At 46.9% G+C, this 72,089-nt stretch overlaps 3 non-coding genes and 1 pseudogene across 3 annotated transcripts; all 4 read right to left on the bottom strand.

Annotated features, from left to right (window-relative positions):
- Positions 1–39,658: 39,658 nt before the first annotated feature.
- TRNAH-GUG (transfer RNA histidin (anticodon GUG)) lies at positions 39,659–39,730 on the bottom strand. The gene has a single exon. It is a non-coding gene; the product is annotated as a tRNA-His (tRNA).
- Positions 39,731–51,108: 11,378 nt separating this feature from the next.
- On the bottom strand, positions 51,109–51,180 carry TRNAH-GUG (transfer RNA histidin (anticodon GUG)). Its single transcript has one exon. It is a non-coding gene; the product is annotated as a tRNA-His (tRNA).
- A 735-nt stretch (positions 51,181–51,915) lies between these two features.
- TRNAH-GUG (transfer RNA histidin (anticodon GUG)) lies at positions 51,916–51,987 on the bottom strand. The gene has a single exon. It is a non-coding gene; the product is annotated as a tRNA-His (tRNA).
- Positions 51,988–58,033: 6,046 nt separating this feature from the next.
- Positions 58,034–65,841, bottom strand: LOC149330092 (uncharacterized; annotated as a pseudogene).
- Between the last annotated feature and the right edge of the window lie 6,248 nt (positions 65,842–72,089).

Genomic DNA, 72,089 nt, shown 5'->3' with positions numbered 1-72,089 from the left:
CTCTGTGTACACGTCTGCGTACTTTGTGTTATTGGGTCTGAGCAATTAATAAGTCAGGAGGCTTCGAGGATACAAGCTAATAAATAGTTGGAGCGCAGTGAACCTCGTCAGTGCGCCTTAACTGCAGCTTTTTAATCTCTGCGTCACCTCATCCTCGCAGAAAGTTAGGAAGACGTCGCGATATGTGATGAGCGTGGGAACGAGGTCTTGGAAGTTTATTGCCCGGCGGACTGATTTCTTAAAACTGTGCACTGCCCGATGCCTGGAACGGTATTCAGTTGATTGTACATGATGGTCGCGATGCAACTTTCTGTATGCTATCAGTATTCGATAAGGATAGAAGTTGGACGAAAGGATAATGTTTAAATGTCGCGTCTGCACCTTTTCCAAGCCTGACCTCAAAAACACGCATTCTTTCTTAAGTGTTCTGCAGAATGAGCAATTATTCGGCATTGGCGCTTTACAAATAAACATGTCTTGTTGGTTTTATGCTGTTACCCTTCGTAACTAAAACTGAAACCCTTCGACTATTTCAAAACGGATCATATGCGGTATTTTAACTGCTGCCATTCGCTAAAAGTCACCAAAGTGAAAACCCAAACATAGTGCAAATATTTATAAAAACATTGCTGAAAAAGACAGCACCGGAAAATGCAGCTAATAAGGCTAAGAGAGATGCATACCGGGTAATCTGAACAATGTATTCATTCGTCTATAACGTCTTAGAATCAGACAGAAACAAAAAGTTATAGCAAATGCCTTTATCCTGAAGTGGAAAAAATATCGCCATAGTTCTCTGATGTCCTTTTTTTTGGTTCGGTTGGCGAACATCTTGTCGAGCACCATGATCTATGTGTTAGTACCACTTGGTGAGAAAAAGCTATACAAAGCGAAATCTCTGAGCCACATTCCACGTGGAGCAGGAAAAGTTTCCCAAAAGAAACGCAGCCGTCGTGTCCATCGAAGCGTCCAAAGAAGAAAGAAGCATGCGCAGCAGTGAACTACGGATACAAAAACGAAAAACCCCACCGTAAGCGGAATCACTTCCCCTGAACTTGCGCGCAGGCATGCGGCTTTGAATTGGCGGCAAGAAAGATCGCCTCGTGTCGTCTTGCCGACATTGATAAGGTGTGCAAAAACTACAACTCTACTGTTCTGTCCTGGCCTTGCTCGTGACACACATTTGTAGATTCTTTCATTCAAAGCAGCATCTTCGAAGCAACCGCACTTTTTGTTTCGTGAAGAAAAGTTACCACACTGAATTCCCTGTGCTTTCAGTTCTTTTCAGACACTGCAGGAATACGATAACAGCTCTCTCTTGCGAATTGACAGAGTCTGCGACTTCTTGTTCCTTCTTCAGACATGCTGCCAATGTGTTTTGTCCTATCTTCTGGCATTATCCTTTATTTACAATGCTCATAACAGCCTATAATATTGTTTTGCTGCGACATGAATCCTTCACTCATTCGACGCACGACGTTTGCTTTTTATTAACCCTGTCATAACGTTCTGCTGCTGGGTAAGCATTTCTACGCTAACCGACAACTTCAGTAACTATCTTGCATTTTATAGAAGCAGAAAACATTTTTTTCGCCTGCTTGTCGCTATTTTACTGTATTTTGTCGCACCTTGACATGTTGGCTTGGAACCATCAAGTTGCCGGCTGCAAAGGCGTCTTTGGTCTTCAACAATACGCAATTTAAGCGCTATCCTAGATTTCCTCCTTTTTCGTTTTTTGTGGCTCACAAGAGTTTTGTTTGCTCCCTTTTCTCTAGCTACAACTCTCTGAGAAAAGCTGTTTTTTTTTAGGAAAAGAAAGATCCTTTCTGGTCTTGCAGCTACATGTTGTTCGTGTCTCCAAGCATGCCCATGCAAAATTTTGTTTCTCTATTGGAGATAATTCTCCGTTACTCTTTGGCATTGTTATTACGGAGCACACTATAGAAAAATAGTCGCTAAAGACCATTTAATTGTTCCATCTTCCTTATGTATTTGCGGTTAAGTCTCCCTTCAGAACGCAACGACCACAAAATCTCTCTCTTAAAGAGCGAACCAACTTTACGCATGAGAACTATTTTTCTGGGCTTCTCTCTGACTGCTGACATGTTTTAAGTTTTGCTGCAAATTGTTTTAAAATGTCTGCCTTCCTGCTTTGTGAAGTACTATTTTTCTTGGCTCTCCTGGACCCAGCAGATGATTACACAGGTACAGTAATGCCGCCATGCACATTTAAGGTTTCACAGGCTTTGAAATGTTCCCCTAAAATGAAAAAGCGACGAACTAAAAATAGCGGTGATGTGCTGATTAAGAATCATGAACCTGCTATAGGATACAACGATCGCACAGGGGTGCAGAGCAGTGCTTTGATGTAGTATAATTGGTATAAGGTGAGCCAAAGTGGATACCTTTGCTGAAAAATTGTTTTATCAACTCAAAAAATTGTTTCATTTATCCATACGTAAGCACTATTCTGGAATCGGTGCCAGATAAATGGCTCTTTATAATAGTTGCTGCAGAGACGTTTGACGGCGTGGTTATACAGCAAAGAGGTAGAAGCGCCTGGTATAAAGATATCACCTTTGAAAAGTAGTAAATAGCACTTGAGTACACAATGAAAACAAATGAAAATGCACACATACACTGCTTGTGAAGACAAATTCTCGAAGATGACATGCATGAAAAAAGACAACCTGGCGGACCAAAATCATCCAAAACGCTTTTCTGCCGGTGCAGTCGCTTATTCTGTAATGGAAACGAATGCACGGTAAAGAGCAACAATTCTGCTGTTCTAAGCTATTTAATTAATTAAGGCCCTCTTGAGAAAATAAGATGCTTTGCAAAGTATTTTGTCCAAGATTACAAGGACCTAATGAACAACATAAAATAAATGAAAAAAAAAACGGATAACTCAAACAGGCGCCTGAAAAAGTGGGACGTCAACTAGGAATAACAAGTGTCCTTGCAATTATTCACCAGTGTGACCGTCATTTGCTTAGTCGGCTGATGCTGACCGATGATAAAGAAACTGAAGTAAATACAGAAGAATGAAAAAATAAAAGTCCCGCGCAAACAACAAATTTGCACCGTCTGTCTGTGCACGAAACGCACAACCGCAAGCATTTTTATAATTTTTGCTTTTGCAAATTTTCTTTAGTCAAGTGCCTTCACAGGCGTTATCTCTATTGCGTCATTGCATCTTAAATGAGGCTCAGGCTGGATTTTGAGCGGGCATTAAACTCGCTGCTGGAACAGGTATTTTTGGTTTCACGTACTCACGGTATTTTTAATGAAGACTCAGTCATTTCGGGTTACCTTCTTTGCTCAGTACTTATTACACCTTACTTGGAATATGCTGGCCAGTTGTTAGCGTACAAGCGTCATAGATTGCGTAAGAACTTTACAACTGTTATACCCACAGCACTCAGTCCACAAAGCTAATTATATACTAGTACACTCAGCTGAAAATCGGAGCTGATGTTCAGGATTCTAGAACTAAGAATTAGGAAGTTTTTTTTAATTAGGAGAAACAAGGCTGAAATCACTGAGCAAGACGTATACTGCGTTTACATAATGTTACCTGACGGCAAGCGATGAAGAAAGGACTGCATGACCGATGGCGATGATATGATTTAATGTCTGCGAGCCTAGCACGAGCGCTCCTGCCCATGCCACTGCCCGCTTCGTCGTCTTCTAGTCCGTCACATGACTCGCGGCCACGAAGCGATCGTCCGGATCGCGCGAACTAGAAGAATGCCACAGACGATGACAAGCAGGACGTGACGATGGGCGTGGCAGAACATATGACCAGAGAAGAGAAGATGAAGGGCTTGCCGTCACGATGAAAGAGATGATGAGCGGGTGAAGCTAGGCCCACGAAGACTGAGGAGCCACCGGTTTCTGGTAGTCAACGTCGAGGCCCGTGGACACACCCAACGGCAGGGGCTTGGGTACTTGTTTCTCGTGTGAGTGTCGGTGGTCAATGGCTTCTCTGGTCAGTGGCGGCGGTCTCGGTTCAGTGGGGTCGTAGGTCTAGGTTCTCATGTCCGTCACAATATCTTTATCTATGGCCGCTGTTTCAAGAAATAAGTAATAATGAAAAAGGATCACGAGGTCAAATCGGCCTGCTCTGCTTTAAAATTAACAGTGTAAATAAGCAGCCAAGTAAATATTTATAATTAAATAAGCACTTGTTTCGACACCATCACATCTCAGTTACGTAACGCATGAAAAAATGCATTAAAGTGGCTTTTTGATCACTCACAATCAAACATTATATGAACAGGCTGTATTCGACAACTTTTTTTTGGTAATGAAGAGAAAGGTAAGAGGGAGAAATTCCGTAACTGCTCCGTAATTTTGGGCTGCAGGACTTCCACATGAAGTGTTAGTCTCTGCTCTTTTAGAGCGCTCTTCTGCACGTATGCTGGCGCCATATGTCGCCGTTTCATGCAACCTGACGTGCCTAAACGATTCCTTGTGTAATGGCCATTTTTAGCACGACTCTCAAGCCAATATACTCAGCTTAAGAAGAATAAATATTAACTGCAAACGCTGATTATTTCCGAAGCGCAGAAAGAGAGGGCCTTTTACGTCTCCATTGCTTAGCTAATAATATCAAGAAAAGTTGGCGTGGAGTTTAGCGCAACAGCTTGCCCATATTAACGGCAAGCGCTAACTATTTTCGAAGCGTAGGAAAAAGGGGCTTGTTCGGGCTCCTCAGCTTAACCAACAATATCAAGAAGCATTATTGCGGAGTTCAGCGCCAAAGCTATCGCATATTAATGGCAACCGCAGACTATTTTCGAACCGTAGGAAGAGAGGGCTTTTGTGGCTCCTCAGCTTAACCAACAATATTAAGAAACGTTATCCCGGAGTTTATTTCAAAAGCCCTCGCATATTAGCTGCAGCCGCTGACTATTTTCGAAGCGTAGGAAAAGAGGGCGGGTTCCGGCACCTTAGCCTAGCCAACGATATTAAGAAACGTTACTGCGGATTTTATCACAAAAGCTCGCCCATATTAACTGCAAGCGCTGCCTATTTCGAAGTCGTAGGAAGAGCGGCGGTGTTCATGCTCTTTATCTTAGCCAAAAATATCAAGAAATGTTGTCGTGGAGTTTAGTACATAATATGGCGCATAGAAAAAACTATAAAGCATCGATTATATTGTTGTTTTGATTTGCCTCGTAAAGCCTTGTTGAGTCGTAGCAAGCATCATATGGCTGATGAATCAAGCTGTAAATGCTTCGGGAAACAAATTCAGTTGCTTAATATTTATTGTGGTTTGTAAGAGGATTCGAGTCTCAAATATTCTCACTGAAAAGAATGAAAGGAACGAAAACTTTTTCTGTTCTCTACTTCAAGATGTATTACGGCGTATTGAACATGGTCATCGCTCCCGAATCCTATTTGATCTGCACAATACAACTAGGAAAAGTTGGCTTCTCTTTCTTCTTCATGACGTACTTCGATTGTGATGTTTTGTGGATGCTAAATGCAAGTACTAGGAATGCGCTGTCTTTATTTTAAAGTTTTTCAGAAAGATGTCTGACGTTGCAACAGCTGCCGAGCCCTAGACAGAGTATTTTGTTGTTGCTGTCCGCACTAAGCCCCTTGCAGAGTTATTGTAGCATACAGTACACGCAGGTAATCTGCAAACTTCTGCAGATTGTCTGCGTGTACGGCAGTTGTGGTTCATTTTTTGAATATTTCAGGCACCGATCATTCGTGTAATTAGTTTTCGTCGCATATATTAGGACCTTCAACTCATCGACCAGCGGCGGGTAAGAAAGGTCGCGCCGAAAAATGGTCTAATGCACTAATTGTTTCAGCAGTCTTACAGGCTTACTAAGCCTTTCATATTCATGTCAAGTAAAACTGGCACACAGATCCCTTATTTTGATTTTATTAGAAGTTTTACATGGCTTAAAAACTACCAAGCTAGAATATGCGAACATATGCTTGCCCTTTGTTGAGAAGCGACCTGTAGTGTGTTCGATGTAAATAATGGCTGAGAGGAGATATATCATGGCGATGCATCTTTTCGTCAACATCTGTCTATTATATAGCGGTGTTATGCGGTATTATGAAGGTATTCTGCATTATCATGAAAAATCGTTATAAAAAGCTATACGAGATGTGCCCTAAGTTGTAGAAGAGAGAAAGAATAAATGACACACACATATTTTCCTTTACATTTCTGCTTTGCATGCACTTACCGAGTACTTAAGAAATAGCACTTAAGAAAGCCACTTAAGAAAAGTCCTCCCGGCAAACGTGGGCGTCACATAAAAGACTTCGTGCCGTCTTCGAAAACACCCCTAGTATGGGCGGAGTAATATGCATGGAGAAATTCTTGTGACCCTCAAAATGTCATCATGGCAGGACTAGACTGGTAAATGGCCGAGCTATGTCTTTTCTGAAGCAGCCGTGATATCCGCCTTACTTCTCGCTAAGTGAACGCTAGCTTTGTCCTGGCGGGTTCCTGAAGGTGTCAGGCTTGTGCGACACAGAAACAATCAAGTTTGTCGCATACATGTTCATATATGCTCTCCTTGCTCATTACACAAGAATTCTCATTTCAACCTCCTTTTCAGACTTATCTTACTGAAGTTTAAGGGTGTAATTAGAGCGCCCTTCTGGTTAGCCTCTCAGCATTCTCTCTTCCTCGGTGCCTTCAAAGTATGTCCCAAAAATTTAATACCTGGAAGGACTGACACTAAACCATTATGCATGAGTCGGAAAACTATTTCTGTTCTTCAAGTACAACTGAGTCGAGTAAATCGGATTCAACATTTTTATTCTCAAAGGTTTCTCCAAACTAGCGTTCAATATCGACATCATCATCGTCACCACGTACATAACCCTAACTATACCTACTTCCGGATAAAGGCGTCTTGAATATTTCCCCAATTTAACCTTTTACTTGGGAAAGTTTCAGAATTGGAACATATAAAAAGAAATTTTTATTTCCGTTCAAAATACACGCTTGTTAAGAAATTTTGGTTTTCTTATAGTGTACAATGATTATCAAAAACATTGCTACTATAGTATTTATTATCAACTTAATCCACCTATTAACATCCAAAGTTGCATATAAGTTACAAAGCACCAAATGTTAATACTTTTAGTTCCTGCTGGCACATCTATTTTAACTGCTAGCTTACTTCAAGTGACGCTCTTCCCCAACATAATTATGAATGCAAGGCCAAAGTATAAGCTCCCAGAGATGCAGGACGCCCATGAAAAGATATATTCGTGCAAAAGCTAGACCTAACGGAAAACAGCCAAAAATGTATGCGGTCGTAATCCTGCATTCACGCATGATAGAGAAGTTATGAATTTTTCACTTGAAATTCTGCTTGCGCCTGCTTATTAGCACACGTTTCTGTGGACATTAAACACTCAGATATTATAAAAGGTAGCTCGAATCTAATAATATGTAATGAATTTTTTCTTAAAGAACCTCAAATGTTTTGACGCTTTTGCGTTCAAGGACCAATTAATGACCAGGTCTGGAAATTCAAAAATTTTGATCAGGAGTTTTGAATTCATGGTAATCAACGGGCTAAAGAATTTGGGTTATTATAGGCTAACAGATGTATTTGGGCCTTCTCCCAGCCTTGCGTTTGTGGAGCCCTTTCGCAGAAGAAAATAAACGAAATACAGAAAACAGAACCAACGTAATGACAAGTAGATGAAGTGCCTTTGCGCCTTTCGCTGATGGTCAGTCTGACGCAAATCTTCCATCTATAGAAACATTGGTATTCGGCAGCAGTAGAATTCAAAGACAGGCGATATTCCTGTCTTAAAGCTCATCCCCATGGACACATCTGGGGCACCCGAGCGCAGCGCCTACGCGCCTGAGAACAAATAGCAAGGAAGACTGGTGCCAAATATTTCTCTCTTCCGTCTCCAATGTCGAGGATTTTAAGAAGTTGCTATGGTTCAAATTCCGTCTGGCTTCTGAGATTTGTGTTGGACTGAACCCTAGCAGCGCTCCCTTTGGGCAGCGCAGGTCTTAAGTGGCGCTAAGAGAGTTACATGCCCTGTGGGTTTAAAATAACTATTATCGACTGTGTTTTCGGACACAAAAACCTTGCTTAATTTCGAAGGAGAGTGTATAAGACGTACCAAATATTCGTTGCGTCAGACTGCTTTGTGTCCTGTGTTTGCTCCTCGGAATTATTTTTGAATATTTTATGAATGAATATCCTTTCCCAAGTTTCTTCACATTTTTTACAAAAAGTTCGTTTAATAAGTGATAAAGTAAAGCAGTGTTTTTGAGGACCAAACTGCGCGAGAAAAATGTTGCTTGCTCCTTAATGAAACAGAAAAGTGTCGCTAAAACTGGAAAGAATTGTATGAATAGCTGCTTATGTGTCTTGTCTTTAAGACCTCGTTTCGATGTGGGCTTTGTGAACCCGACTTACTGCTGCCAGGTCGACAAAGTTCGGAGGCTCAGGATAAACTTTATGAACGGTTCGACTCGAAAAGAGCGACCTTTAATCGCGGATGATTTATGTTCAGTGGCAAAACGGCTCAAGTTTTTTATACACTCGTCGAAGAAAACTACGACGTGTCCTACTCAAATTCCTAGCGAATCATACGAGAGGCATTTTAAATATCCAAAAAATGTTCGATTAGTTTCGAAAATTTTCAGACGTTCACCATTCGATTCCTTCAAACAATCCAATCAGGGATATTTGATTCGTTGTCCCTAAATTTTTAAAAATCCCTACTCTTCTCTCATCCCCTCCACCGTACGGCCATGGCGACAGCTCTAATACTTGAGTTATTATAAAGGCGTCGAATGACGCGGAATCCCATGAACCTTGCGAATTTCCTCCTCTCTGCGTATTATTCTTAAAGCGTTCAAAAAATTACAAATACAATCGGTTACATTCGAACAACTTGGTGCGCGAATAATTTCATTTGTTCACAGAATCGAATACGCGTACACTTAATGCACAGTTCAAAAATTGCCAATACTGGCATGTCCCCACTTTACTTTGACCTGTCCGGCTTCATGGTAAGCCCACGGCGGCAGCGCTAGTAGTGTAAATATCTAAAGGGAGTCATATGCCACGGATTCCCCTAGACCTTCCAAACATTTAAGCCCCATGTAACCCTACAATGCCAGCCAGCCCATGAGTGCGGCACAGAACCGCATGATTGTGCGATGGGAGGTTGCGGGTTCCAACCTGGGCGTGGTGAAGATATCACCCACCGGATTCGAGCTCGGGCCGATTGGATTGCGTTGCGGTCCAGGTTTGCCTCACGGCAAGGACCAGACCCGGCCTTGATACGCGGTTCCTGATTGACCAGGCTTGTGCAACGTCTGTGCAGTGGCGGTTGGCAGGAGTTCTCTCCGTGCATTTCCACCGAACAGACCTCTAGCACAGGTCCGACCAAGCGGGAATCAGCGGCTTGGCTCGCCTGTCATGGATGCATCCATGAACTTCACCATGGGCGCGCCTTTGTGTGGAGAAGTGTTTGACACACCTTTGTCCAGATCAACGGCGCCCACCATGCGAAGTGAAGCCTTTAGCGGTTTCTAGCGAACCTCTTACAGACCGGGAGGGATGAGATGGGGCGCAGCTGTCAACTGCAACAGCTGCAAGTCTGAGAGGGTGAGGTCAGCGCATTCCTTTTTTTGCGTTGTCACCCAATTTTTTAGGCATTTCACCCCAGTTGACTTCCTTACCAAGGTGATGGTTCAGGCTACTGGTTATGTGTTATGTTCCATAGCGCAGCAATAACTCAGAGGATAAACACAAGCGCTAACTGCCACTAAGGCTTTATTTTGCTCCACATAGAATTTATTCCTGCAGAAAAACGATACGTGTCAGATTAGACAAGTAAATTTGTGAACAACGACCTTAAAAAGCAAATTCAACTCGTTTCAACGGTTGGCATGCTGCCCTCAGTCTAAAAATTCCATATCTTTCAATGTCAGCGACAATGACGGACTGTTGACGCAGCTTTCAGGTCCAGCTCTTTCGATTGTGATGGCCTCGATAATTTCTCTTTTTAATCTATCCGCATCTGTACCAATCACCTCATATTCTTTAAAACCAGGCTTGCATTTATGAGCACGACAGTGTCGTGCCAAATTGCTAAAACCGAAATCCCGAACTTCCCTGTGGTGTTCGCTTAACCACTCGTTAAGGCATCTGCCTGACTGTCCAATGTACGCCTTGACGCAATAAAGCGGGCTTTTGTAGATTATTTCCTCAGTGCACGGCACAAAGCGGTTTCTATGCCGAATCGTGCAACTATTCTGAAACCTGATGTTAGGACAGGGGGCCTTGCAAAGGTGGGACAATCTTTCCGGTGCAGACATAGACACCTTTACTCCCTTTTTGTGCTACTTTTTTGAGGTAGTGTGACAGCTTGTAGATATATGTAACCATCACTGCCTTGAGGCCCCTTTTTCCATCAGTTAAAGTCCTCTTGGCCTTCTGCTGCTGATGCAAGCTCTCAGCGACCAAAACGTGTCTCGGCAATCCTGTTGCGCTAAGGCGATACACCTGCTTATAAAAACTACTTTTTTTATCAGGCATGCGCTGGACTTGCTAACTGCATTTGAAAAGCACGTCATCACAACTCCTCGCTTGACCAGCTTCGTATGCGCAGACGAAAAGAGTAATAGGGGCTTCTCAGCTCATGGCTCATGCATCCAACAAACATGCTTCACAGAAACCAGCTTTAGGTCAAGAAACCAAATAGTGCCCTCAATCGAAAGCTCATGGGTGATATTCAGAGCGTGCATACACTCAGAGAAGGTAGAAAAAGCGGTTGCGGCTGTTACAGAAGCGTCTCTACTTACATCCTAACTTCGTTAGTTTACTTCCACGTGACATACTTCCTTAGGACGTTTACTTTGTGTACTGATTATCAATTACACTTGGCATTGTTATGCTACATTTCTGGAGGCGCAGGCTTTCATACTTTGAATTTTCTTAATCACATCTTTCCTGCGATGAGAGAGTTTATTAGTATCCTGAATAGCATGCATACTCCCTACTTTTAGCGCGCGCTCAGTATTGATTTCAGATTATGACTAACCACTTACAAAGTGAGATCATAGACGTCGGTTAAAGCGAAAAATCTGTTCTGCAGGGAATATCTGCTCTCATTTTGATCTCGAACAGGCAGAATAGGAGAGGAGCTTTAGGCAAGGTCCATGGCTTTCGCGGAACTTGCGTCCAAACCTGGTTGAGCTTCACAAACTGGCCAACAATCGGCAGTGCTTGAACTGCCCAAGAATACATCAGCGAAGGATAACGCGAGTATAGGGAAGTGTCAGTAAAAGACGAAAAGAATGCTTCATTTGAATTAAGTTCGTCCCTCTTTCACACAATCTAGGTTGGACAGGTCCTCTTTGGGCTGTATACTAGAAATCGCAGCTCTTGCACAAACCGCCTTTCGGGTGCTAAATTGAACTACTACCTGTTCTCGAAATTTTTTTCGTTTTGACAATCAAACATATGAACAGGCTGTATTCGACAACTTTTTTTTTGGTAATGAAGAGAAAGGTAAGAGGGAGAAATTCCGTAACTGCTCCGTAATTTTGGGCTGCAAGACTTCCACATGAAGTGTTAGTCTCTGCTCTTTTAGAGCGCTCTTCTGCACGTATGCTGGCGCCATATGTCGCCGTTTCATGCAACCTGACGTGCCTAAACGATTCCTTGTGTAATGGCCATTTTTATCACGACTCTCAAGCCAATATACTCAGTTTAAGAAGAATAAATATTAACTGCAAACGCTGATTATTTCCGAGGCGTAGAAAGAGGGGGCCTATTATGTCTCCTTTGCTTAGCCAACAATATCAAGAAAAGTTGGCGTGGAGTTTAGAGCAACAGCTTGCCTATATTAACTGCAACCGCTAACTATTTTCGAAGCGCAGGAAAATGCGGGTTGTTCGGGCTCCTCAGCTTAAACAACAATATCAAGGAACCTTATCGCGGAGTTTGCAATCTGCCGACTTCTGCAGATTGTCTGCGTGTACGGCAGTAGTGGTTCTTTTTGTGAATATTTCCGGCACCGATCATTCGTGTAATTAGTTTTCGTTGCATGTATTAGGACCTTCAACTCATCGGCCAGCGGCGGGTAAGAAAGGTGGCGTCGAAAAATGGTCTAATGAACTAATTGTTTCAGCAGGCTTACAGGTTTACTAAGCCTTTCATATTCATGCCAGGTGAAACTAGCACGCAGATCCCTTATTTTGATTTTATTAGAAGTTTTACATGGCCTAAAAACTCCCAATCTAGAATATGGGAACACATGCTTGCCCTTTGTTGAGAAGCGACCTGCAGTGTGTTCGGTGTAAATAATGACTGAGAGCAGATATATCATGGCGATGCATATTTCGTCAACATCTCTCTATTATATAGCGGTGTTATGCGGTATTATGAAGGTATTCTGCATTATCTTGAACAATCGTTATAAAAAGCTATACGACACGTGCCCTAAGTTATAGAAGAGAGAAAGAATGAATGGCACACACATATGTTCCTTTAAATTTCTGCCTTGCACGCACTTACGGAGTACTGAAGAAATGGCACTTAAGAAAGGCACTTAAGAAAAGTCCTTCCGGCAAACGTGGGCGTCACATAAAATACTTCGTGCCGTCTTCGAAAACACGCCAAGTATGGGCGGAGTAATATGCATGGAGAAATTCTTGTGAGCCTCAAAATGTCATCATGGCAGGACTAGGCTGGTAAATGGCCGAGCTATGTCTTTTCTAAAGTAGCGGTAAAATCCGCCTTACTTTTCGCTAACTAAACACTAGCGTTGTCCTGGCTGGTTCCTGAAGGTGTCAGGCTTGTGCGACACAGAAACAAGTTTGTCGCATACATGTTCATATACATATACATGCTCTCCTTGCTCATTACACAAGAACTCTCATGCCAACCTCATTTTCAGACTTCTCTTACTCAAGTATAAGGGTGTAATTAGAGCGCCCTTCTGGTTAGCCTCTCAGCATTTTCTCTTCCTCAGTGCCTTCAAGGTATGTCCCAAAAATTTGATACCTGGAAGGACTGACACTAGAACATTATGCATGAGTCGGAAAACTATTTCTGTTCTTCAAGTGCAACTGAGGCGACTAAATCGGATTCAACATTTTTATTCTCAAAGATTTCTCCAAACTTGCGCTCAGTATCGGCATCATCATCGTCACCATCATCATAACCATAACTGTACCTACTTCCGGATAAAGGCGTCTTCAATATTTCCCCAATTTAACCTTTTACTTGGGAAAGTTTCAAAATTAGAACATATAAAAAGAAATTTTCATTTCCGTTCAAAATACACGCTTGTTAAGAAATTTTAGTTTTCATACAGTGTACAATGGTTATCAAAAACATCGCTACTATAGTATTTATTATCAGCTTAATCCACCTATTAACGTCCAAGGTTGCATATATGATACAAAGCACCAAATGTGAATAATTTTAGTTCCTACCAGCGCATCTACTTGAACTGCTAGCTTACTTCAAGTGACGCTCTTCCCCAACATAATTATGAATGCAAGGCCAAAGTATAAGCTCGCAGAAATGCAGGACGCCCACGAAAAGATATATTCGTGCAAAAGCTAGACCTAACGGAAAACAGCCAAAAATGTATGCGGTCGTAATCCTGCATTCACGCATGATAGAGAAGTTTTGAATTGCTCACTTGAATTTCTGCTTGCGCCTGCGCGTTAGCACACGTTTTTGTGGACATTAAACGCTCAGATATTATAAAAGTTGACTCAAATCTAATAATATGTAATGAATTTTTCTTAAAGAACCTCAAATGTTTTTACGCTTTTGCGTTCACGGACCAATTAATGACGAGGTCTGGAAATTCAAACATTTTGATCAGGAGTTTTGAATGCATGGTAATCAACAGGCTAAAGAATTTGGGTTGTTATAGGCTAACAGATGATTTTGGGCCTTCTCACAGCCTTGCGTTTGTGGAGCCCTTTCGCAGATGAAAAAAAAACAAATAAAGAAAACAGAACAAACGTAGTTACAAGTAGTTCAAATGCCTTTGCGCCCTTCACTGCTAGTCAGTCTGACGCAAATGTTCCATCTATAGAAACATTGGTATTCGGCACCCGTAGAATTCAAAGATAGGCAATATTCCTGTCTTAACCCTCATCCCCATGGACACATCTGTGGCGCCCGAGCGCAGCGCCTAGGCGCCTGAGAACAAATGCGAAGGAAGATTGGTGTCAAAATGTTTTTCTCTTACGCCTACTATGTCCAGGATTTTACAAGCTCGCTATGGTTCAGATTCCCTCAAGCTTCTGAGATTTGTGTTGGACTGAACCCTAGCAGCGCTCCCTTTAGGCAGCGCAGGTCTTTGTGGCGCTACGCGAGTTACATGCCCTATGGGCTTAAAATAAATATTTTCGACTGTGTTTTCGGCCATTAAAACTATGCTAAAGAGTGTGTCTTGTTTAATTTCGAAGTAGAGTGTATAAGACGTACCAAATATTCGTGGCGTCAGACTGCTTTGTGTCCTGTGTTTGCTCCTCGAAATTCTTTTCGAATATTTTATGAATGAACCTCCTTTCCCAAGTTTCTTGACATTTTTTATAAAAAGTTAGTTTAATATGTGATAAAGTAAAGCAGTGTTTTTGAGGACGAAACCTCACGAGAACAATGTTGCTTGCTCTTTAATGAAATAGAAAAGTGTCGCTAAAACTGGAAAGAATTGTATGATTAGCTGCTTATGTGTCTTGTCTCTAAGACCTGGTTTCAATGTGGGCTTTGTGAACCTGACTTACTCCTGCCAGGTCGACAAAGTTTGGAGGCTCTGGGTAAACTTTATGAACGGTTCGACTCGAAAAAATAGTGAACTTTAATCGCTGAATATTTATGTTCAGTGACGAAACGGCTCAAGTTTTTTATACACTCGTCGAAGAAAACTACGACGTATCCTACTCAAATTCCTAGCGAATCATACGAGAGGCATTTTAAATATACAAAAAATGTTCGATTAGTTCTCGAAAATTTTTAGACGTTCACAATTCGATTCCTTCAAATAATCCAATCAGGGATATTTGATTTGCTGTCCCTAAATTTTTAACATTCCCTACTCTTCTCTTATCCCCTCCACTATACGGCCATTGCGACAGCTCTAATACTTGAGTTATTATAAAGGCGTCGAATGACGCGGAATCCCATCAACCTTGCGATTTTACTCCTCTGTGCGTATTATTCTTAAAGCGTTCAAAAAATTACTAATGCAATCGGTTACATTCGAACAACCTGGTGCGCGAATAATTTTATTCGTTAAAGAATCGAATACGCGTACACTTAATGCACAGTTCAAAAATTGCCAATACTGGCATGTCTCGACTTTACTTTGACCTGTCCGGCTTCATGGTATGCCCACGGCGGCAGCGCTAGTAGTTTAATTATGCAAAGGGAGTCGAATGCCACGGATTCACCTAGACCTTCCAAACATTTAAGCCCCATGTAAGCCTACAATGCCAGCCAGCCCATGAGTGCGGCACAGAACCGCATGATTGTGCGATGGGAGGTTGCGGGTTCCAACCTGGGCGTGGTGAAAATATCACCCACCAGATTCGAGCTCGGGCCGATTGGATTGCGTGGCGGTCCAGGTTTGCCTCACGGCAAGGACCAGACCCGGCCTTGATACGCGGTTCCTGATTGGCCAGGCTTGTGCAACGTCTGTGCAGTGGCGGTTGGCAGGAGTTCTCTCCGTGCATTTCCACCGAACAGACCTCTAGCACAGGTTCGACCAAGCGGGAATCAGCGGCTTGGCTCGCCTGTCATGGGTGCATCCATGAACTTTACCATGGGCGCGCCTTTGTGAGGAGAAGTGTTTGACACACCTTTGCCCAGATCAACGGCGCCCACCATGCGAAGTGAAGCCTTTAGCGGTTTCTAGCGAACCTCTTACAGACCGGGAGGGATGAGATGGGGCGCAGCTGTCAACTGCAACAGCTGCTGGTCTGAGAGGGTGAGGTCAGCGCATTCCTTTTTTTGCGGTGTCACCCAATTTTTTAGGCATTTCACCCCAGTTGACTTCCTTAACAAGGTGATGGTTCAGGCTACTGGTTATGTGTTATGTTCCATAGCGCAGCAAGAACTCAGAGGATAAACACAAGCGCTAACTTCCACTAAGGCTTTATTATGCTCCACATAGAATTTATTCCTGCAGAAAAATGATACGTGTCAGATTAGACAAGTAAATTTGTGAACAACGACCTTAAAAAGCAAATTCAACCCGTTTCACCGGTTGGCATGCTGCCCTCAGTCTAAAAATTCCATATATTTCTATGTCAGCGACAATGACGGACTGTTGACGCAGCTTTCAGGTCCAGCTCTTTCGATTGTGACGGCCTCGATAATTTCTCTTGTTAATCTATCCGCATCTGTACCAATCACCTCGCATTCTTTAAAACCAGGCTTGCATTTATGAGCACGACAGTGCCGTGCCAAATTGCTAAAACCGAAATCCCGAACTTCCCTGTGGTGTTCGCTAACCACTCGTTAAGGCATCTGCCTGACTGGCCAATGTACGCCTTGACGCAATAAAGCGGGCTTTTGTAGGTTATTTCCTCAGTGTACGGCACAAAGGGGTTTCTATGCCGAATCGTGCAACTATTCTGAAACCTGATGTTAGGACAGGGGGCCTTGCAAAGGCGGGAGAATGTTTCCGGTGCAGACATAGACACCTTCACTCCCTTTTTGTGCTACTTTTTTGAGGTAGTGTGACAGCTTGTATATATATGGAACCATCACTGCCTTGCGGCCCCTTTTTCCATCACTTAAAGTCCTCTTGGCCTTCTGCTGCTGATGCAAGCTCTCAGCGACCAAAACGTGTCTCGGCAATCCTGTTGCGCTAAGGCGATACACCTGCTTATAAAAACTACTTTTCTTATCAGGCATGCGCTGGACTTGCTAACTGCATTTGAAAAGCACGTCATCACAACTCCTCGCTTGACCAGCTTCGTATGCGCAGACGAAAAGAGTAATAGGGGCTTCTCAGCTCATGGCTCATACATCCAACAAACATGCTTCACAGAAACCAGCTTTAGGTCAAGAAACCAAATAGTGCCCTCAATCGAAAGCTCATGGGTGATATTAAGAGCGTGCATACACTCAGCGAAGGTAGAAAAGGCGGTTGCGGCTGTTACAGAAGCGTCTCTACTTACATCCTAACGTCGTTAGTTTACTTCCACGTGACATACTTCCTTAGGACGTTTACTTTGTGTACTGATTATCAATTACACTTGGCGCTGTTATGCTACATTTCTGGAGGTGCAGGCTTTCATACTTTGAATTTTTTTAATCACATCTTTCGAGCGATGAGAGAGTTTATTAGTATCCTGAATAGCATGCATACTCCCTACTTTTATCCTGCGCTCAGTATTGATTTCAGATTATGACTAACCAGCTACAAAGTGAGATCATAGACGTCGGTTAAAGCGAAAAATCTGTTCTGCAGGGAATATCTGCTCTCATTTTGATCTCGAAAAGGCAGAATAGGAGAGGAGCTTTAGACAAGGTCCATGGCTTTCGCGGAACTTGCGTCCAAACCTGGTTGAGCTTCACAAACTGGCCAACAATCGGCAGTGCTTGAACTGCCCAAGAACACATCAGCGAAGGATAACGCGAGTATAGAGAAGTGTCAATAAAAGACGAAAAGAATGCTTCATTTGAATTAAGTTCGTCCCTCTTCCACACAATCTAGGGTGGACAGGTCCTCTTTGGGCTGTCTACTCGAAATCGCAGCTCTTGCACAAACCGCCTTTCGGGTGCTAAATTGAACTACTACCTGTTCTCGAAATTTTTTTCGTTTTGACAATCAAACATTACATGAACAGGCTGTATTCGACAACTTTTTTTTTGGTAATGAAGAGAAAGGTAAGAGGGAGAAATTCCGTAACTGCTCCGTAATTTTGGGCTGCAAGACTTCCACATGAAGTGTTAGTCTCTGCTCTTTTAGAGCGCTCTTCTGCACGTATGCTGGCGCCATATGTCGACGTTTCATGCAACCTGACGTGCCTAAACGATTCCTTGTATAATGGCCATTTTTAGCACGACTCTCTAGCCAATATACTCAGTTTAAGAAGAATAAATGTTAACTGCAAACGCTGATTATTTCCGAGGCGTAGAAAGAGAGGGCCTTTTATGTCTCCCTTGCTTAGCCAACAATATCAAGATAAGTTGGCGTGGAGTTTAGAGCAACAGCTTGCCTATATTAACTGCAACCGCTAACTATTTTCGAAGCGCAGGAAAAAGCGGCTTATTCGGGCTCCTTAGCTTAACCAACAATATCAAGGAACATTATCGCGGAGTTTGCAATCTGCCGACTTCTGCAGATTGTCTGCGTGTACGGCAGTAGTGGTTCTTTTTGTGAATATTTCCGGCACCGATCATTCGTGTAATTAGTTTTCGTTGCATGTATTAGGACCTTCAACTCAACGGCCAGCGGCGGGTAAGAAAGGTGGCGTCGAAAAATGGTCTAATCCACTAATTGTTTCAGCAGGCTTACAGGCTTACTAAGCCTTTCATATTAATGCGAGGTGAAACTAGCACGCAGATCGCTTATTTTGTTTTTATAAGAAGTTTTACATGGCCTAAAAACTACCAAGCTTGTATATGCGAACATACGCTTGCCCTTTGTTGAGAAGCGACCTGCAGTGTGTTCGATGTAAATAAGGAGTGAGAGCAGATATATCATGGCGATGCTCTTTTCGTCAACATCTGTCTATTATATAGCGGTGGTATGCGGTATTATGAAGGTATTCTGCATTATCTTGAACAATCGTTATAAAAAGCTATACGACACGTGCCCTAAGTTAAAGAAGAGAGAAAGAATGAATAGCACACACATATGCTCCTTTAAATTTCTGCCTTGCACGCACTTACGGAGTACTTAAGAAAGGCACTTAAGAAAAGTCCTTCCGGCAAACGTGGGCATCACATAAAATACTTCGTGCCGTCTTCGAAAACACGCCAAGTATGGGCGGAGTAATATGCATGGAGAAATTGTTGTGAGCCTCAAAATGTCATCATGGCAGGACTAGGCTGGTAAATGGCCGAGCTATGTCTTTTCTGAAGCAGCGGTAAAATCCGCCTTAGTTTTCGCTAACTAAACACTAGCGTTGTCCTGGCTGGTTCCTGAAGGTGTCAGGCTTGTGCGACACAGAAACAAGTTTCTCGCATACATGTTCATATATGCTCTCCTTGCTCATTACACAAGAACTCTCATGCCAACCTCATTTTCAGACTTCTCTTACTCAAGTTTAAGGGTGTAATTAGAGCGCCCTTCTGGTTAGCCTCTCAGCATTTTCTCTTCCTCAGTGCCTTCAAGGTATGTCCCAAAAATTTGATACCTGGAAGGACTGACACTGGAACATTATGCATCAGTCGGAAAACTATTTCTGTTCTTCAAGTGCAACTGAGGCGACTAAATCGGATTCAACATTTTTATTCTCAAAGATTTCTCCAAACTTGCGCTCAGTATCGGCATCATCATCGTCACCATCATCATAACCATAACTGTACCTACTTCCGGATAAAGGCGTCTTCAATATTTCCCCAATTTAACCTTTTACTTGGGAAAGTTTCAAAATTAGAACATATAAAAAGAAATTTTTATTTCCGTTCAAAATACACGCTTGTTAAGAAATTTTAGTTTTTATATAGTGTACAAAGGTTATCAAAAACATCGCTACTATAGTATTTATTATCAGCTTAATCCACCTATTAACGTCCAAGGTTGCATATATGATACAAAGCACCAAATGTGAATAATTTTAGTTCCTACCAGCACATCTACTTGAACTGCTAGCTTACTTCAAGTGACGCACTTCCCCAACATAATTATGAACGCAAGGCCAAAGTATAAGCTCCCAGAGATGCAGGACGCCCACGAAAAGATATATTCGTGCAAAAGCTAGACCTAACGGAAAACAGCCAAAAATGTATGCGGTCGTAATGCTGCATTCACGCATGATAGAGAAGTTTTGAATTTCTCACTTGAATTTCTGCTTGCGCCTGCGCGTTAGCACACCTTTTTGTGGACATTAACGCTCAGATATTATAAAAGTTGGCTCAAATCTAATAATATGTAATGAATTTTTCTTAAAGAACCTCAATTGTTTTTACGCTTTTGCGTTCAAGGACCAATTAATGACGAGGTCTGGAAATTCAAACACTTTGATCAGGAGTTTTGAATGCATGGTAATCAACAGGCTAAAGAATTTGGGTTATTATAGGCTAACAGATGATTTTGGGCCTTCGCACAGCCTTGCGTTTGTGGAGCCCTTTCGCAGATGAAAAAAAAAACGAAATAAAGAAAACAGAACAAACGTAGTTACAAGTAGTCGAAATGCCTTTGCGCCCTTCACTGCTAGTCAGTCTGACGCAAATGTTCCATCTATAGAAACATTGGTATTCGGCACCCGTAGAATTCAAAGACAGGCAATATTCCTGTCTTAAACCCCATCCCCATGGACACATCTGTGGCGCCCGAGCGCAGCGCCTAGGCGCCTGAGAACAAATGCGAAGGAAGATTGGTGTCAAAATGTTTTTCTCTTACGCCTACTATGTCCAGGATTTTACAAGCTCGCTATGGTTCAGATTCCCTCAAGCTTCTGAGATTTGTGTTGAACTGAACCCTAGCAGCGCTCCCTTTAGGCAGCGCAGGTCTTTGTGGCGCTACGCGAGTTACATGCCCTATGGGCTTAAAATAAATATTTTCGACTGTGTTTTCGGCCATTAAAACTATGCTAAAGAGTGTGTCTTGTTTAATTTCGAAGTAGAGTGTATAAGACGTACCAAATATTCGTTGCGTCAGACTGCTTTGTGTCCTGTGCTTGCTCCTCGAAATTCTTTTCGAATATTTTATGAATGAACCTCCTTACCAAAGTTTCTTGACATTTTTTACAAAAAGTTCGTTTAATATGTGACAAAGTAAAGCTGTGTTTTTGAGGACGAAACCTCGCGAGAAAAATGTTGCTTGCTCCTTAATGAAATTGAAAAGTGTCGCTAAAACTGGAAAGAATTGTGTCAATAGCTGCTGATGTGTCTTATCTCTCAGACCTGGTTTCGAAGTGGGCTTTGTGAACCTGACTTACTGCTGCCAGGTCGACAAAGTTTGGAGGCTCTGGGTAAACTTTATGAACGGTTCGACTATAAAAGAGCGAAGTTTAATCGCGGCAGATTTATATTCAGTGACGAAACGGCTCAAGTTTTTTTATACACACGTCGAAGAAAACTACGACGTGTCCTACTCAAATTCCTAGCGAATCATACGAGAGGCACTTTAAATATCCAAAAAATGTTCGATTAGTTTCGAAAATTTTCACACGTTCACCATTCGATTCCTTCAAATAATCCAATCAGGGATATTTGATTCGCTGTCCCTAAATTTTTAACAAACCCTACTCTTCTCTCATCCCATCCACCGTATGGCCATGGCGACAGCTCTAATACTTGAGTTATTATAAAGGCGTCGAATGACGCGGAATCCCATGAACCTTGCGAATTTTCCTCCTCTGTGCGTATTATTCTTAAAGCGTTCAAAAAATTATAAATACAATCGGTTACATTCGAACAACTTGGTGCGCAAATAATTTCATTCGTTCACAGAATCGAATACGCGTACACTTAATGCACAGTTCAAAAATTGCCAATACTGGCATGTCCCCACTTTACTTTGACCTGTCCGGCTTCATGGTATGCCCACGGCGGCAGCGCTAGTAGTGTAAATATCTAAAGGCAGTCATATGCCACGGATTCCCCCAGACCTTCCAAACATTTAAGCCCCATGTAACCCTACAATGCCAGCCAGCCCATGAGTGCGGCACAGAACCGCATGATTGTGGGATGGGAGGTGGCGGGTTCCAACCTGGGCGTGGTGAAAATATCACCCACCAGATTCGAGCTCGGGCCGATTGGATTGCGTGGCGGTCCAGGTTTGCCTCACGGCAAGGACCAGACCCGGCCTTGATACGCGGTTCCTGATTGACCAGGCTTGTGCAACGTCTGTGCAGTGGCGGTTGGCAGGAGTTCTCTCCGTGAATTTCCACCGAACAGACCTCTAGCACAGGTCCGACCAAGCGGGAATCAGCGGCTTGGCTCGCCTGTTATGGATGCATCCATGAACTTTACCATGGGCGCGCCTTTGTGAGGAGAAGTGTTTGACACACCTTTGTCCAGATCAACGGCGCCCACCATGCGAAGTGAAGCCTTTAGCGGTTTCTAGCGAACCTCTTACAGACCGGGAGGGATGAGATGGGGCGCAGCTGTCAACTGTAACAGCTGCAAGTCTGAGAGGGTGAGGTCAGCGCATTCCTTTTTTTGCGGTGTCACCCAATTTTTAAGGCATTTCACCCTAGTTGACTTCCTTACCAAGGTGATGGTTCAGTCTACTGGTTATGTGTTATGTTCCATAGCGCAGCAAGAACTCAGATTATAAACACAAGCGCTAACTTCCACTAAGGCTTTATTTCGCTCCACATAGAATTTATTCCTGCAGAAAAACGATACGTGTCAGATTAGACAAGTAAATTTGTGAACAATGACCTTAAAAAGCAAATTCAACCCGTTTCACCGGTTGGCATGCTGCCCTCAGTCTAAAAATTTCATATATTTCTATGTCAGCGACAATGACGGACTGTTGACGCAGCTTTCAGGTGCAGCTCTTTCGATTGTGACGGCCTCGATAATTTCTCTTGTTAATCTATCCGCATCTGTACCAATCACGTCATATTCTTTAAAACCAGGCTTGCATTTATGAGCACGACAGTGCCGTGCCAAATTGCTAAAACCGAAATCCCGAACTTCCCTGTGGTGTTCGCTTAACCACTCGTTAAAGCATCTGCCTGACTGGCAAATGTACGCCTTGACGCAATAAAGCGGGCTTTTGTAGGTTATTTCCTCAGTGTACGGCACAAAGGGGTTTCTATGCCGAATCGTGCAACTATTCTGAAACCTGCTGTTAGGACAGGGGGCCTTGCAAAGGCGGGAGAATGTTTCCGGTGCAGACATAGACACCTTCACTCCCTTTTAGTGCTACTTTTTTGAGGTAGTGTGACAGCTTGTAGATATATGGAACCATCACTGCCTTGCTGCCCCTTTTTCCATCAGTTAAAGTCCTCTTGGCCTTCTGCTGCTGATGCAAGCTCTCAGCGACCGAAGCATGTGTCTCGGCAATCCTGTTGCTCTGAGGCGATCCGCCTGCTTATAAAAACGACTTTTTATCAGGCATGTGCCGGACTTGCTAACTGCATTTGAAAAGCACGTCTTCAAAGCTCCTCGCTTGACCTATGCGCAGACGAAAGGGATTACTAATGGGGGCTTCTCATCTCTTGGCTCATACATCCAGCAAACATGCTTCACAGAAACCAGCTTTCGGTCAAGAAACCAAATAGTGCCCTCAGCGGGAAGCTCATGGGTGATATTCAGAGGGTGCATACACTCAGAGAAGGTAGAAATAGCGATTGCGGCTGTGACGGAAACGTCTGTACTTACCTCCTTACTTCCTTAGTTTACTTCCACGTGATATACTTCCTTAGGACGTTTACTTTGTTCACTGAATATCATTACACTCGGTGCTGTTATGCTACATTTCTGGAGGTGCACATCTAATCACATCTTTCGTGCGATGAGAGTTTATTAGTATCCTGAATAACATACATAGTCCCTACTTTTATCGTGCGCTCCGTATTGATTTGAGATTATGACTAACCACTTAAAAAGTGAGATCATAGACGCCGGTTAAAGCGGAAAATCTGTTCTGCAGGGAATATCTGCTCTCATTTTGATCTCAAACAGGCAGAATAGGGGAGGAGCTTTAGGCAAGGTCCATGGCTTTCGCGGAACTTGCGTCCAAACCTGGTTGAGCTTCACAAACTGGCCAACAATCGGCAGTGCTTGAGCTGTCCAAGAACACATAAGCGAAGGATGACGCGAGTATAGAGAATTGTCAATAAAAGACGAAAAGAATGCTTCATTTGAATTAAGTTCGTCCCTCTTTCGCACAATCTAGGGTGGACAGGTCCTCTTTGGGCTGTCTACTCGAAATCGCAGCTCTTGCACAAACCGCCTTTCGGGTGCTAAATAGAACTACTACCTGTTCTCGAAATTTATTTCTTTCTGACCGTTGCATATAATATTGTAGCGTGCAACGCGAAGTAGAACACCGGAGCAGAGACAAGGAAACTGCGGCGGTCCCTCAGTGGTCCGAGCGCGTGAGCGAGAGACAACTAACTTCTTCCTCTTCTAGTGCATGCAATACTTCTGTCTCTTCAAAGGCATGTATCACTGACCCCCCTCTTCTGCAGCATCGATACGATGCGGCTAGGAGAGAAAAGTCAGCGAAAGCTTAGAACGCAGCTGCAGTGAACCGCAGTTCCGTCAGGTAGCCGGTCGTGGTAACGCTTCATGCGAACAACGTGCACTACTTCAGTTCAGTGCGACCGGCGCGATAAACAAGCTGTCTAGGCGGGAGCAACTGCATAAGTCACATCACTTATGCGGCGCACGACTTCGTAAGGGCCGAAGTATCGGCGCAGCAGAAAGCCCGCGGCGGCGAACAGGCATCCAAATCCATACAAGGTCACCGGGTGCGTAACTGACGAAACGGCGTCCAAAGTTGTACCTAGCAGCGTCAGTCTCCTGTTGACGGTGGATTCGCAGGCGTGCCAGTTGCCGCGCTTCCTCAGCACACTGAACGAAGGTGTCTACGTCGAGGTCAGCGTCAGAGTTGCAGTAAGGGTCGGCGGGCAACATAGCATCCAACGGAGTGGTCACCTGGTGACCGAAGACAAGCTGAAAGGGTTCAGTCGGGTTGTTTCCTGTAGGGCGGTGTTGTACGCAAACGTTACGTACGGCAGAATGGTGTCCCAAGTTCGATGCTCGAAGTCAACGTACATTGATAGCATGTCGACTGGTGCGCGGTTGAGTCGCTCTACCAACCCGTTTGTCTGCGGGTGATACGCCGTAGCACGTCGATGGCTCGTGTGCGTTAGAGTAATCACGGACTGGGTTAAACGGGCCGTGAAAGCAGCTCCCCGGTCAGTAACAACAACGGCGAGTGCTCCATGACGCAAGACAATGTTGAGGACGAAGAACTGTGCCACTTCAGCAGCAGTGCCTTTGGCAAGAGACGTGGTCTCAGCGTACCGTGTGAGGTAGTCAGTCGCAACGACTATCCAACGCTTTCCAGACGAAGACTTCGGAAATGGACCAAGGAGGTCCACGCCCCCTTGATGGAAAGGGGTCTGCGGTGGTTCGACGGGGTGAATAAATCCGGCTGGTTTCAATGGAGGAGTTTTCCGACTATGGCATTCACGGCATGTTTTTACGTAGGCCCGCACTGATGGGAGTAATCTGGGCCAACAATACTTTTGTCTGATCCGCGCGAGTGTACGGCTGACTCCAAGGTGACCGGCAGATGGAGCATCGTGACAGGCACACAAGATCTCAGGCCGCAGCTGTGATGGTACGACAAGTAGGAACGCTTCTTCGCTGTTGGCAAAGTTGCTCTTGTAGAGAACACCAGACCGTGAAGTGCAGGTGTGGAGCCCTCGAAGAAAAACTCCCGGAATGGGAGCTTCAATGCCTTCGAGGTAATCGATGAGCGGCGCCAACTCAGAGTCCGTCCTCTCAAGTTGCGCCATTTTGGTGGTACTAACAGAGCTCAGGAAAGGAAAATCATCGGTGGTATCTTCGGTATTAATTGGGATAGGCTCGCGCGACAGATAATCCGCATCCTGATGCTTATGGCCAGACTTGTAAACTACTGTTAAGTCGTATTCTTGCAAGCGTAAGCTCCATCTAGCCAAGCGTCCTGAGGGGTCTTTGAGGCTCGCCAGCCAGCATAAGGAGTGGTGGTCGCTTACAACAGAGAAGGGTCGTCCGTAGAGGTACGGTCATAACTTACAGATGGCCCATATCACTGCAAGACCTTCTTTCTCCGTCGTGGAATAATTGATCTCGGAGCGCGTAAGTGTTCGACTAGCATAATTGATGACCCGTTCAGCACCGTCTTGCCACTGGATCAGCGCTGCACCAAGGCCAACATTGCTGTCATCAGAGTGGATGTCCGTGGCAGCATGTTCGTAGAAATGGCCGAGTATTGGAGTGCTTTGCAGACGGCTGCGAAGCTCGACAAATGCAGCCTCTTCGTCGGTTCCCCACAGGAAGGGCGTGTCGTCACGGGTCAGCGCGTTTAGTGTTTCGGCGATTTTCGAGAAATCTTGAATAAAGCGCCTATAATAGGACCACAGGCCCAAAAACCGGCGAACGGCCTTCTTGTCAGTTGGCCGTGGAAAACCTGAGACTGCAGCGGTCCTGTCAGCGTCCGGGTGAACACCTTGTGCGCTGACAACGTGACGAAGAAAGCGAAGTTCCTCAAAGCCAAAACAGCATTTCTCGGCTTTGATGGTGAGTTGCGCGGTTTGGGGTGCTAGTAGCACAATGCGCAACCGCTCCAAGTGTTGGTCAAGGTGGTCGAAAATATAACGACATCGTCCAAGTACACATGGCAGGACTGATACTTCAAGCCGGAGAGAACAGTGTCCATCATGCGTTGGAACGTGGCCGGTGCTGAGCACAGACCGAATGGGAGCCCTTTAAACTCATAGAGGCCGTCGAGCGTCACTAAAGCCGTCTTCTCCTGGTCTGTCTCATCCACTTCGATTTGCCAGTACCCGCTTTAAAATTTAATGACGAGAAGTATCGGGCGTTCCGCAATCGATCGAGCGCGTCATTCATCCTGGGCAGCGGGTAAAGGTCCTTTTTGGTCACGCTGTTAAGTTTTCTGTAGTCAACACGGAAACACAGAGTATGATCCTTTTTTTGACAAGAACCACAGGCAATGCCTATGGACTGGTGGACGGCTGAATGGCATCGTCTGCAAGCATCTCGGCAACCTGATTCTGAATGGCTTCTCTCTCTACCGGGGAAACACGTATGGGCGCTGGCAGACGGGTCGCGTAGTCTCGCCAGTGATGATACGATGCTTGGCGAGTGGAGTTCAGCCGATCTTCGAGCACGTAGCGAAACAGTCCACAAAGTCTAACGAGAGGTCCGGCAGAAGATCCCTATGAACCGACGGCAGGGCAGGATTTATTCTGACTGAGTGAAGAACGTGATCTGGGCCAGCATACTCCGTGGTGGGTCCTCCCACGGTGCACAAACCTGGAACCTCAGCAACGTCGTGGAGGAAGGCAATAGCCATGCCTTTGGTCAGATGCTGATATTCGTTGGCAAAGTTAGTCAGGAGGACGTGGATACGGCCCTCTCGTAGTTGCACGAGACGTCTTGCAACGGGAAGTCCCAGCTTAAGCACCAGTGGAGTATGGCCGTCCGCGAGGCCCTCGTAGTCGTGAAAGAGGTCGTTCAGCACCAGCGCCAGAACACTGTACCGCAGCGGCACCGTAACGTCGTTCTCGACAATGTACAGAGCGTTGCTGCCGGGATCGCGGCAGTCAAAGCGCGCCCCGATCTGTTTGGTCGAGAACTTGACACGTGCCTCCTGAAAGTCAATCACAGCGCCGTTCCACTGCGGCAAGTCGATCCCCAGAATTAAGTCTCTGGAGCACTCAGGGAGTACGGCAAATTCACCAACGTACGTGAAACCACTAATCCCAACTCTAGCCGTGCACTTGCCCATCAGGGGAAATTAGGTGGCCACCAGCGGTGCGAATGGGGGTCCCCGTCCCCGGTGTCAGAACCTTCATAAGTTCTCAAGGAAAGGCACGGCTCATGACAAGATAATCACACCGGTATCGAGCAGCGCGGTAATCTCAGTGTCACCAATTGTCACAGGCAAATCGGATACAGCGTATCTGATACTGTCGCTGCCTCTCTCTGTCCAGGTATCGTCGGCTCGAGTGTTTTGCGATGTAGGATCTTTGCACGTCCCGACGTCAGCGGCCTTGCCTCCAGCGGTCGCTGGTGTTAGTTTTTCCGGCGCAGACTCGGCGAGCGATGGCCAGCAGAGCTACTCTGGCGGCCAGGGCTGGAAGAGCGATAACGGAGAGGCGAAGACGAACGGTACTCGCGCCTTCCAGAGTAGACAGGGTTCTGGCGTGCCCAGAGATGCTGCGCAATCTCATGCGGTCGTTCGCCGTTTTGAGGGCAAGCTGCGTCGAGATGGAAACCGCGAAGGCCCACTTGGCGGTACGGACATGCTCGGTAGAGGTGACCGGGCTCCCCACAGCGGTAGCAGAGAGGCCTGCGGTCCGGTGTACGCCACAAATCCGACTTGCGAGGGCGCGGCCCAGCTGTAGCAGATGCGGTTGCGGAATATGCGGCGATGTTTCTACCGGGGGTCGTCGGAGTCATACCGTAGCCAGACACGTTTGCGTGACATATGCCGATGTTGCTCACGCCAGGCGTTTGGGTAATGGGACCGTAGCCAGTCGTGCAACGTACAATGGATGCGTACGTGGGTCTGTCATCGAACCGGGGCGGCGCTTCGGGGACAGGAGGTGCCTGCGCAATCTGTCGCACCTCGTCCCTGACGACTTCGGTCAACGCTGCCAGCGGCGCAGGCGCAACCTGGAACAGATAGATCCGTTGAAGTTCCTCCCGGACAACTGAGCGAATTAGTTCACGCAAGGTGTCTCCACTGCCGCCGAGACATGACGAAAAGCCTTCGGGCACCATGCTGTTGATGTCCCTGTTGCACTGGCGGGCCCGCTGTTGCAGCGTCGTCTCCATCACGGTCGCCTCGGCTAGAAATTCTGCCACCGTTCGGGGTGGGCTGCGAACGCGGCCCGCGACCAGCTCCTGCTTAATACCACGCATGAGATGGCGCAGCTTCTCCTCTGTCATGTTGGGGCCGGCGCGCTTGAAAAGACGGGCCATCTCTTCGGTATACATGCGCACGTTGAAGTTGAAGTTGAAGTTTATTTCCTTTGTTACGAAGGAGGAGCCGGGACTAAAAGCTGCGGTGACAGCTTGACAAAGGGTCCCGGCTCCTTTACATTCCCGACAGTACAGGAGGAAGACGATGGCTATACTCATACATACGTACATACATACATAAAAAAATATATATCTACAAGATGAATACATCACTCACTGCTGAAAAAAAAATACATAAATCAGCATTTTACAGACCACTTATGCACATCATGCACTAACGAACACACAAAAAAGGATAATGTCATAAATCATCACAAAAGAACACCGCAAATAAAATTAAATAAAAATAATAAACGGCACCTGAAATTCAAGGAAAACAGTTTGTCCGGCAATATTCCAGAATTTCAAGTTGTGATTTGTTGGTTATATCAAAATTTTCTTGGATTAATTTGTTCAGCAGAGTTGGAAGGTTATAACATATGGATTCATTCATATAGTGGGCTCTTGGTGTTGGGGCAAACCAGGTTTCTCTATGTCTCGTGTCACGGCAGCTGGTGTTTTCTCTGAGTTGTGCAAGCAAAATGATGAGATTATTGGGGTGTTTTAATTGAGGTCTATAATTTAATTGTAGTCTGTAAGTATAAAATGCGAATATGGGAAGAATTTCATACTTTGCAAAAAGACTAGTGGTAGAAGAAAATAATGGTACATTGGCAATACATCGCACTGCTTTTTTCTGAAGCAGATGTATCTTTCGAAGATTAGTTATGCCTGTTGTGCCCCAAACTATGTTACAATATTGAAGATGAGAAAGTACTAACGCATTGTAAAGCATGATTTTTACCTTTGTTGGAAAGATGTGTCTAAAACGCGCAAGTATACCCAGGGCTGAGGCAACTTTAGAACGAATGTATTCTATGAGTGCATTCCAAGATAAATTGCTTGAAAAGGTTACTCCCAGTGTTTTTACAGACTCAACGAGTTCAATAGGCTGATTATCGAATACGGCTTTGATAGGATGTGATATTTTCTTTCCCTTAGGACGGAATAACATAATTTTTGTCTTTATCGGATTTATTCGCAGATAATTTGCTTCTGCCCATAAGCCGAGTTCAGTAAGTGCACTGTTTGTTTGTTTTTCAATGTCTGTTTCGGAAGTACCTGTGATAAAAAAAGATGTGTCATCAGCATATGATACTATATGAGCGCTACTTGTGCTGTGGAAAATATCATTTATGTAAATTAAAAACAGTAATGGCCCAAGTATGCTGCCTTGGGGCACTCCGCATGTTATAGAGAGGGTAGAAGAAGTTGCTCTGTTTACATCTACGTACTGAGCTCTGTATGATAAGTAGGATTCTAATAAATTTAGCGCTACGCCACGTACACCATACCTATTTAATTTAAAAAGAAGAATATTATGATTAACGAGGTCAAATGCCTTAGAAAAATCGATATATATACCAATGGCGAGTTTATTTTCTGTGAAAGACTTTATTATAATTTCTTTCTGTGTTAGAAGCGCCGTTTCAGTAGACCTGTGCTTCCTAAAGCCATGCTGGAAGTCAAGTAATAAGCGATTGTCATCAAAATATGATTTAATTCCGGTGTGGATTATTTTTTCAATACCTTTAGAAAGCACAGGTAGTATGAAAATCGGTCGATAGTTATTGAGTAATTTTTTATCTCCATGCTTAAATACTGGTACCACTCGGGCAATCTGCATTTCTTTAGGAAAAACGCCTGTGGATAAAATCAGGTTGTATATGTAGGTAACAACAGGGCAAATGACGTCAAGAACATGCTTTACAGGCAATATTTGCATACCATTCGAGTCCTATGATTTGCTATTTTTGATATTATTTATGCAAGCGAAAACTTCAATTGAATCAGTTGGGGCAAAAAAAAGAGATTGCGTACTGTCGTTACCTTTCACGTACTCAGCGTAATTGCGGCAGATACTCACGTCCTGATTAAAGTGTTTAGTTTGTTCAATAAAGAAGCGGTTAAAACCATCTGCCAAAAAAGTGCCGGTGAGTAGCTTTCCCTCATGTGTAAGGGAGTTAAGCGTACATGCATTGATGCCGGGATGTAATAATAGGTTCAAATTGCGCCTAACAGCATCTGGGCGTTCTGCGCATTCACCCCGGAACATATTTATTAAGAATCTTTAGCCTGCTTCAGTTTAGATGTAACTTTATTTCGATAGGTCCTAAATTGTGCAAGTATTGTTAAATCTTTTGTTTTTACAAATTTGGCAAACAACGCATGTTTATGCTTAATCATATTCAGTAATTCTCGCGTTAACCAAGGTTTTCGCGCTTTCTTCGGTTTCTTTACTTGCACTAACGGAAAATGTAGGTGGTAAATATCTTTAAATATGCTTATAAATTTTGAATATGCAGTATTACTATCACTGTGTGTGTAGACGGACTCCCATGTTTCGTGCTCGATTGCGCAGCGGAATGACTCAAGGCGAGAAGGATTAATTACTTGGCGATAAGTAGTTTGCTCTGTATTCCATTTGATCAGCAAGGGCTTATTCACTAATAGAAATATTCCCAGATGGTCGCTCATGCTAGTATAAATAGTTGCAGCGAATATTGTGTCAGTGTCAACATTAGTAATAAACACATCTAATAAAGTAGAGCTTTGCTCTGTGATCCGTGTTGGATGAGTGATAACATTCGATAGCCCATATGCAGAAATAGTAAGGCTCAGTTCATTCTGGTTTGGCGTAGGTATGAGCATGTTGACGTTCAGGTCTCCACCCAAAAATATATTCACTTTATGTTCCACAGCATACTCAAAAACTTCGTCTAAAAAGGTCAGAAAGTTGCTAAATGTACCCGATGGTGGTCTGTACACCACGCAAAACAGATTATCAAGATGGCGCAAGGTGAGCACTTCAAAGTCAGGTGTGACAGCACAGAATCGTTCTTCGGTATCACAGATAATATTCGCTTTTACAAAAATGGAAACACCACCCCCTTTCTTGTCCTGACGATTGCGAAAGAAACACTGATAATCTGGTAAGTAAAATACAGCCGATTCTTCTTCATACCATGTTTCCGTAAGCATTAGCACCGTGAATGACACTCCGAAAAGATCTAACAAGGCATTCATTTCACTTTTCCTGTTTTTTAAAGAGCGAACGTTTTGGTGAAAAAAGGATAGGGCTGGTTTTTTGGTCAGAACCAATTTATGAATTTCCTGTGGTAGGAAGCCCATATTGGCTGGACAACAAGTTATATAGGTTCAAGAAATTTACACCATCTTGGTCATGTCATCCACGCAGGTGATAGGGATGACAGGTGTGGTATCTGATTTGCGAACATAAATTTTTCCGTTCTTGACCCACGCGTACTTCCAGCCCTGCGCTTTTTCCGCTGCATTTGCAGCACCGAAGAGGCGCTTCATGGCTGGGCACAGGTGTTCGTTTACAAAGATTTGGTTGTTTGGTTCTAGCCCCAGGTCATTTGCCGTAAGTCTGCACTTTTTAGCTTTTTCCAGGAAAGAGTTTCGCCGAGCTCTGCGTGTAAACTGCAAAATTATGTTAGGGGAGGCAGTATTTCCAGCAGTTTGAACACGATGACAAGCCTCAATGTCACAGTCCTCCAGAGGCATGTCAATTTCTTGAGCCAGTTTTTTGGACAGTTCTTGTAAATTTTCGCTGTCTATCTGTGGCACTCCTTTGATTTCGATGTTGAAGCACCGTGAGTGCTGTTCGTTCTGCACGAGTCTAGACTCTTGTTCCTTTAGTTGTGCACACAGAGTTTGACGTTCCTCCTGCAGTGTTCTGATTGTTTCTTTCAGATCCTTGTTCTCTATTTCAACTCTTTTCACGGAATCTTTTATTTCTTCATAGCTTTGGTTAATAAAGCCCATGCTAGTCTTAATTTCTCTTATATCTTTCCTGAGGTCTCCCTCGATACTTTCTTTCATGTCGCGAAACTCTTGTTTTATTTCACGCTTCAAGTCTTCAAACATTTTCTGAAGTTCTTTCGTCATTTCTCAGACGTTTTACAACCCAAAAAGGCACACTAGTTCTAAAACAAGACGCGCATCAAAGTGCTTGGCAGCAATATGGCAGCGGATTCACACTGAATAGTTTTACATGCAGTAAATGAAAATGTTTGTTAGCCAACCTGCAAAATATGGGCGGAAGATATAGCGCGGCCGTCGTCTCCGCTACCGTAGCTGTCAAGTGATGCTTGATGAAGCTCTCGCAGATTATGTAGCCTCAGTCGATGTGACGTCACGCCGGGACATCCAATGGCTGATGGCCTCCTTTCCGGAATGGCAGTGATGGTGCAGTCACGTGGAGCTGCACTCGGCAACAAAGTTCTCGTTCATGCGTTGATTTCGGGAGTGCAGCGCAGCTTCAGCCTTCTCCCGGCGGTCAGCGTTGGTGAACGTGGCCAGGAGACTCCGGCAAAACGTCTCCCAGGAGGGCAGGGTAGCCTCGTGATTTTCCAACCACGTCCGGGCATACTCTTCCCGGGTAAAGTATATGTTATTGAGCTTGAGGTCGTCGCACCAGCCGTTGTAGCGTGCGACCCGCTCGAAGGTCTCCAGCCAATCCTCAGCGTCTTCGAGCACGTCAACGTGAAAAGATGGCGGTGTTCGCGGTGGGTGGCAAAGGATCGGCGCCAGGCGCCTGGTGTCAGTGGCCAAGGCAGTTGGACTCGACGGTCGAGGCTGGGTCGTCCTTGTTAGCGGGGGAAGGGGACAAAATTCAGGCGACTCTGCGCAGAGACGGCGGCTGGGTCACTGGTGAACCGGTGTGAGGTCCGTAGTGACGCTGTACAGAGTGCGCAGGTCGGGAAGCGTACCCAGCACTGCTCCACCAAACTGTACCGTGCAACGCGAAACAGAACACCGGAGCAGACGAAAAAACTGCGGCGGTGATGATGATGATGATGATGTCCTCAGGCTGAATGGCACATACCCACGGCGGGGGATTGGCCAGGGTGCATAGCGGATACAAACGCACTCATGTACAGGGAATGGAGTAAATTTAAAATTTTGGAACGCAGAGCTAGAATTTGTACAAAACAAAAAATACGGAGAAAGAAAAGTTGTGAATTCACATTCTAGCAGAGGAATCTACCAGATGAAATTATATAATCGCGGCGGTCCCTCAGTGGTCCGAGCGCGAGAGCGAGAGACGACTAACTTCTTACTCTTCTAGTACATGCACTACTTCTGTCTCTTCGAAGGCATATATCAATATTGATCTAAAGTTTCTTACACACTCGTCAAAGAAAACTACAACGTGTCCAACTCGAATTCCTAGCGAATCATACGAGCGGCATTTTAAATATCCACAATATGTTTCATTAGTTTCAAAAATTTTCAGACGTTCACAAATCGATTCCTTAAATGAATCGAATCAATGACTGCTTGAATCGCTGCTCATAAATTTTATACATTCACACATCCCTACTCTTCTCTCATCCAGCTCCATCATACGGCCATGGCGACAGCTCTAATCCTGGAGTTGTTAAAACGGCGTCGAATGTCGCGGAATCCCATTAACCCTTCGAATATTTCTCCTATATTCGTATTATTCTTGAAGCGTTTAAAAAATTACGAATATAATCGATTATATGCGAACAACTTGGTGCACGAATAATTTTATTCGTTCAAAGAACCGAATACACGTACACTTAATGCACAGTTCAAAAATGGCCAATACTGGCACGTCCCTACCCTTCACCCATCCGGCTTCATGGTACGCACACGGCGGCAGCTCTAGTAGTTTAATTATGCAAAGGGAGTCGAATGCCACGGATTCCCCCAGACCTTCCAAACATTTAAGCCCCATGTAACCCTACAATGCCAGCCAGCCCATGAGTGCGGCACAGAACCGCATGATTGTGCGATGGGAGGCTGCGGGTTCCAACCTGGGCGTGGTGAAGATATCACCCACCGGATTCGAGCTCGGGCCGATTGGATTGCGTGGCGGTCCAGGTTTGCCTCAGGGCAAGGACCAGACCCGGCCTTGATACGCGGTTCCTGATTGGCCAGGCTTGTGCAACGTCTGTGCAGTGGCGGTTGGCAGGAGTTCTCTCCGTGCATTTCCACCGAACAGACCTCTAGCACAGGTCCGACCAAGCGGGAATCAGCGGCTTGGCTCGCCTGTCATGGATGCATCCATGAACTTCACCATGGGCGCGCCTTTGTGAGGAGAAGTGTTTGACAGACCTTTGTCCGGATCAACGGCGCCCACCATGCGAAGTGAGGCCTTGAGCGGTTTCCAGCGAACCTCTTACAGACCGGGAGGGATGAAGATGGGGCGCAGCTGTCAACTGTAACAGCTGCTGGTCTGAGAGGGTGAGGTCAGCGCATTCCTTTTTTTGTGGTGTCACACAATACGGCATTGCAGCCAATTAAACGATTCCGGGTCGTTCGTGAAACGGTTTTTTTGAGACATTTCACCACAGTTTACTTCCTTACTTCCTTGTAGTTTACTTCAACGTGATATACTTCGTTAGGACGTTTACTTTATGTTTACTGATTATCATTTAGAACTGGGGCAGTTATGCTACATTTCAGGAGCGGCAGGCTTTCGTGCTTCGTGGTTTCTTAATCACATCTTTCGTCTGCTGTGAGAGTTTATTATTATTATGTATAACTTGCCTCCCCCCTCCCCCCCCCTCTTTTATTGTGCGCTCCATACTCATCATTTCAGATTATCACTAACTTCTTACAAAATGAGATCGTAGTCGTCGAGTAAAGCGGAATAATTAACTGTTCTGCAGAGAATATCTGCTCTCATTTTGATTTCAAGCAGGCAGGATAGTGGCGCACGTCTAGGCAAGGTGAATGTCATTCGCGGAATTTGGGCCAGAACCTCGCCGAGGTTCACAAACTGGCCAAATCTCGGCAGTGCTTGAACCGCGGAAGAACACATAAAGGGAATTATGACGTGAGTATAGAGAAATGAGAGTGGAATTAAGTTCTTCCCTCTTTCGACAATCTAGGATTGACAGCTGCCCTTTGGGCTGGGTACTCGAAATCGCCGCTCTTGCAAAAACAGTCTTTCGGGTACTGAACAGAACGACTTCCTTCTCTCTTTTCTTTAAGAGGAACCAGGGCAAAAGGACAACGGACAAGAAAGAAGAGGGACGGCACGGACAGAGAAGCTAAACTTTAAGCTTTATTTCGGAAAAACTATTGCAACGTATTTATACAGTTTTCTGGCAGCGTAATTGACGTACAAGAAGAGCGAGGCCATTTTTTTCGCCAAGAGGCAGCTACCTCTTGGCGACTGGCCAAGAACAATGCTTCTCGCGGAGCCTGAGAACAAAGGCAAAGAACGACCTGTCACAAAGTGTTTCTCTCCTCAGTCTCCCATGTTGAGGAATACATGAAACTGCTGTGGTTCGGCTTCCCACGAACTTCTTTGAGTTGCGTTGTACAAACTCTGGTAGCGCTTCCTTTGGGTAGTATTATGTGGCTCTACGCGAGTTGCATGTACTAGTGTTCTATATATTGTTCTTGACTACCTTTCAGATCGCGGAAACCAGGCTGAAGATGTGTATTGTTTAATTTTGAAGGTGACTGTATAAGATTATATTCTACTTTTATCTGGCTATTTGGTGTACAGTGTTTGCTGCTGGGTAGACGAAACGAAAGACCGGCGCTCCATTTACGTCCAGTGAACGCAGTGAAAAAGGCAGCAACAGCGAGATTTCAGTCCGAAGCTAGCGGTCCGGCCTCTAAGGGCGCCGCCATGTTTGTAGCCGCGCGGCGGAAATCGGTCTGGACCGATCGACCTTGCCGCGTCGCTTTCCGCCCCGGTCGGCGTCAAAAGCGGCCGAATCCGTTTCGCTCTCCGGATTTTTTGACAAGTGTGAACGCGCCTTAATAATCGCTGCGTGCAAGTTTGGACGCCACGTTGATTGTGGTTGCTTCGTAGAATCGAAAGCGATGGGAGGAAGCTAGATGCGAGAGCAGAGCGCCCTCACTGGTCCGCGCTGACAGCTCGCATTCGTCGCTTCCGGTGAGCGGCTGACCGCCAGGCGAACGTGTCAGCAATGCTTGGCTGGCGGCGAACGGCCACCGGCGGCCACACGGCCGCCGCCGGGCTTCCGTTCGCGGATTTTTCGCTAGAAAATCGCTCCATGTGGGCCGGGCTTAAGGAGCTCGTTGAGCTTAAATCCCGGCGTCGCCCGTCGTCAGTCGGAAAAAATCCCACAATTCCTGTAAACAGAAAATAGCGGCCATTTGGGTTCCAACCCAGCCCCACTGCGCCAGGTGGGCAAGGAATGAATACGCCACGAAGGGTTTTTTTTTATTAGAGGCCACGAAAGGTCGTTGTTTCAGGCGCGTTTGAGGAACACCCATTGAACGCATGGTCGGGTGTATGACTTAGAGTGAAACATGCTAGGTCTTGCTATTTGGGCGCGCTTAGCCCTTTTACAACTGGTGCAGGATATGCAGGCAGGCTAAATGTGAGTGTGTGGACTCTTCCCGTGTACAACTAATGTACAGTCGCGGTCAAAAATACGCGGTCCACGGATACGGCGCAAGGAGCGGCTGTGGGGCCGCACCGCGGCGCTGCTATCTCCGTCGAGCGCTCGCTGCGAGGGTGCACAGAGTGACGAGAAAGACGAGAAGCTGCGCGAGAGTGACGAGAAGCTGCGCCCGCACTCTCTCTTGGGCACGTCACACGACTGATAAATTTCAAGTGCGGCGTTCAGCTGTTTCACGGCTGAACATGGCTGAGATCAGTACGAAAGAGCGCCGCAATTCGCGCTGCGTGTTACTTTCGGCGCCGTGCCAGCGCCTTCTCGAATATCTTGTTTTCCCTATGTGAGATCAGCTACGGCAGGCACGCATTCGGCAGAGCGCGCGGCGTGTGCTGCTGCGAAGTGTCCGAGTTCAGTTCGCATTACATATTTACGCGCGTCTCGCGTCCGTGTACGCCGTGCTGCAGTGCCCGGCGCTTGGGCGCTTGGCACACATGCGTTCAGGGTCTCAAATGAGTGAATAAACGTTTATTGACAAAGTGTGATAAGCCCTGAGAGACGTGAGAGCAGTCCTCCGTCGAAGACCCCTGCGGCCCTTACTCGGCGCTACAATTAGGCAGCACGTTATAGCCTACAATATTTCTCTCAAGGCGGCAAAATGTTGGTTGGGCGGATGAGTTTAGGATATTTTAGATACAAGGCGGCTGGAGCTGACACAAGACAGGTAAGTGGGAAATTATAGCAGGGGAATTTGCTGTACAGTGGCATAGTCATGCCACTGTACTGCATAAACAATGCAGTTGTAAGTCAGCGCTGTGTGTGTGCGTGTCTTCTTTCTTCGTCCCGTGTAAGCGCGCTGTTTTACGGTGAGGGCATAGTCAAGCTGACTATGATGACGGTTTCTGGCACGAATCACCGCGGTTAGTTTCAAGGGTTGCTGAGAAGGCAGCAAATCCATTTATTGTTAAATAACCAACAGTGTTTCGCACTCGCTTTTCTGCAATTGATCACGCATACAATACACATTGAAATTAGTGCGCAGTAGTCTGTGGCTAGCTCTTGTTAACAGCTTGAAGCTAGGAGCTCATTCTTTTAAAATCGTTTATTCGAGGTTACAAAAAAATCAAAGCATGCTCCGGCTGCAATAAAATGCACTAATACACGATCAGGAACAACACAGGGCTTCATCGAGTTCACAGACGGGAGTCTTGACAGGACAATACCTTGTTCTGCCCTATTTCTAGAGCGCCCTAATGCCTATCAACCGTGCACCAATTCATGGGCGCGCAGTACATACAAGAGCGAAGCAGTATCGAGGCGGCAACGGTGCACCGCGCGCACTCCCCTTCAGTACGGCCGCGCGGCAAACGAGAAAAAGTGGAGGCGCGCTCCTTCGTACTGACCGTCAGCCGCGAAACAGCTGAATGGCCAACTTGAAGTTCATCACTCGTGTGACGTGCCCAGAAGAGAGTGAGAAGGAAGTTTGTCGGCACAGTAGCCTTGTTTACATGAATCCGTCTGTGGCGGGGACGAGTTCAGCAAAGTCAATCCAAATCTATGACTGCCTCTTTAGGTGAACTCGATACTAGCGAGTCGACTTTCGAGGCGCCACCGCACGAGTACTAAGCCAGAGCCAGCTTCTGATCTCCCCTGCAGAAAACGCTGTCACCGAGCGCGAAAGAGGATTAAGTGCAGTTTGAGGTGCGGGCTGCGAGTCAACCCACCCTCTTCAGTCGGGCTGGCACAACCCGACTCGACGATCGCTTAGCTCGACCCCCTGGAACGGCAGCGGTTTTTAGCCTGACAGCCTGCTCGACCGGACTGTCACCGGGTTTTTCTTTTATTTTCAATTGGCGCGCTTGCGAAAGAATCTAGTTTGGTGCGGGCTTCTTCTAACACTTTTTTGTGTACTTTTTGAGAGTTTACAAACTCTAGTGCGACGGAGAAAGTAGGGAGCGGCTGATTGCGAACTTCATCGTCAACAAGAATGCGCGGAGGCGCCCGCCGGTAACACCCTGACGTAGTGTGACGTGGACACTCTGGAGAGGAGGACGTGAACACGCCTTGTAAAATTAGGAAGGGTGTTGATTAAGACCGTATTAGAGAGTGGCGGTCAGCCCCTCCTCCCTCCGTCAGCCAACCCGAGTTTTTGGACGAATTGGAGTGCCAGATTCCACCATTCCCACGGCTGCCCGGGAGGGACGAACGGCACAGGGAAAGAGCAAGCGCCATGCCTGACGAACTGGTTCTGAAAAAGCACGGAGGAGGAGGAGGATGGAGAGCAGAGCAGGGGTTATCCGGGTCGGAAAAGAAAAAAATAAATGCCGTGACCAGGATTCGAACCTGGGTTATTGCGGCCACAACGCAAGGTACTAACCACTATACGATCACGGCTGCCCGGGAGGGACGAACGGCACAGGGAAAGAGCAAGCGCCAAGGCTGACGAACTGGTTCTAAAAAAGCACGGAGGAGGAGGAGGAGGATGGAGAGCAGAGCAGGGGTGATACGGGTCGGAAAAGCAAAAAATAAATGCCGTGACCACGATTCGAACTTGGGTTATTGCGGCCACAACGCAAGGTACTAACCACTATACGATCACGGCTGCCCGGGAGGGACGAACGGCACAGGGAAAGAGCAAGCGCCATGCCTGACGAACTGGTTCTAAAAAAGCACGGAGGAGGAGGAGGAGGATGGAGAGCAGAGCAGGGGTGATACGGGTCGGAAAAGCAAAAAATAAATGCCGTGACCACGATTCGAACTTGGGTTATTGCGGCCACAACGCAAGGTACTAACCACTATACGATCACGGCTGCCCGGGAGAGACGAACTTTTTTTTTTTCTTTATTTCCGGACACTTACACAGTACAAAATCGTACACGGAAAAATTAAGCGAACTCACAGCCAAAAGTCCACGTGGAAATGATAGCAATAAGGAAGCTATCATCCTTAGGTGGGATGACGTTGTCGTTTTAAAATGCTCTCAAATGGATCAAGGGCTCTAATCTTGGCAGCCATTCTGGAACTGTACTCTTCAATTTGTGCATTTCAACAAAGGCATGCATACTTTCACGAAAGTAGAGCCTTGCAGGGCGAGCATCGGTGTCTAAATGATACCCAGCCATCCGGGACCGCCAGAGGCTGTGCAGACCGATTAACATGACGGTATCAAAAGGTATGCCGTCTTCGTTATCTGTTGATAGGAACCTGATGCTGTGTGTATCTAAAGATAAGTCTTTTTTAAGGGTTCTCTGCAGCACGTCCCAAAAATAAACCCCCTCCCAACAGTGTAGAAAAACATGATCTATTGTCTCAGACTGTTTGCATATTAAACAAAGTGACCCCCATGGCAGAAAAAAACCCCTCTCTTCAAGAAATGTTTTTACGGTAACGTTCCAGTATGCAGCTTAAAGAAAAACGTTTTTACTCCTGGGGAAACTGGCATCCTTTTGACCCGCTTCAATACATCTTGACCCGGATAGCCGCTGTACAAGGCTCTGTACACAGGAACGGAGAAAAAATCATGGCACACATCCTTATAAAATTTTTTCTTATTGACTGAACACAAATATTCAATCGAAAAACGAGTTGTCAAAATTCTGACGCTGTTTACGACCTCTCTTAAAAAACCAAAGAGGCGCCCTGGCATACTTTCTGTGGCAACAACAAAATTTGGCAACGCCCGCACGAGCCTTACTTGGCAAATAGTGCGCAGAAATGGATCAGTTACGTCGCGGAAGAAAATGAATCTGTTTGCGAGCTGTCGGGCGAATAAGTGTGCTAGCCCAAGACCCCCTCTTTGACACGCCGAAACAAGTTATCCCGTCTACACCGTTCCCAATTCGACGCCCAAACAAAAGCGGCAAATACCCGATGCAGCCTCTGAATCTTTAACCTGGAACAGTGAAGCGTTTGCATTACATACCACAACTTGGCAACAAAAAACAGATTACACACCGTTGCGCGTGCAAAGATAGACAGTTGCACACCGCTCCATTTGTCAGCCTTCTCACGTATTTCTTGGGCTTGATCGCGCCAAAATGGCTCACTGTCTTCATAGCATTCTAGAGGCACACCCAAGTACTTAACCAGCGTTGTGGCCCAAGTCACGTTGGCGAACGTGTAAGGCGTCGATGGCCACTCTCCGTGCCAAAACCCTAGACACTTTCCCCAATTCACCGGACTTCCAGTGGTCGTCCTGAAATCTTTCACGGCTTCGACTGCCACGCTAAAGCTCTCTCTGTTCGTACTGAAGACGGCTACGTCATCAGCATACGCCAAAAGTTTGACCTCCGTCATGTGGACTTGGAAGCCCTGTACAGATTCATTCTGAAGGATTGACAAGCACAAAGTTTCAATATAAATGCAGAACAGAAGCGGGCTGAGGGGGCAACCCTGACGCACAGAACGTCGCACGTTCACGGGTGCACCAAGCTCCTTGTTGACAATTAATCTTGCAGTGCAGTTTCGGTACGCCAAGGCTACACCCTCGCTGATAACAGAACCCACATTAATGTAATCTAGAACTGCAAACAAGGCATCATGTGAAACACAATCAAACGCTTTTTCAAGGTCGAGTTGCAGAACCGCAACGCTACCGCATGTTGCATCACAACACTCCAGTACGCATCTCGCCTTGTGTATGTTCGTAGCAATGGTCCTTCCCTTGATCCCGCAAGTCTGGTGAGGCCCAACAATCTCCTTAATAACGGTCTGTAATCTGGCTGCTAGTACTTTCATTAGTATCTTGTAATCAACATTTGTTAGGGCTATTGGGCTGTACGACGTCACCAATCTCAATTTCTCAGTTTGTTCTGTTTTAGGGATTAGTACAGTATGTGACGACGCAAAAGAAGGCGGCAACAAGTTAAGATCGCAGCCTTCGTTAAATACTGCAGCTAACAATGGGGACAACACTTTTTTAAATGCTTTATAAAAAGCCGCGCTCAAGCCATCAGGCCCTGGCGACTTCCCTGGATTTAGATTATCGATGGCACGCTCAACTTCAAGTTCGCAAATCGGCAGCTCCAACCTTTCTGTTGTGTCAGCATCTAGTCGTGGCAAGGAAGAAAGAAACACGCGCTTAAACCTGTCCATGTTCATGTCGCGACATGCAAACAGTTGCTGATAGTATTCGTAAAACGCACGTGCAATGCCGTCTTTATCTGTCACGAGGTTGCCGTTGCACTCTATTTCTTCTATGTCGTTTCGACGAGCATGCGCTTTCTCGAGGCCGAGAGCCCGTTTAGTGGGCGTCTCGCCTGCTGCGCATCTTTCGGCCCTGGCGCGAACGAGCGCTCCTCGATATCGATCTTCATCTAATAACTCAATTTCCTTTTTCAGTTTTCTGATATCGTCATTATAGACCCCTGGCACTTTGCACTCGTGCGCTATTAACTGATTTAGTGTCGCCCTTAAACAAGCTTCTTCTCGCTTTTCGTCATGTCGAATACAACTGGCTCTTTCTATAGCTTTCATCTTAATTTCTTGTTTGCACCATTCCCACTGCTCTCCAATGGTGGTGCAAGGCCGTTGTTCTATCTCCTTAAGCTTCCCTGCAATTATTTCAACTAAAGCTTCATCTTCTAGAGTTTGGAGTTTAGCTTCCACAGTCCCCACACAAATTTTTTCCTTCGATTTCTAGGGCCGATTGTACATTTCAAAAGACAGTGATCTGAAAAAGACATTGGCATAACGACATAATTTTGGCATTTCGGAATCGCATCCAACGATAAATAAACACGGTCGAGGCGGGAATAACTAGAACCTTGGAAATGCGTGTATTTCACGCTGCGCGCTCCCTCTATTCCGGCCTGCAGCTTGTGTGGAACTGTCGGCCATCGGGTGGACTCTTGCCCCAACCCAACCCAAGACACGTGTGGCCTGTGTGGACAGCAGGCACCCGTAAAAGAGGGGGTGCGGACCCCTCACGAGTGTCAGCCAAAATGTGCGGTTTGTGGTGGTGGCCATGCCACGAACTCGCGGGACTGCACTGCAAAATATCGCCATACCAAGCCAGCCGCCCCTAAGGGCGGGAAATCCAGCGGGACAGGCAGGCAGCCACATCACCCAAGCAGCATCGGCAGCGATGCTTCAAAACGGCAGACGCCTACCAGCGGGAAGGACGCCAAGAGCTGTCAAGTGCCACCAACGCCCCCACACGGCGGCCAGGAGAAGCAAGCCCGCTCCCAAGACAACAATGGCGCGACCGGCTCCTGGGCCAACGCCGTCAAAAATGGCAAACAGGTGAGCGGTTCAGGCAGGGTTGCCTCCTCCTCCCACCTCCTCTCCCCTCCCCCTCGCTCGGCGGCTGACGCTGAGCTCCACAACATTGTAGCTTCTCTCCGGGCACAAAACGAGATGCTACTTGCCAAAATTGAAGCCTTAGAGGCTAAAACAACTCCCCCTCCCCCTAGTAACTCCGACACGGACGCTATGGAGAGCGAGACGGCGGCGACGCCGGCTCTGGAACCTTCCCTTGCCGAACTCGAAGCCCGTCTAAATTCCAAATTTGACTCCCTGTTGGAGACAGCGATGGAACGCCTCATCGCTAGAGTCATGGAGGCTATCCCCTCTATGATCGCTCAACACGTCGCGACTAACACCCGCCTTTCTCGCAGAGCCGGTCCTCTTAAGGACGTATCTGGTCGGCCCTCCAGATTGTCCCGCCGAGTAAATGACCTTGACGATGACGAAGACAGCTGCCCCCCTCTAGGTGCTGAGCTTCAGCCCCTGGTATCTGGCTCGGGGGCAGCCTCACTTCCACCTCTCACCTCTAAATCTGAGCATGGCGGGACACCCCCGGTGTAGGCGCTCCCTACTTTCCAAATCGGCTTCCCCCATTACGATTACTCAGTGGAACTGTCGGGGGCTCCGGTCCCGTTCCAAGCGGGCCGACCTCCGACTTTTCCTTTCAACCTTTGAGCATTTGCCAGCCGTGGTTGCCCTCCAAGAGCCAGGGAAAGGCGCCGCACTAACAAATTATACGACGTTCCAGCAGGACCCCTCGTCTTGTCTATTAGTCCATAGAAATTATACAGCCAACCAGGTCGACTTAGACATACAACTTGAATACTCATATGTAATGGTGACCCTCCTCCCACTGCGCAAGCAGGATGCACCGCTACACATACTCAATGTATACTGCAATCCGAAATTGCCGAATGTATCATTCGCGGACCTCTTTAGCCGCGCGCTGAGAGTTGCGGGTCGGAACCCCCTCCTGATTGTGGGCGATTTCAACGCTCCAGCTCGGATGTGGGGTTACTGTCGTGAAGAGAAGCGGAGACGCAAGTTGGCGGAGCTTGCGTCAACGCTGGGCCTCACTCTTCACACTGACCCAGTCCACCCAACTCGTATCGGCAACTCCGTGACTAGGGATACCTGTCCGGACTTGACCTTCACCCGCAACATTCAGTATGCAGACTGGGTCAACACCGAGGAAACCCTCGGCAGCGACCACTGCCTCCTGAACACAATGATTAGGACCCATCCTTTCGCACGACCAACAACGCAAGCCCGACTCCCAGATTGGGCCAAGTTCAGGCAAAATTATAACACTACCACACCCATACATGAGCAAGGCTACCAGTCTTGGTCACAACATTTGGTCTCTTGCCTTCGCTCCTCCGAAACTCAAATTCAACTCTCAGAGGTGGTCTCGGATGTGGACAGCCACCTGCTCCACCTCTGGGAGGCCCGGCATTGCCTCGTCCGTCGGTGGCGCCGGCAAAAGCACAACCGAAAACTTAAAGCTCGCATCGCCGAGCTCACTCAACGAGCGGCTGAGTATGCGGCCCAACTCGCCGACTCCAACTGGGTGGCCCGATGCAATACAGCCGCGCGGCAAATGTCCAGCCGGAACACGTGGCGGCTCTTTCGCGCCCTAATTGACCCAACGCAAACACGCATGGAAACTCAAAAACACCTCCAAAGAGCAATACACAGCTTTCAGGGCAACACAACTCAATTGGCGCACAAGCTCCGGGACCAGTACTTGTGCACCACACAGGACCCCCGCGGGCCGGCGTATCTTATGCAGGTTCTGAGAACGTTGAGCTGGATCAACCGTTCCAGCTCCACGACCTGAGGGCGGCCCTGGCAAAAATGAAACGCGGCACCGCTCCGGGTCGGGACAAAATTACAGTCAAATTGTTAGCCAACCTTCCCGACCTGGCATACCTGTCTTTATTGAATTACATTAACTCAATCTGGCTTGGGGAAGTGCCACTCCCCATCGAGTGGAAGACCGCCCTGGTCACCTTCATTCCTAAAGCTGGCAAGGCCATCAACACGGACAACCTCCGCCCCATCTCTCTGACTTCCTGTGTGGGCAAACTCATGGAGACGATGGTACGTGACAGGTTGTCCGAGTTCATGGAATCCAAACACCTTTTCGCAGACACCATGTTCGGGTTTCGCCCACAAAGATCTGCACAGGATGTCCTGCTACAACTAAATCGGGATGTCCTCGACCCCGTCGAATGCCCTCACAATGACAAGGTCGTACTCGCCTTGGATTTGAAGGGTGCATTCGACAACGTTGCCCACGAGATCATTCTCACCCACCTCTCTCAAACTAACTGCGGCAAAAACGCCTTTCAATACATTCGGCAATTTTTAACCGACAGACAATCTTACATTCGAGTCCAGGATAACGAACATGGCCCTTTTCATTTAGGAACCAGGGGTACACCCCAGGGCGCGGTGCTGTCTCCCCTGTTGTTCAATTTGGCTATGATGCGCCTACCGGCCCAGCTGGGCGCTGTCGCCGGTGTGCAGCATGCGCTGTACGCCGATGACATCACCCTGCGGGCTACACAGGGTTCCCTTGGAGACATTGAGGCCAACCTGCAGGAGGCGGCGACCATAGTGGACCGTTATGCTCGCCGCTGCGGCCTCCAATGCTCCACCCAAAAGTCTGAATTTGTGCACGTACGCCCCTCACCAAAGTGCACAGCCAAAATTTCATTGTCTCTTGAGACAGGTCCAATTCCTGAAAATATCGAAGTCCGGGTACTGGGGCTCTTCATACATCAAAACAGACGGTCAGAAACAACATTGGCCAAACTCCGTCAGGTGGGGGACCAGGTGGGCCGCTTGGTCCGCCGGGTTTCTAACAAGCGCGGGGGGTTACGATGTAAGGACGCCTTGCGGCTGGCGCATGCATTTGTAACCAGCCGAATTCTATATTCGACTCCATACCTCCACCTGCGGAAGCAAGACGAGGATTCACTCGAAGTCATCCTCCGCAAAATTATTAAGCGAGCTCTGGGCCTCCCCGTGAACACCTCCAACAAGCGCCTCCTGGGGCTGGGCATGGTGAACACATTTCGGGAGCTCCGGGAAGCCCACTTGACCAACCAATACACACGTCTCTCAAAGACATCGTCGGGTCGCCGCCTGCTTGCCCGACTGCACATCCAACACACCACTCTTATGGAAGAGCGCGTACGTATTCCATCCCAGTGGAGATGCGCCCTCCACGTGCGCCCTCTTCCCGCGAACATGAACCGTGAAGACCATAATGGCCGGCGCCTGGCGCGGGCGGAAGCCCTGGCCCGCCACTATGGATCGAAACCCGGCGTATTCTACGTGGATGCCTCCGGCCCCCACCACGGGGGATGGTACACGGCCGCAGTCATCCACCAATCCAAAACAGTGAACGGCCTTACTTTCCGAGCCCGTGACATAACACACGCGGAGGAGGTCGCCATTGCGTTGGCTGCATCTGATTCCAATTCAAAAACAATTATTTCCGACTCGCGAGGGGCATGTCGGAACGTCGAGCAGGGCTGGGTACCATATCTAGCCTACCGCATTCTCCAAAACAGCGTCTACACCGGGGACCCCGCGCACCGGCGTATCGTTTGGGCTCCTGCTCACATGGGCCTTGAGGGAAATGAGGCAGCTGACGCCGCCGCCCGCGCGCTCTCTCACCGGACATTCCCCTCCGACCCCGACGATCAGGAACTCGAATTCACTCCCGCTTACTCCTTTAAAGACATTGTTTTACATTATAAATCTGGCCATGGTCTTTATCCCCGCCCGTGTAAAGGTCTCTCAAAGGCGGAGGAGCGGCTTTTGCTTCGCCTGTATACCAATACTTTGCTGTGCCCGGCAGCTCTCAAACACTTCGACCCTTCTTTCTCGGGCAGCTGTCCGCACTGTGCGGAGAAGTCTTCGGACATTTACCACATGGTGTGGGCCTGCCCCTCCAACCCTGCTATCCCCCCTCACCCCAACCCATCGGCATTGCGGCCATGCATCGGGCCACCCAGTTGGAGTCGGCGAGTTGGGCCGCATACTCAGCCGCTCGTTGAGTGAGCTCGGCGATGCGAGCTTTAAGTTTTCGGTTGTGCTTTTGGCGGCGCCACCGACGGACGAGGCAATGCCGGGCCTCCCAGAGGTGGAGCAGGTGGCTGTCCACATCCGAGACCACCTCTGAGAGTTGAATTTGAGTTTCGGAGGAGCGAAGGCAAGAGACCAAATGTTGTGACCAAGACTGGTTTTTTTCTTTACCGACCCGGATCACCCCTGCTCTGCTCTTCATCCTCCTCCTCCTCCTTGCTTTTTCAGAACTAGTTCGTCAGCCTTGGCGCTTGCTCTTTCCCTGTGCCGTTCGTCCCTCCCGGGCAGCCGTGATCGTATAGTGGTTAGTACCTTGCGTTGTGGCCGCAATAACCCAGGTTTGAATCCTGGTCACGGCATTTATTTTTTTCTTTACCGACCCGGATCACCCCTGCTCTGCTCTTCATCCTCCTCCTCCTCCTTGCTTTTTCAGAACTAGTTCGTCAGCCTTGGCGCTTGCTCTTTCCCTGTGCCGTTCGTCCCTCCCGGGCAGCCGTGATCGTATAGTGGTTAGTACCTTGCGTTGTGGCCGCAATAACCCAACGGGCCTTGGTCGCGCGAGCCCGGGCGGCGGCCGACGCCACTGGGGTCCCGAACCAGGGACCTCCACCTAGTACTTGTAAGGGCTGGCCCCCTCTGGGTCAGCTCATACAATACCTCCAGTAGTGCATGTGTAAATAAATGTTTTCCACCACCACCCTCCAAACACTCCGCTACATCATCTAGAGCAAATTCGCCAACTAGCTGCGACAAAACATCCGTGCTTGCGTCTCTAAAGGCGCGGCTACTTGTCTTATCTCGAGCACTTAAGACACAATTGAAATCGCCCATAACGACGAGTTGTCGCCCACTATTTAGATATCACTGGATGCTCACGAAAAAATTTAACCTTTCATCAGCCGCATTCGGTGCATAAACACAAAGAACGCGCCATTCGCTGTCATGAAAAACGAAGTCACCAACAATAAAGCGACCTTGCATACATGAAATCACTTCTTGCACTGTCAGTCCTGGCAACTTCTTAACGAACAGAAGGCACCCGGCCGATGTGCCAACCGCGTGACTAACAGCCACATCGTACCTCGACGTGAAACGCTGCACCATGCTCCCCGTGTCCTCTTCCCCTTCTATTTTGGTTTCCTGAACCGCCAACACGTCCACGTTCTGGTCCGTTAAAATACGGTATACTTGACTTTGCTTTCTTTTCAATGCAAACCCACGGACGTTAAGCGTTGCTACGCTCAGTGACTGTTGCATCGCCATTTTCGTACTTTAGAAGGACGCTGGGAGCATGGTGCTTACCTTTCGCGCCTAGCACGTCGCTAGACGCTTCCAGAAGTCACGCCGCCATCGTAATTATCGGCTGGACGTGCTGCGAGAGCGGCTTTTCGGCTGGCCTCGGCCCGTCGCGATGTTAGGTTGCGGTCTGAAGGAAGGTCGTCGTCCCTGCACAGTTTTCGCTGGTGGTTCCTCGGCGTTGCCAGGGAGCTGCTTATCCGCTCCGCCACCGGCGTCGGCGTGCGGGCGCTTCGGCGCACTGCCAGCGCTCGTTGACCGGCCGCCGTTCTCCGCACTTGTGTTCTCATCCGCCGATAACGCCGGAACACTTGTCCCTTGAAGGGGCGCTTCCTCGCTCACAGGCACCTCCGAAACAACGGATGGCAGTACCTGTTTCTTGTCCACGCCCTCGCCCGCTTCTTTTTCAGTGGTCGTCGGAGTTGTCACGCTGGGGGCCACCACAGAGCTTTCCACACCATCAGTCCCCTTGGCTGCTTCCTCAGCCTCGACGACGTCCATAACGTCTTCCGGTGTCTCCTCTTTAAGCGCTGGCACCGTTGCGGCAGCGTATGTGCGGACACACCCATCTTCCGAATGTCCGAAGCGTCGACAACGTGAGCAGCGAGGTATCTTGCAGTCACGTCGGACATGTCCGCTTCCCTGACAACGCAAACACTGCATGGGCCGGCCAGGCACGACCACAAGGGCAAGCTCGCCGGCGACTCTTATCTGGTGGGGGAGCTCGTCCGCCTCCATTCCAGGCTTCAGCTTGAGCAGAACTATCCTTGTGGTGGAGCCCTTTTCTTTCACTCCTCGCACTCGCCAACGCTCACGGGTTACCTCCGTCACGTTCCCGAAGGCCGCAAACGCAGTCCGGATATCTTCGTCGGCGACGCCGTGCAGCATCCAGTGTAGCCGCAGTTTCAGCACGTGGTCCTCGGGGTCGAATATAAGACACCGGCGTCCTTTAACTGGAAGCTCCTTGAAAGCCGCCAATCGCTTCGTTGCTTCAGCGCTGTTGCGTGTCACCGCCCAAACATGGTTGATTTGGTACGCCCCCAACTCCACAACGTCGGGGAGCGCACCCGCTTGGGCGAGGGCGTTGTGAGGATCTGTGAGATTGCAGGTCTTATTTTAAACAAACACAAAAGTACAAACAATAAACGAGGCGGCTTTTATCGGAAAGGAAACCAATTTCAATATGAGCGAGAAAAAAGGAAAGGAACAAGAGAGCAAGGCAGCAACACACGGGAAAAACACACGGGGGAACAGAACAAAGTGCTTACGAAAAATACAGGAAAAAGAAAGTCAAAGAGGAAAGTCACACTACTTGTCTCTTATTCGAGCAACGAGCGGGGAGGACTGGCTGGGTGTCGGGCAGTCAGGGAGTCTCTGGGCGTTCCAATGTTGATGCGACGCTACCGCAGCGTCGGCGTCTGTGGGCTCCCAGCACGGTTCCCAGGTCTGGTATCCCGGAAAAGTCACGTAGGCGCCAGAAGCGGCCTGTGTGGAGCAGCTGACGGATGGACGGAGAAGAGTGGCGCCTGGGCCTGGTGGTTGAGGTCTCGACGATGGATGTCCAGGTCTGGTGGCCCGGACGTCTGCGGCTGAGGTCCAAGCCCGGAACTCGGGGAGCCAGCAGAACTCGTCCACGTCAGTCGTCCACCGCGCTGTTCTCTTCTCTGCCTCGTAATCCTCTTCGACCTGTCCCGGCGTACCCCTCCGCACGCGCTCCTCGTGCTTTGTCTTCTTCTCCTCACGAACGCCGCTGGGTGGCGCTATCTCCTTACAGGCGTCACGAAAGTCTTCGACCTTGTAAGGCCGCGCTCGCACGTCGCCGTGCAAAACCACCGTATTGAGAACAACACGTCCTGTTGGCAGAGTAGGCAAAATAATCTCGTAATCCTTATCTGCTTCAATGTCGGACCTGTTTCCGCGGCCAGCAAGGGCCGCTATCGCCGCTCCACCGGAGCTCATGATTCTGCGACCGTTCACTGGCGTGGCCGGAAACAGAATGCCGGGAGGGACGAACGGCACAGGGAAAGAGCAAGCGCCAAAGCTGACGAACTAGTTCTGAAAAAGCAAGGAGGAGGAGGAGGATGAAGAGCAGAGCAGGGGTGATCCGGGTCGGTAAAGAAAAAAATAAATGCCGTGACCAGGATTCGAACCTGGGTTATTGCGGCCACAACGCAAGGTACTAACCACTATACGATCACGGCTGCCCGGGAGGGACGAACGGCACAGGGAAAGAGCAAGCGCCAAGGCTGACGAACTAGTTCTGAAAAAGCAAGGAGGAGGAGGAGGATGAAGAGCAGAGCAGGGGTGATCCGGGTCGGTAAAGAAAAAAATAAATGCCGTGACCAGGATTCAAACCTGGGTTATTGCGGCCACAACGCAAGGTACTAACCACTATACGATCACGGCTGCCCGGGAGGGACGAACGGCACAGGGAAAGAGCAAGCGCCAAGGCTGACGAACTAGTTCTGAAAAAGCAAGGAGGAGGAGGAGGATGAAGAGCAGAGCAGGGGTGATCCGGGTCGGTAAAGAAAAAAATAAATGCCGTGACCAGGATTCAAACCTGGGTTATTGCGGCCACAACGCAAGGTACTAACCACTATACGATCACGGCTGCCCGGGAGGGACGAACGGCACAGGGAAAGAGCAAGCGCCAAGGCTGACGAACTAGTTCTGAAAAAGCAAGGAGGAGGAGGAGGATGAAGAGCAGAGCAGGGGTGATCCGGGTCGGTAAAGAAAAAAATAAATGCCGTGACCAGGATTCAAACCTGGGTTATTGCGGCCACAACGCAAGGTACTAACCACTATACGATCACGGCTGCCCGGGAGGGACGAACGGCACAGGGAAAGAGCAAGCGCCAAGGCTGACGAACTGGTTCTGAAAAAGGAGGATGGAGAGCAGAGCAGGGGTGATCCGGGTCGGAAAAGAAAAAATTAAATGCCGTGACCAGGATTCGAACCTGGGTTATCGCGGCCACAACGCAAGGTACTAACCACTATACGATCACGGCTGCCTGGGAGGGACGAACGGCACAGGGAAAGAGCAAGCGCCAAGCCTGACGAACTGGTTCTGAAAAAATTACCGACGATTACGTTACTTCCTAATGCGAAATTTGAGCGCAGCAAATAAGCTGTTTCACCTTTTCGATAGTGAGTCAACCCCAGCTGCGGAGTTGGTTTCAGGGACAACGCCGCCGATGCCGACACAAACAATATGATACCCTCGCTTGCGCAGCGCTAAGAACCAGGTCTAGCCGTGGGAAGGTGGTCACGTATTCGTCGACGTGCCGGGGCCTACGTGAAATAACCGGCGCGTCGGCAACTGAAGAGCACCCTATCCGCCACACAAGAACAGGGGGGGCGGGGGGGGGACCCTTTCCTCCTCTTTCTGCATGGCGGCGACGGTGTTCTATGCAGTCACGTTATCTTGACTCTCTAGCGGCGTCAGCGGCATCCAGCGGTATCAGTCGGTCGTTATCAGTCGGTCGCTGCTAGCGCTGGGGGGATGAAAGGGGGGCGGAGCTGGTTACGAGGCCGACGACGACGCGAAAACCAGGAACGGACGCCAAAGAGCTGCGCTCTAAAAGCACGGAGGAGGAGGAGGATGGAGAGCAGAGCAGGGGTGATCCGAGTCGGAAAAGAAAAAAATAAATGCCGTGAGCAGGATTCGAACCTGGGTTATTGCGGCCTCAACGCAACGTACAAACCACTATATGACCACGGCTGTCGAGGATTTTTTTTCTTTATTGCATTTTCACAGCGGGTGCAAACAAGTAAAACATGTAAGCAACACTTGCACTGGCACGGCGAGTTAAACTTTTTTCAGTTCAACCAAGTTATCAAGCACTTTTATCCATGTAGACTGATCAGGCAGTGCCCGATGCACTTCCCTCAGACGTAGGACACCTTCAATGAAATGCTCGCGTGGAGATCAGCCAACTACATATGCATTGTTGAACGGTGTCCTTGCTTTTCATAAACTATGGAGTCCAAGGAACATAATAGTGTTATGAGGGATGTGTTGTTTTCCTGCCGGTAAACACCTGATGCCATGCGGATGTAATAGTAAATCTTTCTTTAAAGTTATTTGACGCACACCCCAGAAAAACATAACCATCCCAAGAATCTAAAAACACGTGATTTATTTTTTCAGGTTCTTTACGTACAAAACAACGTGTCGACCACGGGACAATGAGACCTTTGTCATGCATCTATGTTTTAAAAGAAAGTGTACCGGTGTGAAGTTTAAGAAGGAAAGTTTTTAAAGATGGGTGTACAGGCATTGCTTGAAATCTTTTGAGCACATCTGCCTCTGGGCCTCCGCAATTTGACAAAATGTAAGTGGGTACTGAGAGCATTGTTTCTATTAGATCTTTATACAGCTTTTTCCTGGTGACATTGGAGAAGTACTGCATTGAAAATCGCATGTCTAACATTCTGAACGCAAGCACACTTTCACGCATGTACTGCGCATTTGTTAAACCAAGCATACTAGAAATCCCGGTAGCAACCGGCATAAACGAACTCGCATAACTGTGCGAAGGGAAATATCCCCCTCGTCGCGAAGGAACGTAAAGCGCGACATCATTTGTCGCACAAAAAAATAAGCAAGACCGAGACCTCATCTCTTCAAGGTCAAATATAAGTTTGTTGGACTGGTTCTTTCCCATTTCGATGCCTAAATAAAAACGGCAAAAACCCGGTGGATGTTTTGAATATTGATCCGCGAGGCGCTCAACACGTACATACATCCCATGCTATATCTTGGAGATGAGAAACCGGTTCCATACAGAGGCGCGCGAGAACATTGATAGTTGTCGCCCTTGCCACATACTGGCCTTTTCTTTTTCCATTGCCGCCTGCTCATTCCAGTATGGTTCGAGGCTCCTATAAGAGTCCAGCTGCGCGCCGAGATGCAACGTCGGAGTAGTGGACCAACGAAGTCGAGAGTACTAGTCGCGTTTCCTCCCAGTCGCCATGCCAGTCGCCAGTCGCCCAGAATCCATAACTGTTCTCCAAATTTATTTGCGCCTCGGTGAATTTGCGAATCTGCTCAACAACAGCCGTGGCTTCACAGACACTCTGTCTACTTCAACATAACACATACATGTCGTTGGCTTAATCCAAGATTTTCACATGCGCTGACAGTAACCTCAGTATAGCCAGAGTAAGGAGCTCTAGATAGGCTACGAACAAGAGGGGTCACAAAGCATATCCCAGCCTCACTGAAGAGCGTACGTGCAGGCTTTAAGTTAGCTCTCCATTAACAATGACACCCGTTGAGAAGTTCGCGTACGACATTCGTAAGCCCTCCGATATTACTTAGCCCACATCAGCGTGATCTAGCAAGCTGAACAGAACTTAATGTGGCACGCGGTCAAAGGCCTTTGCGAGGTCTGTAGCTGCATCATTGCAACCCTGTCACCTAGTGCATCGCGACATTCAAGCCCATTTCGCGCGGTGTGTATATTGTGTATATTATGGCGATGCTCCGGCCCTTGATACCACAAGTTTGATGACTCCCCACTAACATTCTTATGACACCCTGAATCCGCATTGCCGGAACCTTCATGAATATCTTATAGTCTACGCTGGTGAGGCTTATCGGGCGATAAGACATCCCCCCCCCCCCCCCCCCCCCCCCAGACGTTTTTCTGGCTAAGCAAACTTCGGTATGAGCACAATATGCGATGTTGTGAATAAGAACGGAGTACGTTTCTTCTCGTAAGCTTCGACAAGAACTTTAAGTAAAATCTGGGCAATTTTTGTCTTGAAATGTTTGTAAAAGGCGGCTCTTAAACCATCGGGGCTGGATGCTTTATCTAATGGCAGCTGGTCTATTGCTTCCCCTAACTACCTAACGGATATTGGTTATTCAAGACGAATTCTGACTTCATCGTCGAGCCTTGGCATAAACGATAGAAATTCTTTATGGAAACCTCGATTGGTTAGTTTTATTGGGGTTTAACATCCCAAAGCGACTGAGACAATTGCTGGGTCACACGCGAAAGGTCCCAACCCTTCCAGTGTGACCCAGCAAGTCGTTTAAATGATCTCTGATTACGCGCTTAATAATGCTGCTATCGGCCGACACCTCGTTGCCGTTCTGTATCTGGCGCATTCTTTTTGGCAGGCGTATCTTTTTTCATCGCCTAATGCGCGCATTGTTGGCGGTTCCCCTGCCCACAGTCAGTCGGCGCGTGCGCGCAACCCCGCTGCTCTGTACTTATCTCTATTTTTTCCAACTGCACTTCTAAAGCCTTTAATGGCCCATACCGCCGTCCGTTAAAAAAGCATGTCACACGCGTTTAACTCGGGAACTAAGTAAGATAGAAGAAAACCAATAGCTGCTGTAGATAGAATAGGAGAATATAAGCCTAGCAGACAAGTTTGATAACTGTAGGTTAATTAATTAATTAATGATAAGGGAAATGTCGAAGTTGCGTTGAAATAGCGCCGACGTGGATATAGCCATGGGAACGTTGTGACGTTAAATCCACCTGAAGTCGTCACGGCATAGGGCAAATTATCACAGAAGGGTCGGAAAGACGTCAGATTTGTGTTGAGTTAGATGGAGAAATTTGTAATTAAGCGTAATTAACACATAAAGGTGCACTGAAGAGGAATCTGAACTCGTCTTTTTGCCGCGGGAACTCGTTCTACATGTTCCGAGTATTCTTAGACACTTCGGATTATTCCGCTGTGCGGCCAATTTCTGTAATTAAATTGGATTAACGTCCGGCTCCCACTTTTTCTTTTTAAGTTCCCCGCATACGGTGGGAGGAGTCGACCAACGCAAGGAGTGCCTTTCAGGCAGTGGCGTGGTGACTTTGCTTTGGCTTTTATTTTGTTTGTTTTAGGTTTCCGTGAATAAAAAGGTCTGGTCATAGACTACGTAGCTGCAAATTAAGACCACGGAAATAAAAATACACGTGGACTCTTTGCTTTCGCCGATCACTACGTATCACTCCGCCGATGGCAGAGCGGCAAGCCGCCATGGGACTTGGTGAAAGGTTGGTCGACTCTTCCCACCTTTTGCGGGGAATTTAAAAAGAAATGGGGGGGGGGGGGGGGGGGGGGGGGCGGGGGGGAGCCTGACGTTGATCTGATTTAAATTAGGGAAATCGGCCGCAGAGGGCAATAATTCCAAGTTTCCAAGAACGCTCAGAACGTGTAGATCGAGTTCCAGCGGTAAAAATAGGAGTTCAGATTCCTCTTCAGGGCACCGTTAAGATCCCCGAAAGATGCACAACTTTGGTATCGATATAGCCACGGGAATGATGTAACGTTACATCCACCGGAGGTCGTCACGGCATACTGTTTTTCGGCTTTCGCCTCTCAGCACTTTAGTTGCCAAAGCGTCCACGCAGTTTTTTTCCTTTTGTTTTTCGTGAAACCTTATAATAATGCTTGTTTAAACTGCCCTTATTTTGACAAAGTGCTTAAATTCGTCCCACTGAACACGTATCTTGCCGGTTGCTCTATGAGCAGTTTTTCTAACTCTTTGCCTACTCCACTGACAAATCGTTCTTTATCCAATAATGTTATATTAATTTTCCATAAAGACCAATTAATGCGTTTTTAGAGCGACTTCTGCCAATGTTTGCAACCGCTAGGCAATGGTCATTACGTGACACCGGTTTGACTTCGTGCAAAGTAAACAAAGGAACAAAGTCTGTCGACACCTATATCCGTTCCAGTCGAGCATGGCTCTGTCCTTGGAAATGTGTGTTTTGCGTACGCGTGCCAGTCTTATAAGCACTTCCTATATCCTCTAAGCAATAGTAACTGACCAGAGCATTGAAGAATTCTGCACTCTTATCAGGTACGGGCGAAAACTTGGCCTGGTCGGCTACCTGACAACGTTCATATCACCCAAGAACATAACAATCTTGTCGCATTTTAAAAACGACTCAATTCGCTCAAAAACAATTTACGCTCTATTTCTACATTTGGTGCGTGCACCAAATCACTCGAAAAGTCAGGTCACAGTACAAGAAATCGGAGACCAGGAGACGACCGCTTTCACACGAAAACAGCGACTGCATTGTTATGAATTTGCTGTTCCTAATAAAGAGAACACAACCGCCTGACGCACCGATGGAGTGACACACACAAACATCAAAGTTCGCGTGCGAATGGTATACACCATTCGGTCAGTCGCTTCTTGGCTTTCAGTTTTTGTTTCCTGGATTGCAGTTACGTAAAGGTCGCTCTCAAGAAGAAGCCGACTGAGCTGACATTGTCGCCTTCTCGCTCCGAGTCCTCCAACGTTTCAAGTGGATACACGTAGCATTTCGCGTAGGTTAGCTCTCATATCGAAAACAAAGGATGCCTTATTCTACGGTTTCCACCTCCGTGACACATATCTCGGACCCCGGCTCCATACCCCGAAGCAAGCTCAGCAGCAAAAACAAATATATGTATATGGAGGAGGAGGAGAAAACATTTATTTTAGCACTGTATTGAATTGGGAAGGAAAGCTGTGGAGGCGGTTTGCCCGCTTGCCGTGAGTCAACTGGCACGTTTGGCCCCGGCTTTAAGGTCGAATGCCTCATACCTGGAGTTTTGGGCGGAGGCTCGTCGCTATCGCTGGCGTCCTATTGAGGCGCAAACGGCTTCATCGTGCGTACGTTCTCCGGCCGCGCTGTTGGTTGCGACTGAGGGAACATCCATGGGTTCCACCGAAAGGTTGAGTGACGCTCTCCGAAGAGTCCACAGGTGCTTCTGTCGCAACCTTCGGCGTGCCGGAGACTGCTGCAGGAGCTACGGCAGCTACAAACAGCTGTCCGGGTGCTGCAATGATGTTGGGTATAGCGTCTCTGGTGGATCCGTCTGGGAAGGCGTCAACGTGGATTCGTGCGCCTTTGGGTCACTTGCCTCTTTCGATGCCTCCTCCACGTCGGCTTCGTCCATTTGCAGCTCGGAGCTCTCCTCACTGCCCACTCACTGGGTGACGAAAGTACGAGCACGCGGCTCTTCCTCATGGCCGAACCGACGATAGGAACCGCACCGTGGGATCCGGCGCTCACGGCAGATATATCCTCTGCAACGCAATCAGAGGCAGAGCGTAGCCCTGCCCGGGGCGTCCACGAGCGCCAGCTCGCCAGCGACGTTCACTTGCTCGGGCAGCTCGTCCGGCTTCGCTCCGGGGTACAACCTCAAATTCACGACCCTCGTCGCTGAGCCCTTTTCAGACACCCCGTGTACGCGCCACCGCTCCCTCGACACGTCCCCGTCACCTCTCCAAATAGTGCGAAGGTAAGCCGCACATCTTCGTCTGGAACACGGTGAAGAGGCCAGTGCAGCTTCTTCGTATACGTCCTGGTTTGCTGGGTCGATTACAAGACACGGGGCACTTTTAACTTGCAACTCCCCGGCGCTGACAATGTTCTTCAGCGTTTCATCGTCTTTGAATGCCACTGCCCAGACATAAGATTCAGGCGACACGGCCCTAGAGCGACGACTTCCGGCAAGAGCGATAGCTGGGCGAGCGCATCTCGAAAATCTACCACCCGGTATGGGCGGGCCCTGGCATCGCAGTGCAAAAACACGGCATTCACCCAAGTCAGGACGGGAGGAAAGAAATCTGTCAGTTGAAGAGAGTTATCAATGTCGTATGAGTCATGCCTGCTTGGTTTGAAGAACTGTGCCAGGACAATGACTCTTAAGGTATACTTGAATTCTCGGGCCCCGGGCACGGGCGACTTAATTCTTATCGTGCTAAAAATATTCTCGAGTGCATCCTGGCAGAGGCGACTTAACAGCAAAACCTTCAGGTTCTTGCTCTGAACATAAACTTTGCATAGGTTCAATGCTGTGGTAGTCGTTATTATTATGCCGGCGTACACAAACTTGCAGCCTGCATTTGTCTTGCCTTTGTGAATGATGCTGAGGTTCCTGAAGGCCTCCATGAAATGGGTCAGGAAGGTCACAGCTTTCTTTCCCTTTTCAAGGCGGACATCACTCAACGCCATGGCTGGCGTTTGAGACGTCACGATGGAAAACTACTTGAACACCTAGTCCACGAACCACGCCGTTGTAACGGCATGCTCGTCCATTTTGTTTTGCTCAACCAGAAGCCGTAGGGTGGATGCCACTGCATGTTTGAACACGGTATATGCCGCGCCTACGTTCATTTTTGCATAATGATTTGGATTTAAATTCAACTTCAGGCATGGAGCAAGCTTCAGGCTGTGCTTCTCGTCGATCTCGCAGAGCTGCTCAAGTTATTTCATGGACACCTCCATAAGAAGCAAATGATCATTGTCAGTTCATATGTATAGGCTGATGTTGCATATTCCTTGTTTACTGGTGTCTTCCTCTCACGTAATGCCCTCACAAAGGGACTTCTGAGTTATATGAATGAATAAATAAAACTGTCAACCATATTTGTATTCATTTGAGCTGAATCCTATACATGCATCACATGGAAGTAAACAATCTTCAGTGTAGATGAAAACGACACAATATTTTGAAATAAATAGAACCCAATGTGCCTGCTACGTGGTGAGCAGCAAAATAAGGCAGTGTGAGATTGTTATGTAGTGACTAACCTCATTGGATGTCAACTTGTTCTTCCGCACCGTGTCGTTGCCTAGTAGGATTTTTTGTTGCCGAACCAGGTGCCCGCGCAAGTTCTTGATCAGGTGGGGTGCATCCGCAAAGGAAATGGAGGTCGTTTCCACATGAATGGAGGCAAGTATTCCTTGGATGAACATACTTTGTGGTCATAATTCCGCGCAGCCTCCAGATGGCTTGATTTCCTCCACCCATGTCTGAAATAACGCAGTCCACTGACAGACCAATGCTTTCACGACACCTGATCATGTTAAATATCCGGTGCAGTACCTTTGCTGCGTCAAATGATTCAGCTGAAATGGAAATAAAATGCTGTAACCTTTAATTTATTTTCATACATTCCACTCATTGCTATATCCATACTGACGCTGCATATATTGCATTTTGCTGCCATCAGTGGTGCCCCTCACCCGCTCCACACTTGTTGAACTTAGCAAAGAGCAATTAAAAGACAGGGACAAGAAGAAGAAGCACACAGGACAAACGCTTGACATCAACTAGTTCTTTACTCGGGAAAAAACACATATATACAGATACATAGAGGGCGGAAACAAATTACGATACATAGAAGGCGGAAGCAAGGTGCCTGAACGATAGATTGAGGGAACACCGTCGTGCTGTGCAAGCTCTAGCAACGGATGGGCACCTAGCAGAACACTGCAAGTCATGTAAAAAATGTAAAGCAAATGAGCCGCAGTTCAAAGCCACACGCACCTGCGGTAAAGGAAAACAGAGGCTTGAGAGAGAAATTACAGAGGCTTATTGCATTATAAAGAAAGCTGAAAAATGTATCAGCACTCCTTCCCTGACCTTATCACGCAAGGACATTGCTTACCTTGATGCCTGTTCACTCTTAACACACTTGTGATAAAGCCGATTCATTGCTTGGTTTGTAATTTGTTTCCGCCGTCTATGTATCTTCATATATGTGTTTTTTCCCGAGTAAAGAACTAGTTGAAGTCAAGCGTTTGTCCTGTGTGCTTCTTCTTCTTGTCCCTGTCTTTTAATTGCGCTTTCCTAAGTTCAACATGTATTACCAACTCGCCCAACTTTCTGCATTGCTTGCGCTCCACACTTGGCTGGCACACACGCACAGAAGCAACATGGCAGAGCACAAGGCCAAGTCGATAACCGGTTTCGTGAAGTCTCAATTTTTTTCATTTTTCATGCTACCTTCTTTCACTAGTGAGCTGCTTAAAAGGTTTAGCAAGGAAGGAAACCAGCAACGGCAGCATGTCACCGGTAGTCATGCCAAGGATGCTGCTTTAGTTACTTATTGTGCAAGACATCACTTCATATACCTATGTAGCATCCTACAGTACTTACAACCGATTTCGGCTTTATTTTGTGGGTTTTCCTTACCAGTAGCACTAGGTGGTTTAATAATGGGGCTTCTTAACCAACTGCACTTTCTGTAAGTCTCCCCCCTGCATCAGCTCGCTATCAACCGAGAAAAAGTAGGCAGCTCAGTAAAGATTCTCGGAGGAACGTTGCCAGTCGATGTTACGCATAGCCTGCACATAATTCTTTAGAAACCATTAGGAATTCTTTAGTTATGCGCATATGAAAAATGAAAACTTAGTGTTGTTCCCAAAATTACGTGCAAAAATTCACTTAATACTGACACTTCCAACTGCTACTTACCTGTGAAATGATACGCTGTGGTCTGCTTTCATCTTGAGGCAATTCCACCAAGCATAAAAACCAAAGTATGTGTTGCCAGTACAGACTCCGCACTTGGGTCCGAGGAGAGGACAGTGGGGCGGCCTGAAGAATATTTCAGGAATGCTTATTTGGGGCATAGCAGTACAGAGTTGTTCTAGTTTACATTATGGAGTAAGCATGCACAGTGCTTTATTAGCGCAGTAAATCACCAAAATAAAAGCAAAACAAATGATGTTGGGTTGGGTTTAGTAGCACCTAAGTATATAAGCCCGTCATGCTCAAAGCAATCAAGTTGGACACCACTTTGATAACTTTTTTATGAGGTATAACCGATTTCTTCCAAAACTACACAGATAGGGTTTGCCAATCTATAAGCTTGGGCATGTTGCTGGTTGAGGATTTTAAAACAGCACAAAAAAGACATGGACAGCCCCCGTGTGTATGTCTCTTCCTGTTGTCCACGTATTTTTTGCGCCGTTTTAAAATGATAAAAATATAAGGTGTCCAAAGGATGCTTGAATGTCTTTCTCTGTATACCTATGAACACACGTTTAGTCATTAACCTTAATATACAAAAATTAGCCCAGTTAAAAAGTAGTTGCATTTCATTTTTGTCTCCACACTGCTAAATTAAGGACCGCATGCCAGTGCTCATTACTGCGCTGATTTTAGCTGCAAGAGAACTAGAGTATCTGGTATGTAAACAGCAGACCGCATTTGTTTTCGGCGAAGCCTTACCGATGACAGAGCGTGTTGTAATATCATAGTCCAAACCAGGTATCAGTTGGATTTCATCCAGCATTAAGACTGCATAACGCTCTGCAGAGTTGAATGTCGCCACATTTGATGCTAAAGGTGGAAACAGTTCCTCTAAAATACCTAGAATGGCAAGAATATAGAATTTTATTATGTTTGATAGCTTTAACATTGGCCCAAGAGTATTGTAGAACGCATAGCTAAAATATATCTTTTCTAACAAACATGCATGCTGGAATGATCACAGCTACTTATCTTTTAAATTCAAAAGTACTAGGTTTAGCCGAGTTTTTTTCAAACAACCTGTCTTGCCTTGTTATAATCTTTCCAAAAAATCAGTGCAAACATTCTGCTGCAGCCCGATATTTGTAGCTATGCTTGGTATGTGATCATCAGTAAAGCCAATGGCTAGTCCTGAGTTGCGCCTGCAATATTGAAAATGTTTACTATAGAGCAAGCATTGTTGCATACTTCGGGTAAACTTCATATCTTCAATATGTTTTTGGAGTGTGCGTCCAGCAGGCAGTGGCCAGCCGTTATCTCTCAGGTACTCGTATACTCTTCCACCCACAGGCAAGTCTGGCCTTCAGAGACGCCTGAATTGTCTTCTGAGTCCAGGATGACCCTTTCACAGTTCCCTTCTGCAGTGCACCAGCTGGTCTTCTGCAAGCAGTTGACTAAATGATTTTCTCAGGATGCCACACTCCACTTCCGCCCTTGCACGCCTTTTTCTTTCCAAGTTAACTTGGCGCTTTAGCATGTCAACTTCACTAAACATGTTGGGAGATGCATCCTCTTCACCTTCCTGAACATCAGAGGCTTTGGGTGCTTCTGTTGGCTCATGAGCAGATTCAGTGTGATCCTCTAGCTGTTTTCATGAGTTCAGACTACCTGCTGTGCTGCCAGCAACTGCAAAAAATTTCATAGCAATTTTTTGGTTTCCAACACTTTTTGTATCTATATATGACCCACATTACTTATAAGTGCTACATTTAAAAGGGCAGTGACAATAAAAAAAATAAAGTGATGCTTCTTTGTTCGAGCATATTGTCAGACGATGATTCAAATCACAAAAAGTTACAAGGTCAATGCCAGTATACATCCAGGTACAAAATTGTCTATTTTGCATTATGTGTGGGTAGATGACAAACGACGGACAAGCACTACTGCTGTGTATCTATGAAAAAAATTGATTTGTAGAAAACTACCTATTAGTAAGCCTTCCTCTTCAGGTTCAACCTCCTCTTCGGCAAAGGAGTTTGCTGGTGAATTAGAACGGCGGGCGGATGGTGCCTTTCTGATTTTTTTTTTTTGGTGCACGGTGCGCAAAAATGCTTGGCACTGCTTTGTACTTTAGCTTCTTCCCATCCACTCTAGGCTTCTCGAAGTCTTCAGCACAAAATCGGTCCTGCAAATGTTTGTTGTACAGTTAGAAGAGTGATGCTGTTCACCCGAACGCTGGGCTGCCCAAGGAGGCTCCCAGGGCTTTTTCGAGTGAAGCCCTGTTTCAAACATGTGGAACAAGAAAAACATGGAAGATAGTTGTAATAATAAGTTTAAACACCCAAATAAAGAGGCGAAGAAAGAGAATACGTTACAAAGGTTTTTAAGATTACGCAGTGACACTTAAAATAGCTCATTTGGGATGTAAACACGCATGTGGCCGCGAACACGCAGCTTCAGGGATTGCTAACATTTTAACTATTTCTATTTTTCTACCAGTACCAAGACAACTGCACAGAAAGCGGCCGTTATGTGAACGCAAGACATGTCCGACCATGCTTGTATTGACTGCGATCGTCACGGTTCGCGAAAAGCAAGTGCCATGGGTCGAGTGTCTTGAGGCGCGGAAAGATTGTGCGAGTGCTTGGCGCACGTGAGGACGCGGATGGATTCTTCGTGCGATCAATGCGCCTTCGCGTGCCACAAGCACCGAATAGTCGGAAAAGCCGCGTGTGCTGAGTAACAAGCGCGTACACGTGTACCCCCGTCAAGCGGGCAAGCCGCGAACGATCCCTACGCGACATGCGCGACGACTTTGCTGTGAACTCCTATTTTCTTAGCATCCTATCGCTAACACCGCGTGCACTGCGCTTACATACCTTCCAAAACAGCACCAAAAAAGTCCAATCAAGGTGCACTTACCTCGCACAAGCATGAGTTTTTTGAGGGCTTGAAGTTCTCCGGGACGGTTCTGTGCAACCACACAGAACGACGGTCTCGGTCATTTTTCCCCGTTGGAATCGAGAAAAAAGTCTTGCCGGACTCGGTTCGGTTGCTGCATCCGAAGGCGCAGCAGTCAGGCGTGATTTCTTCAGCATCAATCACTAGAGCGACAGTTGCAAGACGAGAAACGTCGGGAACCCTAGCTCTTCTTAACCGGCCCGACCGGAGCTTAGAAGGTATATGGCACCCCAAGATCACGTGGTACGGTTGGGCCAATGACCGCGTCGGCGGCGCGGGGAAAGGAAATGCGGTACTCTGATTTTTTTTTTTCCAGTGACGCTATGATGATAGCATGCGCAGCGCCATCTCGTATGTAGAAATCTAACTAGTTAATCGGAATAGAGTGGATACGGGCAGCAGCTGTCCGATCGCGCTTCAAACTTCAACCGCGTTCGAGACCGATCGCGGTCCGAAGTGCCCGTGTGACAGGGGTATTAACCGCTGCACCACTGCGCCAGAAGTGATGTGCGCTAGGAGTGATAGAACTCCCAGCGATCTATGAACGTAAAGTAGACAAGGATAGATTCCACCTCTATGGGGATTACCCCATCAGTTCTATCGCGTCAAACCCTTAGGGCGAAGTTTATGTGTTCCCTGCAGCTTTTCTTTTTGTTCTCCGTCCTACCGAATCTGTCTCAGATTGCGCTGTTCTCTTCATGATGACAGCTCTGAATTCCTGCGCCTAGGTGATTGAAGATGCAGTGCTTTATGAGTTATTACGAATCACTATTTAATCTTCTAACATGCACTCTCGCTTGGTATGACAGCATGCAGGCTCTTTTTCATCTTGAATCACAAAAATGGGAAGTTCCGCTGGACATCTTCCACAACGAAGCGACGAGTGCCCCACAACGTAGGCCCTTCACCCAATCGCGTCGACCAGTTGTGGTGATGTCACGGTTAACAGCTTAATCCGTGGTTAATCCCCTTGCAGTACGTAGGTCATCATCACCAGCCTGACTACTCCCAACATCAGGGAAAAGGCCTCTCCCATGCCTCCCCAATTAACCCAATTAACGTGTCATTTGCCAGCTGCGCCCATCGTATCCCCGCTAACTTCTGAATCTCATCGGCCCACCATCGGAATTCTATTAACCTTGTGAATATTCCTCCTATATGCGTGTGGTTCTTGTAGCGTTCAAAAAAATATGAATATCATCGGTCACACTCGAACAACTTGGTGCGCGAATAATTTTATTCATTCTAAGAATCGAATACGCGTACACTTAATGCACAGTTCGAAAATTGCCAATACTGGCACGTCCCTACCCTTCACCCATCCGGCTTCATGGTACATCGACGGCGGCAGCGCTAGTAGTTTAATTATGTAAAGGGATTCATATGCCACGGATTCCCCAGACCTTCCAAACATTTAAGCCCCATGTAACCCTACAATGCCAGCCAGCCCATGAGTGCGGCGCAGAACCGCATGATTGTGGGATGGGAGGTTGCGTGTTCCAACCTGGGCGTGGTGATGATATCACCCACTGGATTCGAGCTCGGGCCGATTGGATTGCGTGGCGGTCCAGGTTTGCCTCACGGCAAGGACCAGACCCGGCCTTGATACGCGGTTCCTGATTGGCCAGGCTTGTGCAACGTCTGTGCAGTGGCGGCTGGCAGGAGTTCTCTCCGTGCATTTCCACCGAACAGACCTCTAGCACAGGTCCGGCCAAGCCGGAACCAGCGACTTGGCTCGCCTGTTATGGATGCATCCATGAACTTCACCATGGGCGTGCCTTTGTATGGAAAAGTGTTTGACAGACCTTTGCCCGGATCAACGGCGCCCACCATGCGAAGTGAGGCCTTCAGCGGTTTCCAGCGAACCTCTTACAGACCGGGAGGGATGAGATGGGGCGCAGCTGTGTACTGGAACAGCTGCTGGTCTGAGAGGGTGAGGTCAGCGCATTCCTTTTTTTGTGGTGTCACACAATACGGCATTGCAACAAATTAAGCAATTCCGGGTCGTTCGTGAAACGGTTTTTTTAGGCATTTCACCACAGTTTACTTCCTTACTTCCTTACAGTTTAGTTCTACATCATATACTTCCTTAGGACGTTTACTTTATGTTTACTTATTATAATTTACAACTGGTGCAGTTATGCTACATTTCAGGAGCTGCAGGCTTTCATGGTTAGTGGTTTCTTAATCACATCTTTCGTCCGCTGTGAGAGTTTATCCTTATTATCTATACCTGCCTACACCCTACATTTATTGTGCGCTCTGTACTCACGATTTAAGATTATGACTAACTGCTTACAAAAAGGGATCGTAGTCGTCGATTAAAGCGGAATATCTGTTCTGCAGAGAATATCTGCTATTATTTTGAGTTAAGCAGGCAGGATATTGGGGCACGTTTAGGCAAGGTGAATGGCATTCGCGGAATTTGGGCCGAAACCTCGCCGAGGTTCACAAACTGGCCAACTCTTGGCAGTGCTTGAACCGCACCAGAACACATAAAGCGAATGATGACGCGAGTATAGAGAAATATAAATAAAAGACGAAAAGAATGCTTCAGTGTAATTAAGTTCTTCCCTCTCCCACACAATCTATGGTTGACAGCTCTGCTTTGGGCTGGGTACTCGAAATCGCAGCTCTTACACAAACCGTCTTATGTGTACTAAACAGATATCCTACTTGTTCTCGTACTTTTTGTGATATAATTGTGATATCTTGTGGATGCAAACTGCAAGTACTAGGAATGAGCTGCCTTCATTTTGAAAGTTTTTGAGAAACGTGTGCGACGTTGCAATAGCTGCCGAGCCCTAGTAATAGAGTATTTTGCTGTTGCGGCCCGCACTCAGCGTCATGCGATTGGCTACGAACTACAGAGTTATTTAACACACAGTACAGGAACACAATCTGCAAACTTGTGTACATTGTCTGCGTGCACGGATGAATTGGTTTTTCTTGCTAATATTTCCGGCATCGCTCATTCGTACAATTAGTTTTATAATAATTAGCACCTCCACCCAATGAAAGGGGGTCCGCGTACTAGTGAACTCGGCGATACAGTTCACCAAACAGCCGAGCAGACGGCAGCAAAATCACAGTTAGTCCAAACAGCCAGAGAGCTGGAGCCGCGCGCCCGCACTTCATTGTCAACTTCTTCGTCTAACATCGAGGCAGCATGAGGCGCGTTCATCATAGTTCTGGCGCGTTCATTGTAATCCACTGCAGTTGCATGTATTAGGGCCTTCAACTCATCGGCCAGCGGGGGGAAAGAAAAATCGCGTCGAGAAATGGTCTAATGCAATAATTGTTTCAGTAGGCTTAAATTACCGTGTTTGCCACTTACGGACTTGCTAAGCCTTTCATATTCATGCTAGCTAAAACTAGCACGCAGTACCCTTATTCTGAATTTAATAAATGTTTTACATGGCCTAAAAGCAACCAAGCTAAGATATGGGAACATAAGCTTGTCCTTTGATAAGAAGCGACGTGCAGTGTGTTCGGTGTAAATACTGACTGAAAGCAGATATATCATGGCGGTTTGGTTTGGTTTGGTTTATGGGGTTTAACGTCCCAAAGCGACTAAGGCTATGAGAGTCGCCGTAGTGGAGGGCTCCGGAAATTTCGACCACCTGGGGTTCTTTAACGTGCACTGACATCGCACAGTACACGGGCCTCTAGAATTTCTCCTCCAAAGAAATTCAACCGCCGCGGCCGGGATTGAACCCGCGTCTTTGGGGTCAGTAGCCGAGCACCATAACCACTGAGCAACCGCGGCGGCTTATATCATGACGGTGCATCGTTTCTTCAACATCTGTCTGTTATATAGCGATATTATTCAGTATTATACGGTATTATGAAGGTATTGTGCATTATCTTGAATAGTGGTCATAAAAAGCTACGCGACACGTGCGTCTGACGTCAAGGCACCCCCTAAGTTATGTGTCTTCTATACGTTCCTTTAAATTACAGCCTAGCATAGACTTACGGAGTAAAGGCACTTAAGAAAAGTCCTCCCGGAAAACGTCGTCTTCACATAAAAGGCTTCGTGCCGTCTTCGGAAACACGCTAAGTACGGGCGAAGCACTATGCGTGGAGAAATTCTTGTGAGCCTCAAAAGGTCGTCATGGCAGGATTAGTGTGGTAAATGGCCCAGTTATCTGTTTTCTGAAGCAGCGGTGAAAGCCTCCCTACTTTTCCGCTAACTGAACTCTAGCGGTGTCCTGAGCGGGTTCATCAGGGTGTCGGGCTTGTGCGACAGCTAATAACTTGTTCATATAGCACATGTTCATAAATGCTCTCCTTGCTCATTACACCAGACCTCTCATGCCACCCTTTCTTTCATAGTTCCATCATCCCAGTTTAGGGCAGTTAATTGGAGCACCTTCCCGATTAGCCTCTCTGCCTTTTGTCTTCCTCGGTGGCTTTATCTCTAGGTATACCCCAAATATTTATTACCTTGACGGATTGACACTAGGTTATTAAGGCGGAAGCCTTTAATGCCTCATCGTTGTAAGCAGTTGTTGCCGACAGAAATGTCACGCTTTTCAATTGGTCGAAACGGTTGTGACGTCACAGCGCGCAAATTTCAAACGGGGCCAATTGTACTTTGACCAGTAGCCATGAAACCAATTAAAGGGATCGTATAGTGATGCTCGAATAAGTGGGATTGAGTTTAGTTAATTGCATAATCACCCAATTAACCTTTCTAATCAGGCCAGATAAATAATAAAACCGAGTAGGAAATTGGTCGAGTTCGGGAATCGAACTTCGGTCCCCGGAGTGCGAGATGAGCATGCTAACCACTCCGCCATGCCAGCTTGATGGTTTCGAATGAACAAAGGCGCGTTTAGTAGATACGGTGTATTCGTTCATTCCCATCTTCCTCCCTACCCGTTACGGCGAGGTTCAGGTGACCACCGAGGTATGCGAGACAAATACATTTCCTTTCCTCAAAAACCAATTCACCAACGAGCAATGCGTAGAGTTGAACGGGCGATGGCGTTCCGTGGGCTCCATGGCAGCGTGGCAAGACGCTGTCGCGTTTCAATCTCAGAGGCGAAGCTTAACATCTTAACAACAGATCAGTGACACAAGCAGCAACACCACGCTTAAGGCTTTCGCCTCACAGCACTTTAGGTCAACAAAGTTCCCTCCTGAAATTTTATGCATGAGTCGAAAAAATATTTGCCTTTTTCAAGAACAACTGTAGTGACCGAATCGCTTTCCCCATTCTTATTTTCAAAAGAATCTTCTATTACGTGCTGTTTATCGACATCATCATCGTCACCATCATCTTAGCCCTAGCTGTAACTACTTCCGGACAAAGGCGTCTTCGATATTTCCCCAATATCACGGAAATGTTTCAAAGTTAGAAGATATAAAAAGAAATTTTTATTTACGTTCAAAATACACCCTTGTTCAAAATACTGGTTTCTTATAGTGTACAACTGTTATGAAAGCATCGTTGCTGTAATATTTATTATCAGTTTAATTTACCCACTAACATCAAAGGTTGCATACACGATACACAGGGCAAAATGTGAATATTTTAATTCCTGCCCGCTTATCTACTTGAACTGCTAGCATGCTTCAAGTGACTCTTCTCCAGCGTATTTCTCAAATGCAAGGCTAAAGTATACTTTGCCAGCGATGCATGAGGCCAGACAAAATTTAAAATTAATTCACAAGCTAGCCCTAACGCATAAAATTGATGTGGCCCTAATGCTGCCATCACCGTTGAAAGGAAAGTTTTGAATATGGCACTTCAATTTATGCTTGCGCTCTACGTGTTAGCACACTGTTTTGTGGACCTTAGGCACTCAGGTGTAAAAATTTGCTGAAACCACCTAATATGTATTTAATTTTTCCGAATGAATCTCAAAGGTTCTTTCATGTTTGCAATCAAGGACCTATTAATAGTTTACGGTTTATGGGCGTTTAACGTCCCAAAGTTACTCAGACAATGAGGGATGCCATATTGAAGGGCTCCGCAAATTTCGACCAACTTGGTTTCTTTGACGTACGCAGACATTGCACTGTACACCGGCCTTTAGAATTTAGCCTAGGTCGAAATTCGACCTCCGCGGCCAGGATCGATCCCGCGTCTTTCGGGTCGGCAGCTGAGGGCCATAATCACTGAGCAACGCGGCGGCTATCACCCATTAATGACGAAGTCCTGGGAAATCAAAACTTTTATCTTTCATTTCCATTCCCTCGAAACTAATGGGTTGAAGAATTTGAGTTACTATACGCTAAAAGACGTACTTAGGCCTTTTCACATGCGACGGCTTATTGAGCCAGTTCGTTGGCAAAAAAAAGAAACGAAATATACAAACCAGAACCAACGTCATTAGGAGCAGTTGATTTCTTGAAAGAAATATATCGAACTAAAGCCCCTGTGTCTTTCACTGCTGGTCAGTTTATGCAAATGATCCATTTTTAGAAACATTGCTATTCGTCACTATAGTCGGATACAACTTAAGTCTGCAGTGAAGCTCCGCCCACATTCAGCCTCCGCGCGCAGAATTCCTCCACGACGAAAAAGTAGTCTGTGGCTGAAACGTTTCTTGTTACGTAAACAAGAAGCTTAGCACAAGAAAAAAGTTACGAGCTCTACAGTTCTGATACGTGGATTGTTTGATATAGTCAAGCATTAAAAAAATTGATTTCGTTTACAGTTGCGATTCGCCAGCGGAGTAATACAAGACGCCGCGGACCGCGGCCCAGTGTTAGCAATGCTGTTTTTATAAGTTGTATCCTACTATAGCAAAATTCAAACAAAGGCAATCCTGCGATGGGGTTTTGAAGTGCTTGAGCTCTCTCACGAACACGTGTACCATTCGCTGACGGCCAAGATTGCACTAAGCGAGAGGCCGGGTGAATGCACGGTGTTGCTATGCACCTCGCAATCCCCCTTAGCCCCCACCTCAGCTGAAGACGACAAAGTCTACACAAGGCGTGCGCAAAGGGCGGTCACGTGTTTGTGGAACGCAGCTTCGTGGGACGTGAGTATAATAGCTATGCTGTAAAAGTCATTTCTCAAAAAACGCTTTGCCTGCCTGCCATGGAATATGAAGCGCTCTGTGGAATACAGCCCTTACGGTGACCGAGAAAGTTATTTAAGCATAGTGGTCTTCTCTATAATTTGCTTTTTGCAATATGCAAGATACTGTAGGCAGCTATGACGTCGTTTTCGGATAGCAAGATGAAAAAATTCGCGCTGCGCAATTCCTAAGAGCTCTTTCAAATAACACCACCGTTATTTATTTAATAAGGGTCAATGTTCCAAACCTGGAACATGGAAAAAAGACAGGATTAGTCTTTTTAAATGTTGCCGCATTTTTTTTTTCTCTGGTAAGTTAGAAAGCGTATGTAAATTGTCAGTAGTAATTTCTCGTTTTGTAACATTGCTTCATAGTGCGAAGTTTAAACGGTTAATGTATGCTGTGCAGGCTGTAGCCACCTGTTCTCCGCATAATTTTTAATATTCTCCGGTCACCTCACTTTCTGCCGCCCTCTGCTACGCTTGCCTTCTCCTGGAATCCAGTCGTTTACCGTAAAGTCCATCCATTATCATGCTTCACCACTCGTGCCCGGCACATGCCCATTCTTCTCTTTTCGATTTCGAGTGGGCTCAAATGAAATCTCGTTTTTCCATGACCCACCTGATCTCTTCTTGTCGGTCAGCGCTACATATCTAATTTTCCATTCAACAGCTCACGGCGTGGTCCTCAATTACAGATAAATCCTTATTGTTAGCTTTCATGTTTCTACCCTATAGGTGAGTGCCGAAAAGAATTGGCATGTACCGGGCCCGTATGGTGAAGCCAGATGATGGATGGACTTTACGGTAAACGACTGGATTCCAGGAGAAGGTAAGCGTAGCAGGCGGCGGCAGAAAGTTAAGTGACCGGAGAAGATTACGAATTATGCG

The sequence above is a fragment of the Amblyomma mixtum genome, chromosome 9 (genome assembly GCF_055824585.1).
Source record: "Amblyomma mixtum isolate Tamu chromosome 9, ASM5582458v1, whole genome shotgun sequence".
Lineage (NCBI taxonomy): Eukaryota > Metazoa > Arthropoda > Arachnida > Ixodida > Ixodidae > Amblyomma > Amblyomma mixtum.
The sequence above is the reverse complement of the archived record's forward strand: the minus strand, read 5'-3'. Positions and strand labels throughout refer to the sequence as shown.